The 72,089-nt window shown below is 41.8% G+C and overlaps 1 protein-coding gene across 2 annotated transcripts; it reads left to right on the top strand.

The window, feature by feature from the left end:
* Positions 1 to 53,388: 53,388 nt before the first annotated feature.
* LOC147443643 (uncharacterized) lies at positions 53,389 to 68,648 on the top strand. 2 transcript variants are annotated; one of them, XM_086527705.1, is made up of 5 exons: positions 53,389 to 53,524; positions 57,019 to 57,174; positions 57,246 to 57,370; positions 58,010 to 58,217; positions 67,840 to 68,648. In XM_086527705.1, exons 2-5 carry the CDS (start codon positions 57,099 to 57,101, stop codon positions 68,484 to 68,486), a joined length of 1,056 nt encoding a protein of 351 aa, XP_086383831.1. In that variant the 5' UTR covers positions 53,389 to 53,524; positions 57,019 to 57,098; the 3' UTR covers positions 68,487 to 68,648. The 2 variants fall into 2 exon arrangements, with proteins under 2 accessions (XP_086383831.1, XP_086383832.1); XM_086527706.1 differs by lacking the exon at positions 53,389 to 53,524 and adding an exon at positions 54,230 to 55,086.
* The last annotated feature ends 3,441 nt before the right edge of the window (positions 68,649 to 72,089 follow it).

Raw genomic sequence — 72,089 nt, 5'->3', positions numbered from 1 at the left:
GCTCTTCTTCATTGAGGCTTTGGCCTTCTTTGTTGCAGTTGGCTTCTATGTAAAATAGCTCGCACATTTTTGGCCTGTCTCACAACATTCTCAGAAAGCTGGACATCAGAGTCTATGAATACTGAAAGAAGCATCTCAAAATTGTCATACGATCTAAGTGGGCCACCGACAGAGCCAGTATTGTATGCTTATTTCAAACGGCTGATGTTTCTGCCAAGCTACCATCTCCAGACATTTGAAGAAGCATTTTACACGGGCTTCTTCATGTATAAGTCAAAAAAATTTGGCCCATTAATGGCAAGTGACTCTATGCGCTATGATGCGTTTCTACAGCAAATCACTCAAGAAAGGCGACAACGACAATAAAGACAAAGACGATCATGTCATGGTAGACATGAACTAGGAGGGGGGGAGTCTTGGAGCCCCATTGGTCCAACTGTTGTAATGAGCCCATTTGTAAAGCATATCAAATTCCATTTTTTTATGTCAAAGACGTCTTATCAGTTTGATCCATTTGTCTGGATTATGTAAATATTAGTCAGTTAGTCAGGACTCAGAATTATTCCCACTTTTGTAATCATGAGCAAGAGAACCCCATGTACATTTTTTGAGCTAAGGTGACTAAAGTATAAAAGTCACCTTAGAACCATTTTTTGAATAACATTTGAATTAATCCTGTGTCGTACGACTCTGAGAGAGAGAGAGAGTGAGTGTGTGTGGCTTATCCTCTTCGCTACACGCTTCTCCCTCACCGGATTCACGACGCGACCACACCACCGCGATAGTCTCTCCGAGAGCCACGCGCCCACGCCACGCATTCGCCGTTTCGAGTTGATCGCGATCGATTCTTCCTCGAGCTTGTTTTGCTTGTAAGTAGCACAAACGGTGTCTGTTTTCAATAATCAAGTGCTTCATGGAATGAGAAAGAGATTAGCTACACATAGATACTGATAAACTTAAGTTTCGCCCACTTTTGGATTATGACATGTTGGTCTATCGCGATAGCATTCGAGATAGCTAGGGTTCAAATCTTGTGAGATTAGACTTATAGGTAAGTAAGTCCTAGTGAGAGGATGGTGCCTAGTACGTTTGATGCGATTCTCAGTTCATTGGACGTGTAAACTATGGTGTGAGAGTTAAGGGATAGGGTGGGTTGCATTCTACCAGGGTTAGTGATTGATACATCATAAAAGTGCGTATGTGTAGATTGGTCTCAGCCTGACAAGCTAATGAGATTGCCTACGTGCACCTACGGGCTAGTCGTGTCATCGGATGATAAGTATGTTGTCTGTGTCGTGCTCGTACGTATGAACAAGGGAGTAGTTAAGCCCTAAAACATTGACATCTTTCCTCTTTGATGATTTGGCACGGCTTGCCTTGGGTTGAGAAGCTCTCATGGGATTAGGGGTAGGTTTGGGTGATGGAGTGGATGCTGCATGATCGGGGGCGGAATCCATATTCGAGGTAGGACTAGTGGTACTCAAAGGGGGTGAGGGATGAGAAGGGTGTGTAGCCATAGGAGAATGTGGGCTATGAGCAGTTAAAGAAGGATAGGGATGAGGTGGTGGAATTTGAGAACCATAATTTGGGGGTCTAAACATAAAGGGAAAATCAAGAGAGATGGAGGGAGAGTTCGTCATGGCTTGGTAGCCATGAGGTGGCATGTGAAATGAAGGGTGGGGTTATGGATAGAAAGTGGATTGAGAAAACGGAGGTTGGGAGAGAATAGGGTCGTCATCTTCCCATTGGGAGTCAAAAAATTGATTTGGGTTGGAGTCCATGGTACCTACACCACAAAAAAATAATAATGTTAAAGATGTGTACACAAAGTTGAGATCAATGCATAAAAGTGTGAATCGCAAAAGTCATCATTGCTACCTTACTGAGCCGATTTGCATCACCGTTGGCCGCTTGATGCTTCAACCCTACAAGAATTCCATAATATAAATTGTTGGTACACTATAGAGAATATCAAACAAGCTTAATGTTAAAATAGAGCATCTCAAATAAGCTTAAAATTTGATATTACCCACTGTGCTTGTAGAGTCCCTCAAATACAAAAGAGCATGGCCTTGTTCTCTGTGTTGATGTGACAGGCTCACAATAGAAGATAATGATACATTTTATAAAGAATAAGGGGGGGAGGGGGGGGGGGGGAGGTTTCACGTGCCTGTAGAATCCCTCAAATGCAAAAGAGCATAGCCTTGGTCTGTGTACGTGTTGATGTGACAGGCTCACAATAGAAGACTTTGATCCATTTTATAAGGAAATGGGGGGTTGGGGGGGGGGGGGGGGTTTCTTTTGTGAACGTTGGAGTGAGAGCCATTTTCCTTTTTTTTGGGGGGTGGGGATGGTAACCTCATGGAAAGGAACGTTGAGACTTTGTTTTGTGGGATGGTTTCTATAATTAAACAAGGAAAGGAATGTTAAGACTGCTGGCGGGTCCAAGCTCCGACGTGGAGGGTGGAGGCCCTTTGGGCGAGGGGGGGTTGGAAGAAAAGCGGTTTGTTTTCCCCGTTCCCTTGCATCTAAAGTGCATCGCTGCCGCCGCCCATTGTGAACAGGCTTGCTGACGTGTAGGCGCAAGATTCGCTGGTGAGTCATGCTTCATCATTGCCGCCGCTCAGTCTGAACCCAGTCTAAGAGAGAATCACTAAAGAGACTTTCCAATGCTCGGAAGAAGCATGTTCGAGAGAGAGAACCCATAGTTAGCCTATGAAGGGTTCAAGAAAGCTCTTTAATTTGAGCAACAAATTGATGATCCGATTGAGGAAAAGAATATCATCTCCCTTTAACACCGAAAATGTTGTTTCAACTGCATTAAGGGAAAAACATATAGATAGGAACAACAACGAATTCAAGACCAGGCACAACAGGAAGCAAAGGAACGGATTGCTAAACGAAAGCAGTTTCTCAGGACAATAAACATGGTCACCCCAATGATAACTGACGAATATCCTCTTTCAACATCCCAAACAATCGAAGCGGACATACAAAGCTACGAATTAGAAAAGACCATGACATACCTTAGGGCTCAGGACGATAGCATCATCAACGACTTGGAGGATACATGGTGTAGTCCTTACATAAAAGCTTATGCAGGCACAAAACAACTTGAAATCTATGCATTGCTTGACACTGGAGCAAAAATGAATGTCATCAGCTTTGAGCTCTTTCAGAAACTTGGACCAATGAAGACGATTCCAGAGACACACAGGTTGAAAGTAGCTTCGGGTGATGAGGTGGCCACGATGTGGTCTATTATAATACCAATCACAGTGCAGGCACACCTGTACACTACAAAATTCCATGTACTACCACCAAGTAGGTCAGCAATTCCGTGTATCTTAGCAGTGTCATGGATGAAAGCTAACATGGTATTCATTGATTTGGATACGAATGAGGCACTATTAAGAAAGGAAAACTTTTCATAACCCTTCTTATCATATAACCAATTCATATCAAGGAGGAAAAAAAAGTCAATACAACCGCAAAAATCTGTCCAACAACAAACAAAGTTTACAAGTCCAGCAACGTCTTATCAAAAATCAGCAACCATGCAGGGAACCTGGCAAGTTTGGGTACGGTGTACAGAGCTGACCGAGGCACAATTACATCAAAAGAGGCAATACAAAGTGTGGATAAGGCGTGACAGCCTAATTCCTATAAAAGAGGAGTTTGAAGAATAGACACAACACCAAAAGCCAACAAATCTACAGAGAAACATAGTCAATCTGTCAAATACGCAACGAACTATATTGGTATGGAGGCCAAAAGTGCCAATTCAAAACGAGCCAACAACAAAAGAAGGGCGGACAAAGATGACAATCGTGCAGCTATCTACAACCGTCAAGGTCAGGCAACATCATACAAACAACACGAGGAAACAAACAGAATCAACAACGAAAACTACAAGGATGTATCAGACACAAATCATCAAGGCAGCAAGAGAGAATGTTCCACCAGATACGACAATAGCGATTTCAAAGGAACCACATACGCCAATTCAAAACCAGTGGAAAACAATCAAACAACGGGCGGCGGAGTTACAACTGCTACTTGCAAAGAAAATCTGCCAGCCAATTCAAGATACCACAGGAAACCTCGATGACAAATGCCAATAAGCGAATCGCTTATACCTTCCTCTTGCACTGCATACATTCTTTCTACATGCATTGACCGTACATGCATATAGGGCTATATTACAAGGCCTGCATTAGCACGAGTTCAAACCCATGCACAACACATACCCTTGAAGATACCCTGTCGTCCGGGAGGACTCCGACTAGGAGGGGGGAAGGCATTCCAAATGCGGACTCATCATGTCATATATTAGAGGGCAATGTTTGTGAGCAATTTTTCAACCATTTTTTGCGTTTTACTGTGTGATTTTTGGAAAAAGAATATGCCCTCGTAATTAATCAGAATCGGGGAGCAAATCATCATTCATGAGCCCCTAGGGATGTGTATAGACTATAAAGAGAGTCAAATCTGGCCAAAAACGGTCTAAAAACAGCAAAAAATAGGCCAAGGTTGACGATAGTGAGCGAGATTGTACATAGACGAGAGAAAAGTGAGCTACAAAGTGTTTTGCTTCTCATTGGTATTTTTCTAGGTTAGAATTGCTATTTTCGGGTTATTTTGGGATTTATTTGCTTTATTTTAGCCATTTTCTAGCAAAAATTATAGAAAAAAATCCACAATCCAGATGGAAACAGAAAAGAAGAGACGCCTGATCAGAGCAAGGTAAAGAAAACACAGAAAAAATAAGGACCGCAAAGGTGACAGAGCAAACTGACCACCGTCATGAAGGGACCTCCAAAAGGAGAAATCTACAAAAATGGTAAAATTGGAGCAACCGAAGTCCAAATCAGGAAATTTGCGAGCCTAAACCGCATCTCGCAAAAAGTTATTGCCACAGGTAAAAGATGGGAAAATTTGGTGTCGAAGTCTTGATTACATATAGAGAGACTAGGCTAGAAATCCCTCATTTGAGTCATTTTCCATAGTGAGAGAGAGAGAGCTCCCTACAGCAGTTGAGAATTCCAGGAGCTCATCCATCGTGCACGGTCGCCAGATCGACATCAGATATGAGAGGTATGCTCGTCAACACTGACTCTAAATGTTGTTTACTTCAGTTAGTCGCAAAACCTAGCCGGCATCACAATCACAACCTGTGCACACATACGGTAGAATGGTTGTTAGGGAGACCTAGAGGCCACCAAATGGGACCAAAAGTGAAAGGCACAATGCTAATAGCTTAGGGATCGAGCCTATGACCTCGGTAAGCGTAAAGGAAGCCGCTCAGAAAACCCTAATTTAGCAAGACCTGCAAATGGGCAACAAAACCAAGGTGATCGAAAATGAGCCAAAATTCATAGACAGCAAGCCAATGACCTCGACAAACCGACTGAAGGGTTAGATTATGAAAAATTTTGTCAAAACGGAGCCTAAAGTCCCTATCTGACAAAAACCGCACAAAGCGTCACGATACTCTAACGGGCCGACCAAGTGACCAAATTACACCAAATTCAACAAGGAACATCCAAAGGAGGTCAACTACAAGATGGAATGTGTCCACTCAGGAAAAAAAGTTCTTCCACTAGGGCAAATGCCAACAACAGGCCAGAAAGACGTCCAAATGGTCGTTCTTGGTGTTTCAAACACCAAAACAGCAACCGACTGCTTGGATGGAAGGTCAAAAGGAAGTAGAAGACAGCCGGAATCATACAAAGACCAAAAGGAACCGCGACTATCACCTAAGTGGTCTACTTCGACTTCAGGACCAGCTAAGTGCTGCAAATAGGGAGTACATTCTACTAAATTGATTAAAACTTGATGTGTGTGTCCAGGAGGGCCTATTAACACCATGAATGTCAACTAACATCAAAAAACTGGTAAAAATGACAAAGTGCCCAGTCTATCGCGATAGACTTGAACTTGCACTTAGATAAGGGAAACTTTGATTTTGGCTTCATGAGGGGTGCTAATAAGGAATGTTAACCACCAATATCAAGTCAAAGTGCCAGAAAAATCTATTTTGGACAAAAAGCTCAGTCTATCGCGATAGACTTGCGGCAACAATTTTTGGGGGGAAAGATTTTTCAAATTTTTATAAGCTAGACTTGGGGAAGCAAATGAAGGCAGTACACCAAATTTGGTGCCAAGATGGACTCATATAGCAAGCTGAGAAAGACATGCAGACAACACAGAGTCAGAAAAGAAATTCTCAAGGGCAGACAGGTAAAATTTACATGTAAGGGGTCAAGAAACCTTGCATCAACTGGGAGAAGGCAGACAGATGGTCACAAAGCCAGAAAATAACAAACTGGCACTAAGTCCCAGTCTATCGCGATAGACCAAGCAGAGGGATACTGGACCATCTTATCAAAAATCTGAATTAGCAGCTGTCTTCAGCATGATGCAAGATGACCACCTACTAAGTTTGAGCCCAAAACAACACAAAATGAAGGAGATAGACCAACATCTCTCTGAAGGGAATCTGGAAAATTGGGAGTTGATCCAAAAAGGGGTCACTTGACATTCATTTGAGGTGAAAAGGGGATCAGACCATGTGCAAGGTATGGGAAACCAAGTGGTGGAGTCACAACTGCAAAAAAGGACCCAAATCAAAAAAATGCCAGTCTATCGCGATAGACTAAGAAAAAGTAGCAAAGGGACAGATTTTGAGCTTTGGCTTATGGAGTGACCTTACATGCCATGAGAGAATACACCACACAAAGTTTCAAGGCATTTGGACTTGTTCTCCTTCACCAACAACATCAATTTAAATCCGCCAAAGTCGCACAATGGAAGAACTTGTCTATCTGCTAACATTTTATCTTAACTAATCTTGGGATTAAGAAGGCTCATCTAGATGCATGATTAAGTGGTAATCAATTTAGGAGAGTAGTACTATGTTTGTGCATTAACTGATAATTGTGATGACAGGATCTATGGAGGCTTCTCAGGGAAAAAGAAAAGGCAAGAACCTGGCAACGGAAGGTGCAGCACCCTATGCACTTCTACCCAATTCTTTAAAGCCAGCAGCCACATGGATACCTGCAGATGTGCAACAAGCAGCGGCACTTCAGATATATCAAGGTTCATATGTGGATGACAAAAGAAACTTAGTGGATACGGTGATGATTCCCAAGGAGGCAGAGAATTACTTGAAAAGATCACCGCAAAGGTCATGGCTCAAAAAAGTCACCTTTTGGAACTTTGTGTCACTACCACCAGTAGGGATAGATTTCAAGAGAGTAAAACATCTAATAGAGACTATCCAAGAAGATGGAACTTGCAGAGTGGCAGGCATGGATAATGAAGTGATGGAGATCCAGATCACCAAAGAGATCATCAAAGAGGCATTGAAACTGTCAGATCAAGGAGCAAACATGAGAGAAAGAAGGAAAAATCTCACAGTTTACTTGAAAAAGTCCAAACTACCTTCTTTCGAACTCATAGCAAACCCAGAAGTAAGAGAGCTGACACAGATCTACAGTCAGTGTTTGTTGAGCTACAACAAAAGGCCGCCAAGATACACTACACCGCACGGGAGCATCTCAACCACATTGACATGGGCTATGGGAATGACCCGTGAGTTCTACATAGATCACGTGTCATATCTGTTTGAAGAAATGACAAAGCTAAGGCATGACAGACCCAATTACATTGCAGGAGGAGAAGTCCTAACCAGAGTAATATACCATTCCATAGGCGCGGCAGATCAATTGCCACCTGCCCCTCATCAGAACGACTGGCTGGTATTAAAGGAAAATAGCGAAGACGGATCACAAAGGAAAGTACCGGCATCTATTAATACCATTGGAGGACGCAAGCCGGAAAGAGTGACAAGAAGTACACAAGAAAAGATGGCTGAAGAAAAAAGAAATGAAGAGGAAGATGCCCGACTAAAGAAGCGAAAAGCGGAAATGGAAAACAACACCAGGTTGCAGAAGATAGAAAAGATGGAAAGGATGCTAGAAGGGTTTGCTCTAGAAAGATCTCTACGAGGTGATGTAGGCGCCACTTGGAAACCGTCTAGTAGCACTTTCACAGTGAGAACGAAGAGGAGGATCTCCAAACTTTAAGAGATCAGCTGAGGCCGACTTCACGTGATCAGGAGACACCGCTGCCATCTCCAAGGCTAGATACAAGTGAGAGGCAATCTAGGCCACCTGCTGAATCTACTTCGCATTCAGAAAGCTCACATCGAGATGACAGAGTTCACACATCGCCTAGTGAACAGGAAGAAGAAGAAGGAACAGATAGACGCCAGAACACTGGAACCATATCACAAAGTGATAAAGGCAAGAAAAAGGTGGTGGATCAGTCTAAAGATAAAGCTTCCTCCTCTCAAGAAATTGAGTTGGAAGCTACCATAGATGAATATTTGTAGTCAATGGCGACAATACTAAACCGAACAAGACAACACAATCAATGGTTAGCTGATCAGAACTGGTCCAACAAAATGAAGCTACAAAAAACTGATGAGGAAGTTCAGAGACTGCAAGAGCAAAGGGAAGACACTCTAAAGCTGATCAGCATCAGAGATACTGAAATATTGGGGCTCAAAGGCATAGTAAATCTTCTCAAGGACAATTTACAGGAATCGGAAGACTTCAGTGCCATATGTGAAGATACAATAAACGTGTTCCTTGAAGATGTGAGTGAAAGAGACGAACACATCCAACAGTTGGAAAAGGAATTTCAAGATGCGCTAGAGGCCATCACAAGTTTGCAAGTCGTCATCGATGACTTACAAATTGAAGTCAAAGATTTAAGAGCAGTAACAGATATCCAAGCAAGAGAAATCGAAGGCGCTAAAAAGCAAAAAAACGTCGCTACCAACAACACCAGTAGTCCATCCAGAAGAAGAAGTGGCTGCACTAAAGAGGGAGCTGGAGTTAGAAAGAAAACAACGTTTAATGATTGCTGAAAGTGCGCTTAGAGCAGAAGGTGAACTACAAAGACAAATTTCAGATTTGCAAAGTGAACAACAACAAGGACCAGCTCCTGACAGTGAAATGGAAAGCATTGTTTCCAAATCACTCAGGGAAGAAAATGAAAACCTGCATATCAGGATAAAACAGTTAGAGGAGTCGGCCGCTAAAAAAGACATGGAATTTCAAGCTCTACAAATCAATCGTAGAACAATGACCGCACAAATCGCAAGTCTACAAAGTGCAGGGCAGCACCAAGGACAGGGACGAGTGCACATGGAGACAGTAACAACGAATTTGGCTGGACTCGCCGAAGTTTATGGGGGTCAAGATGAGTACGACGAAGATTCAGATGAGCAGGAGGCACATACGCAGACTGATCAAACCGGCTACATAGACCAAGAGACAGAAGAAGATGCAGTCACGAAGATGGAAGAGCAGAGGCTAGCCGAGCAGATGGAAAAGCAAACAGAAATGATATGGTACAAGGCTATGAAACTCGAAAAGGAGTTTCTACAAGAGCTTTCCAAATCGGGCAGATCAGCAGCAGAGCTACGGCAAGAATGGAATGCGCCTATGTTACCTTATGCTCAGCTGAAGTATGAGACTCTAACACATCAACGGCAGCTCAACAAAGAAGAACAAGTGCCAGTATTTGAAGGAGAAGTACAAGATAGGGAACGGCACAACAGAATAGTGGACAGCCAGCCAAAGTGGAGGCGTCAATGGCTATTGGACCATCCTCATAACTTGATCCACTTAGTCAACGCACAGCCTAAGCTGAGGAATGACAGAACGTTTTGCCCAACTCCCCGAACATACACCTACAGCCAACATAAAGCACTACAGAGCAAAAATTCGACATGGTTGAATTATCCAGTAATGCCAGGGCCAACAAAGGGAGAGAGAATATCCGGTTCTTACATGGTGAAAACCCTGCAGGGCGCCATAACAGAATTCGGAGGCTCTCCTGACCTATCCTGCAAGATGCTATGTAAAATAGCTCGCACATTTTTGGCCTGTCTCACAACATTCTCAGAAAGCTGGACATCAGAGTCTATGAATACTGAAAGAAGCATCTCAGAATTGTCATACGATCTAAGTGGGCCACCGACAGAACCAGTATTGTATGCTTATTTCAAACGACTGATGTTTCTGCCAAGCTACCATCTCCAGACATTTGAAGAAGCATTTTACACGGGCTTCTTCATGTATAAGTCAAAAAAATTTGGCCCATTAATGGCAAGTGACTCTATGCGCTATGATGCGTTTCTACAGCAAATCACTCAAGAAAGGCGACAACGACAATAAAGACAAAGACGAACATGTCGTGGTAGACATGAACTAGGAGGGGGGGAGTCTTGGAGCCCCATTGGTCCAACTGTTGTAATGAGCCCATTTGTAAAGCATATCAAATTCCATTTTTTTATGTCAAAGACGTCTTATCAGTTTGATCCATTTGTCTGGATTATGTAAATATTAGTCAGTTAGTCAGGACTCAGAATTATTCCCACTTTTGTAATCATGAGCAAGAGAACCCCATGTACATTTTTTGAGCTAAGGTGACTAAAGTATAAAAGTCACCTTAGAACCATTTTTTGAATAACATTTGAATTAATCCTGTGTCGTACGAGTCTGAGAGAGAGAGTGAGAGAGAGTGAGTGTGTCTTATCCTCTTCGCTACGCGCTTCTCCCTCACCGGATTCACTAGGCGACCACACCACCACGATAGTATCTCCGAGAGCTACGTGCCCACGCCACGCATTCGCCGTTTCGAGTTGATCGCGATCGATTCTTCCTCGAGCTTCTTTTGCTTGTAAGTAGCACAAACGGTGTCTGTTTTCAATAATCAAGTGCTTCATGGAATGAGAAAGAGATTAGCTACACATAGATACTTATAAACTTAAGTTTCGCCCACTTTTGGATTATGACCTGTTGGTATATCGCGACAGCATTCGAGATAGCTAGGGTTCAAATCTGGTGAGATTAGACTTATAGGTAAGTATGTCCTAGTGAGAGGATAGTGCCTAGTAAGTTTGATGCGATTCTGAGTTCATTGGACGTTGTTAGCGGGATGGAAACACACAGAAGGCCTCTATAACGACCCGACACACACTCTTGGGAAGATACACACACACACTCTATGGGGCACCACTCATCTTACACAACACAACTGGCCAAGACAGGGAACACACCGATGGAGCGAGAGGAGAGAGACTATCCACTTTCCCACTCCACATAGACACACACACACACACACACACACACACACACACACACACAAACTCAGCTCAAAAGAGGAGAACTTCTGATGTTTAGATACAAATGAGCTTGGGCCAACAGCAATAGGGCAAATAGCTCACACAGTATGGGTAAAATAAGCCAGATACAATCACAAACTGGAGCAGAAACTTCGCTCATAGGAGAAACTTACACAGCCAAAACAACAAAAAAAGAGGGAGTAATTTGGCAAAATGGACAGCGCCATCACATCCGGAGCGTCCCAAAACCCCAGTCTACAATGTCAAAGTGCTCAAATCTGACCTCGGATAAGCAGTTTACGGCCAAAACAGGCTCCAAAAACCCCAAAAACACAGTTACGGCTGTTCCTCCTCTCTTCTCCACGTTTTTTCTTGTCTTCTCTCTGTTTTTTCAGTTCCCACACTTAGCTTTATTAGTTGGGAACCCTTGGCCTTTTAGATGACCTCAAACGGACCCCGAACAGGCCAAAAATTGACCTCGCAGTGCATAGTTGTCACCTTGTTTGCATCATCCGCACACCTGGCACTCAATTTTTCCAAATAATGCATCCCTCAACCACGTGAAGTGGCCCCAAAAAGTGGTCCTCATGATGACCTTTCTGCATAAGCATCACAAGAAAACACCCACGTCGTGTCCGTACTTCTCCGCGTGCAAGTATTGAATCCGTTCGACCTCCTGACGCCACTCGATGCCATCTGACGCACTTGCTTACCTCATGTCGTCGGCCCGCGGATGGCCTGCGGATAGCTTCCTTGAGAAGTTTTACGCGCTACCAACTCCTCCTTATTGTAGAAAAAACACACTGGTACTGATAATAGTGAAAATCGCTGCACTATGTACACCCTGTCCTACCTGTACACACGTGGGCCCCACGTAACCACCTGGCTATGGAAATTGGGTAATCCTTTATTCGATGCACCATGCATGTGTATGTACATATGCGCAATCCATTGCTCAAAAAAACTTTTGACATAATTTGCCCATCCCCTAGCCTGCTAGATCATTCATGATCAGCAGTAGCAAAAAGCGATATGAGACTCGCAGCGTCACAAGTCTCCTCATCCTTCACCAACACTTCTTGATCCACATACAGCTCATCTTGCTCGACCATCATCAACCTGGCATGATACAATTTAAGACGCAATCCATTTACCCTTGACTTATGTAGAAATCCATCCAGGTTAGCCAACTGATATGTACCATTCGGGAAACACTCCACTACCTTGAAAGGGCCTTCCCACTTAATTTGAAACTTCTTTTGGAAGGTGTTGTCTAGCTTACTGTTGTAGCACAAAACCAAGTCATGCTTCTTGATACCCTTACTTTTGACCTTTTCATTTATCTTTGCCAAAGCCCTATCTTGCATGTGCCCATATTAATGTTCCAATGCACTCATCCTATCCAGTTGAACCTCTTGTAGCTGTAAGAGTCTCTCTTGGAATGCATCACTAGGCGGCCCAAGCAACTTCTCTAACATCTTGACCGCAGGCAACTCTACTTCCACAGGCAATAGTGCTTCTTATCCATACACCAAATGAAATGGAGTAAACCCTGTACTTGTCTTCACCGAAGTACGGTAAGCCCATAATGCACTAGGCAATTCCAAATCCCAATTCTTTCCTTGGTGCTCTGTCACTTTCGAAAGAATCTGTACCAACTCACCATTGAATCTTTAATTTAAGCCATTACACTGTGGGTAATAAGGAGTGGTATGCTGGTGCGTAATCTTCATCTTTGCACATAAAAAATCTAGCAGTTTAACTCTAAAGCCATGCCCCTTATCTGAAAGTAGCTCCAGTGGAACCCCAAACTTGCAACATATTTCATCATACACAAATTTTGCCACATCCTTTGCAGTGATCTGTTTTACTGCTATAGCCTGTGCCCATCTAGAAAGATAGTCCACTGCCGTCAAAATATAGCTTTTGCCCCTGCTTGTGATAGGTAACGGGCCTATTGCATCAATCCCCCACTTTTCAAACACATCAAACGCCATAATGGTTTTTCGTAGCTCTGGCTTCAACACTCTCTTCCCAAATGCTTGACACCTATTGCAAGACCTACACCAATGGTGAACATCCTTGTGCAAACTAGGCCATACATACCCCTCTTGCAAAATCTTATGCAAGGTGATCTTTAGAGCAAAATGGCCACCACATGCGCCTTCATGATTCTCTTCCAACACTCTGTAAAGCTCCTCTCGCCAAGGTACACGTCTCAACACAAGATCAACCCCTTTCATGTATAAGAAATCACCAATCAATTTGTACCTGTATGCTCTATGCACAAAGCCATACTTCTTAGACTTCTGAATCTCCTTTGGAATGATTCCTGTTAGCAAAAACTCCTCTTCTTGAGCCAAACTTTCCCAGCCATGATAAAGAGGTAAAGTGGTCCTCAACAAAAATAGCTCCCCAATCATGCTTTGAGCTGCTTCATGTGCCTCTCCATTTAGAGCACGTTCAATGTGTCTGATGCTCCATGCTTCGAAATTTTTTAATAGTCCTTTAATTCGGAAGCACATTTCCTTCAATGAGGTGTTCTCGCTCTTCCACACACCCAACACTTGCTTCACCACTAACAAGGCATCACCTTTTATGCTCAACCTTCGAACCCCATGCTTCAAACAAATGTGTAATCCGACTTCCAGAGTAGCATATTCAGCCTCATTGTTACTATGAGCATCCAATTTGAACCCTCTCTTGCATACTAGCTTCCCCTCTGGATCATAAAGTGCTATACCCCCTGAAGCCGCATCATGGCTCTTTCTGTATGAACCATCAAAGAACAACACATGTGCATTGCGGATCTGTGGTACTTCTTCAACTACCTTTCTCACCACCTCTTCCTTAACAATAAGGGGATTCTCCTTGTAGGTCAACAGATCAGCTAGGGTAGCCCTTGTACTATCTTCCACTAGAAAAGAGAACTCAAATTCTTGCAGCTCAATTACCCATTTCTTGACCACATTTGACATGTTAGTGCCATTAATTAACTGTGGCAAAAAGGCATAACTCGTCAAGAAAACAAAAGGTCGTGGTAGCAAGTAATGACAAAATCGTCGACAAGCAAATATTACACTGGCCATCACTAGCTCTACTTCCGAGAATTTTCTCTCTGCTACCAGCTTCACACGGCTTGCACAATACACTGGCCTCATATAATGGCTGCCCTTCCCCTTTTGCAATAGCATGGCTCCAATGGCATCCTCCCCTACTGATGGATTTACATAGAACACTTGCTCTCAATCAGGAGCCTGCATGGCTGACAACCCCCCTAACACATCTTTCACCTCTTGAAACACTTCTTCACAGTTTTCATCCCATTGCAATGGATCATGCTTTGCCACTTGTTGTAATGGATAAAGAATCTGAGAAGACAATGGAATAAACCTTGCCATGTACTTCACTTTGTGTATAAAGGTTGCCAATTGCTTCGTACTCGTAGGTGATGGAAGAAGAATAATAGACTTAACCTTGTCTGGATCAGCCTCAATGCCATTTTCTGACACCATGTGGCCCAATAACTTCACCCTTGGCTGTGCTAGATGACATTTCTTTGGATTTAGTTGTCCTCCACATTCATCATATTGAGCCGATACCATCTGCAGCTTCTCATGGTGCTCAGCCCTACTGCTATAAACACAGAAGTCATCCATAAAAGCTTTAACACAACTACCAATGAATGGTTCCAACACCCAATTTTCTCTCTCTTGACAGAAGGAAGGTCCATTTGACAACCCAAATGGCAATACTGTGTAGCAATAGCAGCCCCATGGCGTAATAAAAGTTGTCTTTGTGCGGTCTTTAAGAGCAATCTTCAATTGAAAATAGCCTGAAAAACCATCACACACACTGTACCTCTCATAACCTGCCACTGAATCCAAGATCTGATCAATGAATGGAAGAGGATATGGGTTCTTCTTAGTGGCTGCGTTTAAGGGTTTAAAATCTACACAAATTCTCCACTTCCCATCCTTCTTTGGACTGACTACAACTGGACTCACCCATTCTGTGGTCTCCACAGGGACTATGAACCTTGCTTCAATAACTTGTCCACCTCTTCTCGCAAGGCTTCCATTTGCTCTTGACCCATCCTTCTTAGCCTTTGCCGCACTGGCTTAGCACCTTCTTTTAGCTCTATATGCATCTCTTCGCCTTTGAACCCTCTGATCTCTTCATATGAAGTAATGAGCAAATCAGGAAAACTAGCCAGCATGTGCAAATATATATCCTTCTCCATAGCTGAGAGGTCTCCACTGATCATTTGTGTAATCAATTCCAGCTTCTTTGACAACTCAACCTTGGTTTGCATCAGCCCTTCAATCACTTCATAAGGCCCTTCACTTTCATCTTCAACCTCATTCGCAAATGCAACTAAACCAAACTCCTGGATTTCTTTGTCCATCAAAAGAAATGCAACATCAGCATCCTCATCACTACTGGTAGTGCTATCACTGTCCACATCTATCACCGTGGAAGAGTATTCATCACTAGACTCATCCTCATCTTCATAAATCTCCTCTCATCGTTTCCTTGTGTCCATATTATGAAGCTTCTTAGTACCTGTCTTTCCATAGACGCTAATCGTAGGTTGAGAAAACCAAGAAATTAAAATTTACGCTACAAAATTCTGACATGTTTAGCCATATGAATCACTAACTAACTTATTGTAAAACTTAGTTACTGATTGTAGAATTTTCTTTTACTACTATAAAGTTAATATAAGACTGTAAAGTTTAACTTAAAAATGTAAAGTAAATTATCATTAAGAAAATTAATAAAATAATTATAAAGACAAAAGAATACACAGGGATGACAATTCAAGGCACATGGACTCACCTGGACTCACATAGGAGGGGACAAAGTGGGACACACTGTCACATGAAAAGGAGAAGCTAGTCTTGACTAATCATAATGAGGGGGGGCTGTGTGGCCTTATCTTTTGATGATAATGACAAAGTGGTCAAGCTGATGGGTACCACAAGGGTACCAAAAACGCGGGTATGATTTTTGGAAAAATAAAATAAAAAAATAATATATATATATATTTTTTATTATTTTTTTAAAAAAAATTAAAAAAAAATTTGGAAAAAAAAGTTGGACGTTTTCCTTTCTGCTATAAATAGAGCATCCATGCTCACACTTTAGACATAGAGATTGCCTCTATAGTACTCACGAAGTGCTGCCACTTCTCTTAGAGAGAAGGCGTCCACAAACCACTAAGAGAGCAAAACCTCTAGTGGACTAATAAGGTTCGTATTAATTAAGCATTCAATGAACTTTAGGAATGATGTGTGTGTGCTATCTCTTACTCTAATCTCTCTAATAGATTAGTAAGATTCAATTAGCTATGTGTGTGTGTGCTATCTTATATTCTAATCTCTCTAATAGATTAGTAAGATTCAATTAGCTATGTGTGTGTGTGCTATCTCTTACTCTAATCTCTCTAATAGATTAGTAAGATTCAATTAACTTTAAAGAAGGATATGTGTGTGTGTGTGTGCATGTTATCTTTTACTCTAATCTCTCTAATAGATTAGTAAGATTCAATTACCTTTAAGAAGGATATGTGTGTGTGTGTGTGTGTGTGTGTGTGTGTGTGTGTGCTATCTCTTACTCTAATCTCTCTAATAGACCGAAACCACGGGGCTTAACCCCAAGAAACTCGTCATATGTTTGACAAGTAGAAAAGATTGTCTGGTTAAACTGGTTCCTATAGGAAAGAATGTTTGTCCAAAACCTTCGGTATGGTTTCTCTCAAGTCTCTCTACTTATTAGTGCTGGTATTATGTGACAGTTGCCTAGGCGTGAGATGACGCCCAGGATGGCACCGCTGATGCTGTGGTGGGAGTACACCCAGATTAGACCAGCTGGATACTGTAGTTTTGTTTTGACATGGCGTGAGGATAACGCCCAGATTGGCACCGTTGTTGCTATGACGAGAGTACGTCCAGATTAGCACAACGAGTACTTGTCGAGCGGTATGGGACACTCATGAGGACAAGGGTTTTTATAAATAATGTATATACCGATTAGACATAATAGCGCCAGTAGAGATTCTTGAGTGAACCTAATCCAAGGGTTGTTGGTTTAAAATTGGACGACTTCTAGTTTAACTATTGTTTGTAATACTGTTTGAAGCGCTGTTTTAACGAACCAGTATCATAAATAAAGTAAAGGAACATGTATGTTTAAACAGTGTGGTAGTAATTAGATAACAAAAGAAGGGTGAGTGCGGGGTGGAAAGTGGGAGAATGATACCCGACGGTATAATTCTATGGATGGGTGGACCCGATGAGTCGGGTAACTTTCCAACGCTAGATTTTTTTTTTTTTAAGTCATAAATCTTAAAAGAGACAAACCTTGGCGGCCGTGCTTCTGAAACATGGGGAAAAAAGCGCACAGGTTGGTCACTCTAAGATTTATACTTTTAGGTATAATTGATTAAAGATAGTATTTAGATAGGGTTATGGTGGTCACACTCCGCCATTGCGAGATAGGACCAATCCTTCACTAACGGTTCATGCTTGTGGCTACGTAGTAGCTAAGGCAATGTCCGTTGGTTTTTCCTTCTCAGGATTAGAGATCTATCAAAGGTACTCCGCTCATCTCGACAAGGGGCAGGGACATCACAGTCAAAAAATGGCTCAGAGGCTTTGGAATCCACACAGGGAGTTACTTTCTGAAGGAGTACGAGCGGAAGTGCGACGCGAGAGAGAGAGTGCAAGAAGAAGAGCACGACGATATGGTGAACTCGCTCTACTGTAATGTTTAGAGTATAGTGAGTTCTTATTAGGTTTTTACAAAAGAATATGTGTACATACCTGGCGGCCCGCCCACTTACCTGGGCGACCACATTGGGCTTTATACCCCAACAACCTCCCACTTAAAGTCCAATGTGGTACTTTAAGTGTGAGAGAAGCTACTATACAAGCTAATATACAAGAGATGTAGAGAAGTGATGTACTACCCTACACCTAATTGCTTGCGAAAATGCGCAAAGCTCTCTGAGGGAAGTCCTTTTGTAAGTAGATCAGCAGGATTTTCTGTGGTGTGAACTTTGACAAGCTGAAGTTGCTTATCCTCGAGCATTTCCCTGATGAAATGATACTTCACATCCACATGCTTTGTCTTTGAGTGATAAACTGGATTGCGAGCCAATTGTATAGCACTTTGACTATCACAATATAACACAGGCATCTCTTCTTTGATTCCCAAATCTGTTACTAGTCGATTAAGCCAAATTGATTCTTTGCATGCCTCTGATGCTGCAACATATTCATCCTCTGTAGTAGACTGAGTAACACAATCTTGTAATCTAGAATGCCATGATACTGCTGCACCAGCCAATGTAAAGACATACCCTGACGTAGACCTTCGGTTGTCTAAGTCACCTGCATAATCTGAGTCTGTAAAACCCGTTACACTTAGCTCCTGACTCCCATAGCATATACACATACTCTTTGTAGCTTTCAGGTATCTCAATATTCCTTTCACTGCCTCCCAATGTTTCTTGCCTGGGTTTGACATGTATCGACTTACTAATCCCACTGCAAATGCAATGTCTGGACGAGTAGCAATCATTGCATACATCAAACTACCCACTGCAGACGCATATGGAATCTTATCCATTTCAGCTTGTTCTTCCTCAGACACAAGACAATCTTGTTTGCTAAGTTTCACATATGGTGGCAATGGAACACTCAGTGCCTTTCCCTTCTCCATATTGAAATGTTGCAAAACCTTGTCGATATACTCTGTTTGAGATAACCAAATCAACTTCTTTGATCTATCTCTCTCAATGCGCATACCAAGTATATGACTTGCCTCACCCATGTCTTTCATGTCAAACGATTTTGCCATCTTTGACTTCAAAGCTGAAATTTCTTCCAAGTGCTTGCCAGCAATCAACATGTCATCCACATACAAAATAAGGATCAGCCAACTACCATCGTTAGCTTTCTTTGTATATAGACAGTGATCGAACTCACTAAGTTTTTAGCCTTGAGAAAGCATAAACTTGTGGAATTTATGGTACCATGCCCTCGGTGATTGTTTAAAGCCATAAAGACTCTTTAACAACTGGCATACCCAATCTTCCCTGCCTTTCTCAGCAAACCCTTCTGGCTGCTGCATGTAAATTTCCACATCTAAATCACCATGCAAGAACGCTGTCTTGACATCCATTTGGTGCAACACCAAATCTAATATGGCAACCAATGCAAGAAAGCATCTCAATGTAGTCATCTTGACCACCGGAGAGAAGACTTCATCAAAGTCAATGCCTTGTTCGTGCTTAAAGCCCTTGGCAACAAGCCTTGCTTTGTACGTTGGCTGACTATCATGAGCGGTGATCTTATACCTGTAAACCCATTTACAAGGTAGAGCCTTTTTGCCCTGTGGTAATTTAACTAGCTTCCATGTCTTGTTTTTATGCAGAGATGTCATCTCTGACTGCATGGCCAATTGCCAATTCCCGGAGTCCTTCATTTGCACTGCTTCCTTGTAACATGAAGGCTCATTGCAATCAGTCAACATGACATAGTTCATAGATGGAACAAACCTATCAGGAGGTCGTGTGACACATCCAGATCTACGCACAATAGGTGGCTCAGCCTCAGCCACAACCTGTGGTTCCAATCTATCCTGTCCTTGCTCCTCTTGAGCCCTGACATTTTGTCTTGCACGTGCAGGTCCATCTTCTTGGAAGACAACTCTTCTAATCTCCTCAACCCTCTCTGGTTTAGAATGATATTTGGATTCATTAAAGTGAACATCATTGCTGTGGACAACCTTTCTGGATTCGGGATCCCAAAGTCTGTACCCCATCTCACCAGAATTACCATAGCCTAGAAAGATGCACTTTCTACTCTTTGGCTCAAGTTTGTTCCTAAATTCCTTTGGAACGTGAGTATATGCCTCACAGCCAAAGACTCTGAGATGCTTGTATGAGGGCATTTTGCCTGACCATACCATCTCTGGCATTGAATCCTTCTGCAAAACCTTGCTAGGAGATCTATTTACAAGATGAACAGCTGTTGATACAGCTTCAGCCCAGAACCCATTTGGCAGTTGTGCATTAGAAAACATACTTATGACCTTCTCTTGTATGGTCCTATTCATCCTCTCAGCAACACCATTTTGAGGAGGATTGTAAGGAGCAGTAAGTTCACGTTTTATACCTTTTGACTCACAAAAGTCCTGAAAGGCCTTTGAAACATACTCTCCACCATTGTCAGTGCGTAAGCATTTAAGCTTCTTGCCACTCTGATTCTCCACAAGTGTCACAAATGTTTTGAAAACACTAAACGCTTCATCCTTGTGCTTGAGAAAGTAAACCCATACTTTCCTCGAGTAATCATCTATAAATGTCATAAAGTAAGAAGCTCCCCCTAGAGATAGGTTAGGCATAGGTCCACACAAATCACTATGAACAAGTGCCAACAGTGTATCTCTTCTACTGCTTCTATTCTTATGTGGCTGTTGTGTTTGCTTACCATACAGACAATGTTCATAGAATTCAAAATCATTAAATGAAAATCCAGGCAAATAACCAAAACGAGACAAGATTTCCATTCCCTTCTTGGACATATGTCCTAACCGGCTATGCCACAAAGAAACGTTCGGCTGCTCGGTTACATTGATTACATTTTTAGAGGCATTTGATACATAAATCATGTAAAGTCCTCCAGACTTTACTCCATGTGCTATTGTCATAGAACCCTTGGATATCTTCCACATGTTCTGTCCAAAAATGGTGACGTCACCAGCATCATCTAGTAAACCTGTGCTGATCAAGCTCTTTGTAATTGCGGGAACATGTCTCACATTCTTCAGCGTGAAAGAAGAGCCATTCTGAAACTTCAATTGAACATCTCCAACACCTAAGATCTCACATGTCTGTCCATTGCCTAGCCGAACATGATCTTTAGTGGTCACATAAGAAGTAAACCACTCCTTGTTTGGAGACACATGAACTGATGCCCCTGAGTCTATAATCCAGTCACTTAGTGCATTTCCATCAGATGCTGTAAGAAGACCTGAGTCCATTGTATTCTTCAAGAAGTAGATGTCTCCTGACACTAGACTGTCATCCTCTGCAACAGTGTTTGTCACATTTATTTCTTGAATCTTCACTAAGGACTTGTTCTTCTCACCATGGTCTTCAGCTTTCTCTTTGCCTTTTTCTGCTTTCCATTCTTTGCAGTCTCTTTTCATGTGACCCTTCTTGCCACAATGGTAGCATTCTATGTCACTCTTGCCTTTAGCATTGCGGGACTTGCTACGAGACTGATTCCTCTTTCCACCTTTGTACTTCTCTTTGGTCCTTCCCCTGACAACTAAGGATGTTCCTTTGCCTTTGTCCATTGTCTTTCTATTGGTTTCTTCAGTAAGCAGACTTCCTTCTACACCTGCTATGTTCAAACCATCTAGAGGTGCAGAATTACTCAAAGCTGTGCAAAAAGTGTCCCAACTTTCCGGCAATGTGATCAACAGGAACATAGCTCTAACAGGTTCATCAAACTTGACACCTTGAGCTGACAACTGACTATAGATTGTGTTGAATTCATTCAGATGATTGGACATAGGTGTCCCTTCTTTCATCTTCAAGTGAATAAGCTTCTTAAGCCAGTATACCTGTGAAGCTGCACTCTGCTTCTCATAAAGATCACTCAGCTTTAACCATGCTTGATAAGCCGACATCTCGTCTGCTACATTGAAGTAAACGCTTTCTGCCAAAGTCAACATAATGGTAGAAAGTGCCAATTCATCCATTTCGCTCCATTCATCTTCGTCCATATCTTCTGGTTTTATCCCCTTGAGCTTTATAGGTTTTATCTGCTTCTTTTGTACCAACACGTGCCAAATCTGCTGCTTCCACAATGGGAAATTGGTTCCATCCAGCTTCTTGATATTGTAAAGAGCAGTGTCCTCTGATCCAGCGATAGCTACGCTTCACAGTAGTTTACTTTCCTGGGAAAAATTCGGCAGAGTTTCCCCTGTAAACTGACCTCTGAACCAATATCAACCTGTCAAATGAACCAAGAAATCTTCAGATTCTGCATAAATTTCGGCAGAGTCTCCTTTGTAAAATGGCTCTAGTGTACTAAAAAACAGACCAAAAACAGCTCAAAAAACACTGTCTCTCTGACACTGTAAGCTGTGGGTAAACCTGTCCTGCACCTGTACTGTCTCTCACTGTCCTGTCACTGTCCTGTCACTGTCCTATAAGCATAGACTGCGACAATGCCTCAATGGCAGTAAAGCAAAGATGCAATCCCAAATGTCTAACTCACAGTCAATACATCCTAGCTGCCTATCTAAGGGTGCTCGAGGGATCGCTCCAAGACCTGTATCACCGAAAGGATCTCAACATTCGAGAATCCCCCAGCTCAATAAAACCTCACTCGACCCTCAACAAAGGCTGCAGTAAATCTGACAGTACATAGACTTCCACGAAGTCATACACCCACAAATTTCCCACTGTATGCTGTAACCGTTGCGGCGGTTGTTTGCTATGTGACTCACAGCCAGCAAACCCTCAACAGACATACATCATCTCTGACAATACATCCCATGTGGAAGTACCTGCAATGTCAGGATGATATCTGGAATATCAAGCAGCAAACACAAACTACCTGATGAACTAGTGGATGTCGCCTATAGTCTGTGTGTAGATGCGCCCGTGTCGTATGTGACACATCTCCAAGAACTGTGAGTCGTCCTTCGATGTGTAGACAACCACAAATCAACACTCTGGGAGTGTCGATATCCTCAGCACCTGCAGTCGTAGGCTGAAAACCCCAAATTTGCAGAGTCGGATCTGCACCCGTCGAGACCACGTAGTCGAAAATGGCATGCGCAGACCTTTGTCGAAGCCGAACAGTGGCCGAGATGACCTCAGAATGAAATTCTGACGACACCGAGCCCTTCGGGTTCGCCCACGAGATTTGGGGCTATGTCTTTGCCTGTCAAATTTCACTCCAATCTGAGTTGGTGACTCTAGCCTCCTGCAGTGCTGCCCCGAGCCTCGATCTGAGCTCTGATACCAGTTGAAGGAGTACGAGTGGAAGTGCGACGCGAGAGAGAGAGTGCGAGAAGAAGAGCACAACGATATGGTGAACTCGCTCTACTGTAATGTGTAGAGTATAGTGAGTTCTTATTAGGTTTTTACAAAAGAATATGTGTACATACCTGGCGGCCCGCCCACTTATCTGAGCGACCACATTGGGCTTTATACCCCAACACTTTCTATCTATTTGACTTTTTTGTTGAAATAGGGCTTATAAGGGACTCAGCGGGACTAAGGGCAAGCACCAGTAGCAGTCACCATGAAAATTTCATCAAGAGACACCTACGCGTAGGATGTCTCAAGGCCATTTCTGGGCACCAACCCCAACATCTGTCATTGCACAAAGTTTTTGAATAGCCTGTACATGCTAGCCACCAAGTTTCATCACATTTGGACAAAAATTGACCTCATGTGCACCAAAAAAACGCAAAGTCAGGGCATAGAGGCAATAATGGGCCATAGACCTACCAAAACTTGTCCAAATCACATGAAACTTACACAATACATTCATGGGCACATTGCCAAGATATTTGTGTGGTCACATGCAAAAAATGATGAAATAGACATCCTACGCGTAGGATGTCTAAATGACATTTAGCCCACAGATGGTGTTTTTCAATTCCAGATCTCTTCATATCACCTTCAAGAGCCCATATATCAAATTTCAACCCATTTGAATATCATTTGCCACCTGTTGGGGACATCCTACCAAATTGTGAGCCTAAAGCCTGAATCTGCCCAAAAATGCATTTTTTGATGCCCAAACCCAATTCCAATCACATAGCCATGTTGCACAGGCCAAGGGCCACCAGCCTGCCAAGTTTCACCAAAAACTGATGAAAAAGACATCCTATGTGTAGAATGTCTAAATGATAAAATTTGGCTAGAATTATACTGTGAGCACATGCAGGGTTTCCCAAGTTCCTTTTAAGTTTATTTTCAATTTTCAAGTCATTTGGATAGTTAAAACTCAGTTTCTCAGCTGATGTGGAAAAAACGCTAACTTCGGACTACTGAGTGCAACAGGATCTATGGCAGCCGCAAAATCACTGGCAAAGAAGAAGAGGATGACCATAAAAGATTACTTGGAAGAAGTAGAGCTGTTTGTCATCCCAGAAGGAACTCTGAAGCCAACCAGCACATGGATTCAGAAGGACCTGCTAGAGTCTAATGACTTGAAGATCTACCAAGGTGTGTTCAAAGATAATGAAGGAAATGCAATAGAGATACCCATGCTACCTCGAGAGCTCAATGAGTTTGTCAGAAGCAAGATGATAGAGTACCTGGAGAAGATAGATCTCCATAACTATTTTGAAGCTTTGCCGGCAGGAATCGACATCAAAAGAGTGTGGGAATTCGTAACTACAATCAAAGAAGATGGAGTGGTCAGAGTCACTGATCTGCAGGGCAAGCCGGACACTGTGATTGTAATTACAGGAAGAGTGGTGGCAGCAACACTAGACCTCTCCAACAAAGGGGATAGTGTGACAAAGAGAAGAGATGAAGTCAAGGTGTACTCAGAAAAGAAAAACAACTACACCTTCGAAGATATTGCAAACCCTAAAGTGGTGGTCATGAGCCAGCTTTATAACCAGTACTTTCATATGTGTACAAAGCGGCCACAGAAGTACAGAATGCCGCTGGAGCCATTGCTACCACCTTCACCTGGGCAATGCAGAAGATCAAGCCAAAGGTGATCAACTATGTTGCCTATATCCATGACAATCTGATGAAGAGGGGCAACAAGAACCCCACCTACATTGTGCCGGGTGAGTTGATAACAAAAGTGGTTTATGGGGCATTGCACGCCAAGGGAAGATAGCCTGACCCTCCATCACAAAATGACTAGCTAAGGCTCAAAGAAGATAAAGAGGATGAACTGCCCAAAGCACCCAGAGTTACCACACGATTGAAGCACTGGTTAGAGACCGTGCAAGAGGAGCAGCCAGAGTTTAAGAAGGGAAAGAAGGAAACTGTACAAGTGCCGATCAAAGAGACAAAATCACAGAAAGTGGCATGGCTCGAAAGATTAATGGAAAGCTTCAGAGCCGAAAGATGGATGTGAGCAAGCTATGGAAGCCATCACTAGAGGCCATGTCGGGATCATCCTGAAGGGTGCACAGAGATAGGTTTGAAGGTTATATCAAAAAAATTGAGATCCTGGATGCTACGACAGAAAACATCCCTAACATCCCATTTACAGAAGAAGTGGATGAAGTACGACGGCAACTGCTAGAAGAGCAGGAAGGCCAGGAAAGAGAGCGGAAGACCAAGGCGGACCAGGACTTCAAGAAGAAGCCACCAACTCCACTATCAAGCCCGGAATCCAGCCCACCGCCATCACCACCTCCTCGTAGCCCTCCACAAACCCAACAAAAGGAGGAGGAACAAGAAGATTTTCAGCAAGAAAAGAGTCAAGAGCAAGAGCAGCAAGAAGAAGATGAACAGAAAGAGGAAAAGATAGATCCAGAGGAAAGAAGGTTTAACACATTTCGTGATCTACTAGCTGCTGGATATTCAAGAGAAGAGGAAATCACAAGGCCCAAAGAACAGATGCAGAGCTTGCGGATTGGTGGAACAAAAAGAGATGGCCACTAATACAATGGACCTGCAGCCACCGACCAATGATTGGGATGTGGTGATGAACAAGCTAACCGGGCTCAGGGCACAATCAATGGCCACAGAAAGTGAGATTGCTAATCTCAAAGCCAATGAAGTTTTTATCAAATCTGAAGTAGACACACTACAAAGACAGAACCAAGAGCATATAGAGAAAGAAGCAGAGTTGGAAGCCAGTCTGGTCATGGCATTACAAAGATGCCAGGAGATGGAACGAGAAAATCAGGCAGCAGCTCAAAGAATGCAAGGAGCTGAAGACAAATACAGAAAACTCAGCAAGGCATTGACAGATGCAGAGAGGGAAAGGGATAACCTGACCCTACAACTTGCTGAAGAATCCAAGGAAGTGGAAGCCATGAGGAATGCCAAAGAGAAGGCAGAGATAGAGAAGGAAGCTAGCCAGGATGAGGACATCGAGGTAAAAGACCAGATTAAAGTCAAAGATCAAACCATCCAACGGCTACGGGCATCTCCTGCCAAAGTCAGAGCTGCTAGCTCGACTCACACCACTTCAGAGATGGAGCTTTATGAAGAACAAATGAAAGAGCTCCAAAAGGATTTAACCTTAGAGAAAAAGTAGAGACTGATGATGGCCGAGGGGTTAGTGGTCATGCAAACCCGCATGGAAGAAGAGCACAAAGCAATGCAGAATGAACTATAAACCATCAAGAGAAAGCTTGAAGAGGTGGAAAAGATAAATGCCGATCTAAACGACCTCCTTGTGAATATGGGAGAGCAAGCTAAAGCAGAAAAGAAGACATTTCAGAAGCAAATAGAAGAGTTGAGAGGCCAGCAGCAAACAGAAGAGCATTTTAGCACCGGGCCAGCAGCCATGGAGGAAATAGACATAGAGAATGTGGCAGATTTAGTGGACACCACCATGCAAGAGGAAATCCTTGTAGGACTCTCACAAGAGCCACAAGATCTGACACAAGAAGAAGAAGAGATGCTGCAAAAGGCAATAGAAGCAGCAGTCAAAGACACAGCCAAAGAAGCTTTGGAATGGGAGCAGAGGGTCTTTAAATCAATGAATATTCAGAAGATAGATGTGAGCAACCTTCGACGTGAATGTCTACAGCCCTCTCTCCCATATCCTCTGTTGAAATATGAAGCTGCCACAAGCAACAAGCGAATCAGAGAGGAGCCAACAGTGCCACTGTACAAAGAAGACGTCTCCAATCCTGAAGGGGTAAAGTTGATAGTCGACTCTCAACCGAGGTGGAGAAAGGCATGGCTAACAAAGTATCCACAGTATCTAATCCATCTGGTAGAGGCACCTAAAGTCATCAGAGATAACCTAAGTTTCTGCCCTCTACCAAGGATGCGGACGTGGAAGGCCCATGAGCTATTGCAAAGAAGCCAACCTACTTGGCTAAATTACCCGAAGCTTCCAGGCTCGAAGGCAAGCGAGAGAATAAGTGAGCAATACATGGTGAAAACCCTAACGGGTGCCATAAAATTGTTCACTGGCTCGCCTGACCTATCTTGCATTATGATGAGAAAGATTTGCAAAACACTTTTGGCAGTCTTCGAGAGATTCAAACCAGGCCAGGCGACAACAGTATCTTCTTCTTTCAAGATACATACAGATGTTCATACAATCTGTCTGGTCAGCCTTCCCATGAGGTGATACATGCATTGTATCAAAGGATCATGTTTTTGCCATCCTATCACCTCCAGGCCTTTCAAGAAGCTTTCTACACCGGCTTCTTCACAATCAGCACATATATATTCGGCCCGATGCTACTAGCTCAACATGCAAGATATCAATCATTGCTCAAGATGAGAGAAAGCCTAAGATGAAGAAGCAGCTCAACAGCCATGTCGGGGACAACATGAACAAGGAGGGGGGAGTGTTAGAAGCTGGACACACCCTACGAAAAATGACTGCTCGGCAGATTATTATTTTTTGTAATTATTCATCTAGAAAACCCGAATTTCACCTTTGTAAATATTGGGGCTTACAGAAGTTTCCAGATTGTATCCCAGTTTTGATATTTAGATTGAGTAGATGGTTAAAACGGAACATTAGGGTTTGAGATTGTAAGGTATTTATACCACTTTTTGACCTTAATGAAAGAACCTTTGTCATTTTAAAAAAGTTTGGTCTATGAGTTAGTGTACTGTGTATGAGAGAGAGTGAGAGCTTCATCTTGATGCTACGCACGCACCGGTGGTCGAAATTGAGTGCGGAGAAGTGCAGTGTGTTGCCCTCGATGAGAGCTACACGCCAATACCTACATTGCGTGCATACGGTCCGGTTTTGCGAGCTCAACCTACGAACTTCATATGGTGATTCGGTGAGCATACGTTATCCGTTTTCACATTTCAGCATATCCAAGCATTCACATTGAATAGAGCTACACATTAGGCACTTAAGATTTTGGAAATGATGACTTGCAAATTTCCTCCATACATCCTACATGATTTTGCACCGGGTGTTTTGGGTTGGGATTTTGGTTCATAGACCTTAGGGAGAGCGACCTATTGGTGTTAGTAGGGTCTCCTTCAATTTCTGTGGCGTTTCGAGATTGTTTGATGGGTATTTGGCTCTAGAAAGTATTGTAGGAAGTTTCCTCTTATGCACTCGTGAAGGCTGTAGCTTAGACATTGGGTAGAGACCTTTGTAGGAATTAGTCGAGAGTAGGTCGAGTGTAGATTTACACCCTATGCTTGCTTCCACGCACCTGCGCGTCGAGCTTCGTCCTTAGCTGACAAATCTTGTTAGGTGAATTATCGCTGTGTTGACGTCCGTCGCGGCGTATCCGTCCAACACAGAGCTGAAATTGATTCAAATCACAAAGTGGTAGCACCAAACACAGGGAAATACTTGTCTCACAGAGAGTCTGTAACATGCCTCACTGTGTTTAGCTCGAGTATGGAGTCCAAGCTTCGGGGGCAAGAGATGAGAACCCACTAACGTAACAAGTTGTCTGCGTTGTCACTAGTTTACCGCCTTGCAAGAGCTTCCACATTACAGACGACCCTTCAAAAGAAGAACGAGTCCAGAAAACTTAATCACGGGATCCCACAAATTTCTCTCTCCCGTTTTATCTCTCCTTGCTGCATCTTTTCAGCCGCCATGCATCACACGAGCAGCTCTCGAGACTTCGCGATCGGCCAAGCTTTCACTACCATTCCCCATGCAAAGGGAGCCGCAGACAAACTAGGGGCTCCAATAGTGTGGAGAGGGTCGCCTCAGCATCAAGCTACAGCCTTCTCTCTCATTGTTTGCGACTAACGCCATGGCTGCGTGTGCCAACAAACGGCTTCCTAGTACAGGCGACGCTTTCTTCAACGGGTAGGTGCTACATGCGGTGCACTCTACTTCTTTGACCCCCAAGCATCTTGAGCTCCGCAACATTTGCCTTGTTTTTTTTTGGGGAAATTACCAAAATACCCCTCTAATTTGAGGAAATTCTCAATATACCCCTCAAATTTCAAAAATTCCCAAAATGCCCCCGATATTTTGTCATAAATTCCCAAAATGCCCTTCAAATTTTCCAAAATTCCCAAAATACCCCTGGTTGTGAGACTAAATTTCTCGAAAAATAAATTTTTCTATAGGTCTTCACAAGAAGAGTGATTGTCTATCGTACAAGATGCTAAAACTAAAATTTGAATTGGTTACGTAGGCTTTGGAGATGAATTGCTTCATTATTTTTAGACATAATTGCCTTTTTTGCGATGGTAACCGGTGACAAATTACATGCTGAGCACTCAAAAACAGATCTCAATTGTCAAAAACGAATGAAGATTAGAAAATCTTGAACATTCCAACCAAAATAGATACAAGGGTATTTTGGGAATTTTTGAAATTTGAGGGGTATTTTGGGAATTTCCTCAAATTAGAGGGGTATTTTGGTAATTTTCCCTTCTTTTTTTTCCTCCCGCCGCCAGCTTCCCGAGGATGCTACCACACTCATGTCCCTATTTTGGTGAACTAGTACACCTTGGGTTTGTTTGTGGCACAATTTTAATGTTCCCTCAGATTCTTGGCATGCAGCGATAGTTGGTTTTACCTTCAATCATAGCAGGACACTGTTTTCTTCTCTTGATTGTCCTGCTTTCTTTTCTTGTTATATCAAACGCATTATAGTCATCCAGAAGACTATATAACGATTGTCCATTTATAAAATTCATATGAATTAAAAGTCAATATTTGAAGGGCTTCCAAAAGATGAACCCTTCATTGTGTAGAGTTCGTTTTCTTGAGAAATTTCTTGCTGAGCAACTTGCATGTCAGTGGTGGAAAGCGCTACAAAATTTTTCCATGCTTGTGGTGGGAAGCAGTGTTTGCGACACACTTTTCCCACGTGGGAAGGGTTATAATTTTCAACCTTGCCGGTCTGTGCCTATTTTATTTTATTTTTGGCTTTGAGATTTGTGTGTCTGTATCTAAGGTGGGGATAAGTGCTGCTATGTGATCTCTTCGTATTTCTGTGTTTGTTTTATCGATTCAAAGATGACCATCGAAAGTCGTCCTACAAGTAAATTTCACGAGAAATTCTCTTTGAGAGAGCAATGGTGGAAATGAAACTTTGGATCAAAATAATCATAGCAATGTTTGTTAATCGAGTTAGGGCTTGCCAAAAAATAATAATACTAATAATTATATATATATTTTTTATTAAAAAAATCTAACTGAAGAAACTAAGGGCACACCTAAAGCTCTTTTAGGTCAAAATTCAAAGATTTTCAGGTATTCACGATAAAAATTGTAAAACTTGCCGATTTTCTTGAAGGAAAGCATGGAATCTAACCGATGTTTTGCTATTTTAGCTAGTTTCAATAACAATGGTGCAATTTTACTAGCTTCTAATTTTACTCACATATACAGCCCACCTCACCGATATATGACACCCATCTGTACGACTTGAACTTTATGGCATCTGTAATTTGGTTTGTTCTATCTTGCATGACATTAATCAAATGATGCATTTCACTATTGCCCTTTATTTTCAAGAACTTGTTTAAGCGTTTGACAATTTAGATACTAGTCACTTCTTCAAACCGCCTCCAGGTACATAATTTTACGTTGTCATGAAGCTCACTAATCACACCATAAATCCCCTTCTTTTATTTTTACAGTAGTACTTATCACATTCAGGTCATATTCCACTAATACTATTCTAAAGGATTCTCAGCTGGCATTCTTTCTGTATTGATCCACTATCTAGCTTAATCTCTTACTCAATACTTTATTTGTTAAGTATGCTAACTCTCTTGTCTACAATTCTGGATGTGTCTACTATCCCCATACCAAAAGAGAACAACAAAGTTTCAACCCTCTCCAGCTTGTACGAGCATTCTATTTTTGTGCGATCCCCTAATCTGAATGGTCATTCTTTCAATTATAGCTCTCTATGCACGCACACACTGCTTCGGCTTTGGTTTCTCATTAATTTAAAGGATTTTTCATTACGATCATTTGTCATTTAGCTATACAACTACTCATGTGAGCTAAGGTGCTTTGGACAGTGAACAACAGTTTATAAGTACTCTCCTACTCAAACATGCTCCAAATTGGTCTCACACATGCGATAATTGTTATATTTTTATGCCTAGCCTAATCCATTGGTCACAAACACACAGACTCGCCGATTTAGGCAGTGTGTATATACTCATCTTGGTGCAGATCCGCCGATTTAGGCAGCACATTAAAAATTACAGATTCATGATTTTTAAACAATACCAAATGCAGTTTCGTCGATTTAGGCAGCACGTCTTATTGGTGTACATCGTCGATTGAGGCAACACCAATCACAAAATCATGTTGTAGTGGCTGGCCACCACTATAACTGGTATGATTTTGTTACCCGGGTACATCATGAAAGTGATTTTGATTTGGTCTTATATTGTGGAATTGGAATTGGATTGGGATTTGGTATCTGATGATTATTTTATCACGACAGTGTTTGTGTGATGAGACTTGACATTATGAGATTGATGCATGATGAGTGTGACCAATGATATCTTGATTCATCAGGGTATGACATATACTGCTTATTCTAGTGGTATGGGACACTAGAATAGGTAGTATGTGGATGACGGCACGCATAAGCTAATGTTGTTTAGTTTCATAGATTTTTCTTTTATTATGTGATGTTTTTGACACAACATACTACTCACTGTTTTTGACAAGTATTGTTTGCAGATTTTTATCTTCGCAACTGAGGACAGTTGCTTTCCAACGGAGAGGTATGTTATGGAATTGATATCTTATTATTTATTGCAGCTGTGACAGGTGGAACAGGCTTGACCAAGCTAAGCTATTGCAAAAGGATATCATATTTTATGTACATTTTATTATTCAAGTGCTCTTTATGAGCTTTGGCCATTTATGACCGGCCGGCCAGTTTGTACTCACTTTGACCATTCAAGAATCTATAAATTAAATACGTGCAAGAGGGAAATGGTCACTCTTGCACGGGAGAGATTGCACCCAGTGTCTGTGTACTTCTTCTCTCCTCTCCTCTCTTCTCTCTCGCCGTGTCGGCGTAGCACTCCGCTCTAGGAGGTGCACTTGCACGTGCTCTCTCCCTCTCTCCCACTCTTGTTCTCTTTTTGTTCATGTGAAATGTTGATTACGTACTTGTGGATGTGCCAGGTATACCGAGTTGTGCTTTTCATGGATTGCAACGTGTTATTTATGTATTTTGCAGGGCAACCGCGCTTTCCGTCTGTAGCAGAAACTAGGGCGTACATCAATGCCCTGCACAATATTCTAGACGTCCTTTGACACAAGACCATGTTCCATCATATAAGCCCACATAGGGTAATTGTCCCCATCCAACCTGTCCTCAGCAGCAAACATCTTGAAAACATCCGTGTTGTTCTCAGCCATGGTAAATGTTGCACGTGATGTGAAAACTGCCCGAAAAGAGGAGAAACGAAGCGGGAACAACAAGTGCTATATAGCACAAACCGCAGAAGATTGTAAGGCACCTGTTATACAGTAAACGTCACTGATAGAAATTCTGCACAAAATGACAAAATAGCATGTGCAATACTGCTTGTAGTGGAAACAGAGGCCGAAATGAGCCCAAATCAAAAATCTGAGCAGACCAAGCTCGACGAGCTTTCTTGAAATTTTTGTCGACCTGCGAACGCTCGCCAAAGCTCACAAAAATTGGAGAAAGTGAGCAGGCGTGTGCTAGAGTTGCTGGCGCGACTGAGCCCGGGAAGACGCAACCTGCTCTAATACCAATTGTTGGAATGAGGGTTGTAGAGAAACACACATAGCTTGGAGAAGACGAAGGAAGCTCAAGGCACACAACTGAGAGTGTATTACTTAATTTGCAATGGAAAGATAGATAGTCCTAGAGTGATGGGCGTATATATCATGCACGGGGGAAAAAACCTCCTAAAGAGGAAAAAAATGCCCCGGCGGTCCTAGTGTGTTCACACACATCACTACCACATGTATATGGTAACAGGAAAGACAATAGCATCTAGAAAATATCAGACATGTAATTCAAAAAAACCACTTGAAGGGGACATCAGTGTTTGAAGGGACCAGAGGTCCATATTGAAATAGAAAGTGGTGTACAAATTTACTATTGAGGCAATCAATCTTTAGAATTATCCGACCTATGTGTTTGAAAAACTTTTAGTATGCTAATAGCCAGAGCCATGAACAGTAAGAGCCCAATTAATCTGAGACCATTCTACACCGTAGTGTGGTAATAAAGATAGCAAAAGAAAAAACCCAGTATAAAGCTTGGTGCATCTAGCAATACTTCTACTGAGTTACTTGCATACCAGAGCATGTGAATGTCAAAATTGTCACTCTGAGACTAACACAAACCACAAGTTAAGGAGCAATAGACATTGGCATTGAAAGCACCACAACAAAAGTGACCAAAAAAACATGGTTTAGACAAAAGTGCAGCAGAAGCTTCTAAAAAGGCTCTTGAGAAAAAATAAATTGACCAAAGAATTATGGGATCTACTCAATGCCAAGACCAAGTTAAGAAATGTAGAACAAAATAAGCTCTTGTACCAAAGGAGAGTAAAGAGAGATACGATGCAAAATAGATTAGTGGAAAATCAAAATTTAGATTAGCACTACTAAAAAGTGATGGAGTCATACACCCATGCGCTCTCAAGGTAGAGCTTAGATGGCAATATAGACAACTAGAGCTATTAGGTAGGAATGTAAGTGGCTAGCTATCCTTCAATATAGGATACCATGGTTCATGGATATGGCCTCCTTATATAGTTTTGCAATGGGTGGTAGATACGTGTGTATGTGTGTGGCGTGTGCACTATTCCAGGACCACCAGCCACTAACCACATTGACCACTGACCACAAGCCATAGTACTAATGGCATATACATATGGCATAGTATTACAAAGGATATTCTAGGAATATTCTTTCAAAAATTTCCTCAAGAGTAGCGTCCCCCAATTCTTGTCGGGGTTGTTGGGGGGGGGGGGGGGGGGGGGGGGGGGGGCGCTGGTCCCCCCAAACCTTCAGTTAGAGCTGGTCACCACAATTTGGACCCCAACGTTGGGCTCCCAAATTAGCTCCATACCATCCACAATCATAAATAAATACCTCATCTACATGAAAGCCGAAATCCACCAAATATATGTGCACTATTGGCTTCTCTTCATATGGGCGCCTTACAAATTATACAACATACATGATGGTGGGAAAAATTGATAGGTGGGCATTATAGCTATACTAACACCTCTCATCAATGAACACTTGAAGATGATTTATGTTGGCTGTGTGCGAACTCTAAGTCAATGAATGTGTTGAAGTAATTGGTCTTTCCTAAGAGCTTTGGTGAAGATATCTATACAATTATCTTCAATAGGACAATACTCTAACTTCTCAATCTCATACTTAATAATATCTTGAATATAATGATATTGAACGTCAATATGCTTTGTGTGTGCATGGAAGACATGGTTCTTAGCAATCACCATGCAACTCTAGTTATCACATTGAAGTGTTGTTTCTAAATCAAGAGCAACACCTAAGTCCATGAGAGTTTTTTGAGCCAAACTACTTCAAAAGTTACAAAATAATCAGGTTTATACACTACTTTTGTTGAAGAAAGAGTGATGTTTTCCTTCTTCTTGATAATCCAAGAAAAAACTCCATAACCAAGTGAGAAAAATATCCAAAAATCGACTTTGTAGAATCACAATCTCTAACCCAATCATAGTCACAATACCCACTAATGGTATTTGTGCCAATGCCATAGAAAATTTCATGGCTAAAAGTATTTTCAATATACTTTAGAGCATGTATGCTTGTCTTCCAATGAGATTCCCTAGTTTGATTGGAAAACCTACTCAAAACATCAACTGCAAAACAAGTGTCTGATTTACTATTATACAAGAAAATTAAACTTTCCACAAGCTTTCTATACTTTTTGATGTTGACTAAGGGAGAAGAATCCTCTATGGAAAATTTGACATTCACCTCTATTGGAGTGCTCACAATTTTACAATCCATCACCCCAAATTCTTGAGAATTTTCATTGTGTACTTTTGTTGAGACATGAAGATGCCCTTGTGGATTTCCAAATAATCTCCAAGAAATGATGTAAAAGTCCCAAGTCTGTTATTTCAAACTCAAAACTCAAATTCTTTCAAGTTTTTTGAATGAGGTCTTCTATGGTGGCCCATAATTCAAGCTTTGCCTCAGCATTGTTGGAAGATTCCCCATATAATTTTCTCATATTAAACTGATCATTTAATATGGGAACAAAAAAGGGGAACAAGAGTTAGGATATAGATATGTGCTTCTAGACCTATCTCAATACGGGACCAAAAGGAGAAATGGTTGCATCTCAGTAGGGGTCCAAAAGAAGACGGTCTACCAAAGAGCAATGTGTAAAAAGGGCTTCTAGATGTACCTCAGCAAGGGACCAAGACGAGAGATGGTTACATCTCAATAGGGGTCCAAAAGGAGGTAGTCTATCAAAGAGCAACGTGCATCTAATGGAACTTAAAATACCTTAGGGTTAGCTTCATTAAAGACCGTTAGTGTTAAACAGCCAGAGGACTTAAGAATCATAAAAGACACACGTCAAGATCCTCCCCATGTGGCCCCCATGATGTGCTTGAATCCTATTGGATAGGATTTAAAGGGATCCAATGATAATTAAAATGCATAAAAATAAATGATCAAGTTCTTTCTCTCAAAGAGGAAAAAGAACTGACACATATCCAAATGATATAGTTAAATAATAAGAGAGAGACAGAGAGAGAGAGAGGTGGACCAAGCATGAGAGGGGGTATACTCTCCCCCCCCCCCCCCCCCCCCCCCGCCCCACTCTCTCTCTCTCTCTCTCTCTCTCTCTCTCTCTCTCTCTCTCTCTCTCTCTCTCTCTCTCTCTCTCACACACACACACACACACACACACACACACACACACATTGTGTGAAGTGCAAAGGGCAAGGGATCCATCTCCTTCTCCAAACTTGTGGAGAAGTTGACAGCCTACACCAACACTCTGCTTGCCATTTGCTTCATCTTCATTATTATGCTATTATGCGATGCTAAGCAAGAAGAGTGATGATAAGTGAGGAACTATTTCTTTCTCCTATGAATGATTTTTCTTCCTATTCCCTACCCTGATTCCCTGCTAGCTCTCTCCACCTTCGAAGGTGTTTGAGGCCTTGGAACTGAAGCTTGATTAGTTAATGCTCTTTGCAAAGTTTATGTTATGTTCGTGATGCATGAAGCTTTCCATCATTACATCACCTAGGTCACAAGGAACACAAAGATTGTATTGTACCAAGTCTCTCTTGATGGGAGAATCTATAATACAAACGCCTTTTGGAGAGGGGGTCGACTGCCTCCAAGTAAATCGGGTAGTCAACTATTGTCATGTTATCTAATACTCTCTCTCTTGAAAAAGTATTATTCATGCCAAGTTAATTAAGTACTATGTTTATGTTGCTACCATCAATTAAGTTCACCCTCTATGTTCTCAAAGTAATCTCACAAAAATGCTCACTCTAATTCTCCTAATTCCGCTATTCTCAAGGTTTATAGGCCCTTTCCATTACATTGCTATCAGAGCATTTAGTTTCTCTTTTCTTGCTCAAGAAGAGAGATCCTTAAGTAGCCTATTAATGGTTGATTTTGTTAATTTTATTAGGGTAAGTCGGATATGGTGCATACCTTGGGAGCTTTGGTCTTAATAATGGGGTCTTTTTAGACTTGCCTATGGATTTACCATTATTGAGCCATAAGAAGTCCGAAAGGAGCTATCCCTTCATTAATTTTTCTATGTTAGACCCACTCCACGACTCTCTATAATTAACCAATTCGAGTTGTGGGTCTAGATACTTAAGTGCTGATTTTCAAAGCTTAAGAGGAGTAGCAACTAAGGTTTTGAATTGCCAAAGAATACACTAAGTAAACACATAATTATAATTTTCATGGTTGACAATAACCAAGATACTATAATGAACATTGATAACTTTGGTTTTGCACACGAAGGTGCTAATGATGTTGCCCCCATGTTTATCAATTATCTTGTTACTAGGTTGAAACAAGCTATGGGCAACCCTACTTTGCAAACCAAAATCACTCAACAACTTCATGCTTATGGGATTTCCCTTCCTCTCCAAGAGGAGAGAGATCTTAGGAGGTCTCTTGATGAGACTCTTGAAAGAAGACTCTCTCCCATAAGAGAGGAGGAATCCAAAGAATGAGAAAGAAGCGAATCCCTAAGTTCCTCTAAAGATGTGGCTCCACAAAGACGGCAGTCTAGATGGTTTCCAACTCCTCCCAAGAAGAAATGGTCAACCCATAGGCCTTCTCCTCGTCACTCCAAAAGTGAAGAGAGGAAACAAAGGAAGAAAAAAAGCAAGAAAGAGGTCACCGTCTTCAGCTTCCTGCTTTTCTAACGAAAGCAATAGTTATTCTCCTAGAGAATACAAGAGGAGAGGACATCGAAAATCATACCTTGCATGCCAAAGGTCACAAAATCTCAAGAAGTTCAAAGAGGGAGGAAAGAGTATCTCTTTTCTCACCTATGATGGCACCTTTGGTGCCACCGACAAAGTATTGGCCTGCATCCAACAATTTTACGCCGCCTTTGGAGATGAGGGCTTCATGGAGTCCTCCAAGGTATGCCATGTAGCTATGAACTTCCAAAAATTGGCTCCTCAATGGTGGGCTAGCCTTCGTGGAAACGGCGAAGCCCCAAACACATAGAAAACTCTACAAGATTCCATAATGAAGCAATTCCTTGCAAGCGATGCCAAGGACAAAGTGCTCAGCAAATGGAGAAGTTTGAAGCTACTCTTCAATGAGTCTATCCACAAATATGTAGATAAGTTTTGGGATTTACATCTCAAAGCTACAGTCTTTCAAAGGATAGACCTCACTGAACCAAAGCAACAATTATGTGTGGGATTACCTAAAGAAATGGCCGAATATGTCAACTTACAACGGCCTATACTATCACCAAATTCATACACCACACTATGGTTGCTTCAAGGAACAATTTCCAACAAGGGGTGAGAAGAAATTTCAAGCCTCTTTCAAGCCCATGGAAAACAAGGATCCAAATGAAGCTAAAGGGAAGAGCAATGCTCAAAACTCTTCCCAAGGCAACACCAACACCAACACCAACAACAACAAGGCCAAAGAGAAAGGAGATTACAAAGGTAAAAATAAGCTCTCTCCCAAAGAATTAGAGGCCTTTCTTAAAGACCATTAATGCTTTAAGTATGGGGAGCAAGGACATGGTTATTGCTCTTGCTCCAAAAGAAATGTATGCAATGACACTCCTAGACCTTCCATGGTTGAAGCTCTAAAAGAAAATACTCATTGCAAATGCTCATCCCTCTCCTATGCTTGGGGAAAAGTAAGGGCACATGATGCCTTCATCTTTGTTTGACCCTGACTCTACTGACAACTTCATATCAACGGACTTGGATACTATAATTGCCGATGGAGCTTTCAAGGGTCAACAAGTTTCCGTTACTCTCTTGATTGGGAAGTTGAGGCTTCATGTCCAAAGCTACATCGACAAAGAAGATTTTTTTATCTCTTCTCTCCAGCATGAGGATGTTATCCTAGGGGCACCATGGTTCAACCACATGGCTACCAACATGAAGTTCCATGAAAGGAGAATCTATTTCACCTATACAGGGAAAAGAGTGTGTACATAGATGCTAATTAAAGAGCCGGGGAACACCATATCCCTGTTAAATATTCTTGCTTTTGATAAGTCAATGAAAAGCTCTATTTTTGCGTATATGATTTTATTCAGAGAATCTGTAAATGATTCTAATGTTTTCACAAGTAGCAATAAAAGGAATCTGGAGGAATTAGAGTTGTCTAATTTCCTAAATGGATTCCAAGATGTTTTCATTGATGACATCCCTAGTGAGCTACCTCCAAAATGAGGGAATGATGACCATGTACTAGGAAGCTCACCACCTAATAAACCTCCTTATTGATCTTAACAAGCTCAACAAGAGGAGATCAAGAGGCAATTGCATGAATTGGTGGAGAAAGGGATGGTGAGGCCTAGCTCCTGTCCATTCTGTTCACCAGTACTTTTAGTGCAAAAGAAAGATGGCACATATCACATGTGTGTCGACTATAGAGCATCAAATAGGATCACTAGAAAAAAAAAAAAAATTCTCGTGCCACCGGTAGAAGATCTATTTGATAAGTTACAAGTTTTGGCCTGACAAATGCTCCAAATGCATTCAATCAACTTGTGAGAGAGAATAAGATTTTCATTAATTTTAAAAAATGATTTTTTTGTACAAGAGATTCAATATTCAGGTCACATTATCTCTTAAGATGGTATCTGTATGGATCCATCAAAGCTGGAGGTAATAAAAGCATGGCCTAATCTAAGGAATATACATGAGCTAAGAAGCTTTATTGGTATGTGTGCATACTATAGACGCTTCATAGCAAAATTTCCTCAAATAGCAAGACCATTACATGACTTAACAAAGAAGAACATTAAGTATTTATGGACTGCTAAGGAGAAAAATGCTTTTGACAAGCTCAAACAGAAGCTTACCTTTCAACCAGTCCTCGTGCTTCCGGATCTCTCAAATCCATTTGAGGTCCAATGTGATGCTTGAGCTGATTGCCTTGGAGCAGTCTTGCATCAAGAAGGGCATGCCATAGCATATGAGAGCCGAAGGCTCAATATGGATGAACGAGTCTTGGGCATTTATGAGAAAGAGCTTTAAGCTGTTCTACATGCCCTAGACACATGGAAGCACTATTTATTGGGGATTCCAATCATTTTATGAACAGACCACCAAAGTCTCAAGTACTTCATGACACAAACTAAGCTCCGCAAACAAATGAGGTGGGCAAATTTTCTTTCGCAGTTTAAATTTTATATTTTTCACATTGCTAGCAAGCACAATCAAGCGGTTGATGCACTTTCACGACGTCCAAGGGTAAATGTGGTGTCTATAGCAACTCACAATGATCTATCTTTTATAATAGAGTATGGTATTATCCAAGACTTTAAGTACGTAACTACATCCTTTGCATTCAGGAAGAAAAAAAAGAATCATTCACCTTGGAGGATGGTTATCTTACAAACGGCAATAGGCTATGTGTTACTCACCCATACAATAAGAAAGTCATGTATGAATCCCCCGCTTCTCATTATGCAGGTCAAAGAAGGATTCCATAATCTACTCTTCGAGGAGTAAAAATTTATTTATGTTGGCCTCCCATGAAAAGTAAGCATACCATGGAGAGTATGTTTCAAAATAAATGGTATGCCAAAGGTCAAAATTTGACCAAGGGAAGCAACTTGGATTGTTTCAGTCGGCAAGCTTAGCAAGAAAACACACTCTATGTCCGTCAAAAAGACTATTAAGACACATCAAACAACAACCCTCTTCATATCTCAAATTTTCAAGTATTATGGCTTGCCGACATCCATAGTGTTGGACAAAGATCCTAGAATGACCAGTAATTTCTAGAAGGGTCTCTTTGAGAATCTAGGAAGTAGATTAAATTTCTTTCTCGGTCTATCATCCACAAACAAATGACTAAAGTGAAATAACTAATCTAACAATTCTTGAATCTACTAAAATCCTATGTCAATATGGAAGTAGATCAACATTCTCAATGAGAGAAGTACCTACCTCTTATAGAATAATGACATTGTACATACTTCTATGGGGAAAGTACCTTTCAAGGACATAGAGGAAAGATCCAAAAGTCCCTTCCTACTTAAAGTACATGGCTAGATCTTCACTGCTGCTGATGAATATAGCTGAAACTTATAAGAATCCTTTTCAAAGATTAGAAAGGTTATATCCATGTCCATCAAAGTCAAAAAGGGCTATTGGCTGCTAATAAGCACAGAAGAGCCTTAGCCTTTAAGGAAAATAATTGGGGCTTGCTCAAGTTTCTCAAGGCTCATTTAAGGCATACTACAGGCAAGAATCCTACGGGCCACCAAGAGTATTATGCTAAACTAATAAAATATACTATGGTCCTTTTTTTTTAAAAAAATTCTTAAGCCAATCAATGAGATGGATTATTACTTCAAGTTGCCCACCCATTGGCTCATGCACAATGTTTTCCATGAGAGATTACTTAAGCCTTACAAAAGAGTGCCACCAAAAGAAGCAATAGTTGCAAAAACTCAAAAAATCAAAGATCAAGAAGAAGTACTTGAATCTGATTCCATCCTATGACATGAAGACAAAGTATTACAAAACGATAAGATTATCCGACTATATTATCCTTTTAAAGATGATAGAGGGATGCAAGGAACTTAGCTTAAGGATAATATGAACCTTGTGAATGCTTACAATGCTACACTAGAGTAAGCTAATGAAAATGCATTTCAAATGAACAATGTTTTTGTCTTATAAGACTCATTCTCTTTCTTTTATTGTGCACAAGGTTTAAGAAGTATGCATGCTTAGGATCATTTTTGTGGTGACGACGTCTCCCAAACACCAAGTAGAACTTGTCACTCTACTTTGGAAGTATGATATGGACTAAAGAGCAGACATGCTTGCGGCAGCACGGTCTCCCGAGCACCAAATGGATTAGTTATCCATTCTGGAATGATGTCGTAGGGTAATAAGGGATTCTCTATCCGCTAAGAAACATGGACTAATGACTAGGCTATATCTTCTTTACCTCATAGTCAAGGACGACTATGATTTCAAGAGAGAGGTAATGTCATAAAATATAATATCTAACTTTACCAAATGATTTTCTCATATTAAACTGATCATTTAATATGGGAAGATAAAAGGGGAACAAGAGTTAGGCTATAGATAGGTGCTTCTAGACCTATCTCAACGAGGGACCGAAAGGAGAAATGGTTGCATCTCAATAGGAGTCCAAAAGGCGAAGGTCTACCAAAGAGCAATGTGCAAAAAGTGCTTCTAGATTGACCTCAGGAAGGGAACAAGAGGAGAGATGGTTACATCCCAATAGGGGTCCAAAAGGAGGTAGTCTATCAAAGATAAATGTGCATCAAATGGAGATTAAAAGACCTTAGGGTTATCTTCATTAAAGACCTCCAAAATTTAGTGTTAAAAAGTCCTTTGATGTTAGGGAAGCTAGGGCTGACCTTGAGGTGGGAATCCCTACCCAAGCAGTTGTACTTGCTAACTAAAGTACTTAAAGTTTTTGTGGGAACCTTGTCCAAGCTTGAGATGCTTCTCATGCTTAAATGACTAAGGTTATTGAAGTGTTCAATTCAAACATGAGCTCTTAAGAGGCATAAACAATTTTCATGCTTAACTGACTAGGTGCTTGAAGTGTTCAATTCAAATCAAATGACTTAAGAAGCATAAAAGACACATGTCAAGATCCTCCGCATGTGGCCCTCCTGATGTTCTTGAATTCTATTGATAGGCTTTAAAGGGTTCCAATGAGAATTTAGATGCATAAAAATAAATAATTAAGTTCTTTCTCTCAAAGAGGAAAAGAGGATACATGTCCAAATGATATAGTTAAGTAATAAGAGGTGGACTAAGCATGAGATGGGGTATACTCTCCCACTCTCTCTCTCTCTCTCTCTCTCTCTCTCTCTCTCTCTCTCTCTCTCTCATTGTGTGAAGTGCAAAGGGAAAGAGCTCCATCTCCTTCTCCAAGATTGTGGAGAAGCTGAGAGCCTACACCAACACTCTTGGCTATGGAATGCAAATCCAACCAAGAGCCATGCTTCGATGCTTAAGCTTTCCATATTCTTCATCTTCATTACTATGCTATTATGTGATGCTAAGCAAGAAGAGTGATGATAAGTAAGGAACTATTTCTTTCTCCTATGAATGATTCTTCTTCCTCTTCCCTACCCTTATTCCCTACTAGCTCTCTCCACCTTCGAAGGTGTTTGATACCTTGGGATAGTTAATGTTTTTTGCAAAGTTTATGTTATGCTCGTGATGCTTGAAGCTTTCCATCTTCATTGCATCACCTAGGTCACAAGGAACACAGAGATTGTATTGTACCAAGTTTCTCTTGATGGGAGAATCTATAATACAAATGCTTTTGGAGGGGGGACTGCCTCCAAGTAAATCCGGTCCTCAACTATTGTCATGTTCTCTAATATTCTCTCTCTTGAAAAATTATTGCTCTATATTTATGTTGCTACAATCAATTAAGTTCACCCTCTATGTTCTCAAAGTAATCTCACAAAAATGCTCACTCTAATTCTCTTAATTCCGCTATTCTCAAAGTTCATAGGCCATTTCCATTACAATTAGTAGAGAAAATCAAAATTTAGATTAGCACTATTACAAAGTGATGGCATCATCCATGCATACGCTCTCAAGGTAGATCTTAAATGGAGATATAGACAACTAGAGCTATTAGGAATACAAGGGGTTGGATATCCTTCAATATACGATGCCATGGTTTGTGAAGATGACCTCCTTATATAGTGCTATAGTGGGTGGTAGATAAGTATGTGTGTGTGTGTGTGTGGCATGTGTAGTATTAACTATGCCAACCCACCGTCTATGGCCACCAGCCATCGGCTATTGACCTGTCATTATCGACCACCGACCACTAGCCATAGTACTAATGGCATGTACATATGGCTTAGTATTGCAAAGAATATTCTAGAAATATTCTTTCAAAATTTTCCTCGGGGAAGCTGCCCCTTACACCGCACCTTGGATGCCAAATTTGGGCTCCCAAATTACACATTACCTCTATACCATCCATGATCACACAAATAAAGAGCTCATCAACATGAAAGTTGGAATCCACCATATACATGTGCACTATTGGCTTCTCCTCATATGGGGGCCTTACAAACTATGCAAATACATGATGGTTCAGACATTCCAGCTATACTGACACCAAGAAGACAGTAGTGACATTGATGGATAATGAGTTTGAAGTAATTACTACATAGATTTCACCAATATTTGCAGCTACGTACATAGTACTACCAAGTACTACCTTGAAAATTTCTCTTGTTTTATAGAAGAGTTCAAACTAGATAATTGAAGAACAAGAAATACCTGGACGAGACAGCATTGGTACACAACAAGCCACAAAAGTCACCATAATGATAGTTCAAAGGGCGTTAGATTGACTACATGCCCTTCAAAAGAATTGACTAGCGGGTGATGTGATTATTGACACTTTTGTGGTGCCATACAGCATCCTAATATAGTCAGATATGAAAAATGACAGCACGATGTAGATGCTTCATATATGGCTATGTATCCACAATTCACATTGGCTAGAATACAATTTTCAATCCTCTAAGAAGAATATGAAAGAGAAAAAAATACAAAGACCATTAAAGAGTTACAACAACAAACAAAATAGCTAAAGTTGCTCTACTCCAACCTCAGTGTTAAAAAGTGGAAACTCACCAAAATGCTCACAAAGCACAAGTCTTTTTTGGACCAAAAGCAGGGATCCAACAAGAGTCTAAAAGAAAAACTTAGTGTGTTAAAGCAATCCACACTGGACAAATACGTTTACAAGTCGCTAGTCGACATTATTGACTATGAAGAAAACCTAACTCTCAACCTGGAAAAATTACAAAATCTGGTAGCAAACATAAAGGAAGATCTGGAGGACAAGAGCACAAGATTCACCAGTGCCGTGGCTAACGAGGCACTTTTGGAATACCAGAGAGCAACCCAAGATGAAGATGAAGAGGATGATGATGAAAATGCTAAAGAGCGTGAAGGCGACACCACTGAGGGCGACCCAACATAAAAAAAGACGATGATGACCCCATAGACACCCCAAATTCATACCAAGGAAGGGGTCATGCCAGTTTGGCACCTGATGAATACCAACCACAACCTGGCCAGACCCTAGATACTACTAAAGACCAGACACCTAGAAACCATGCAAACCAACCCCAACACTAGCAAACTGAAGTCACTCAACAAATAATGGTCTTTACACAAAGAAATAAGGGCAAAACCATCCAAGAAGATCAAGACTCAGATCATACTTCAATTTTTTTAATCAATGTCTAAGTTTGAACAAGAAGCTAAGGAAGGACAAGCAAGTTCAGATCCAAACATACCTTCAAGACGATGATGCCTATTCAAATCTAGAGAGATATCAGATGTTGTATGTGGAAGCCAAAAGAATGATAAAGCATTGGAAAAGCATAAACTACCATGAATAGTAGACTTGCAACGTACTCTCACACCCAAATGTAGTCTAGGTACTCGATAGAACACCTAAGTATAATCTCACACAAGATGACTGTATACTGAATACCCACATAAATAATCTGACTACAATGAATGTCCAAAGTCTCGGAATCAAGCTAGAAGTACTAATGGGCAACATGCCAGCCTACAAATGTATGCAAGAAATATAAAATAAAGTCAAAGTGATTCTACTGAAGCTACAAATTACCAGAAGGATTTTGGACCACCAAGTAGCTGCCTTAATAGAGAAAAATGCATCCAGCAGTCGAGGGCATCTCACTAGAATGACGATCAGAGAAGAAGAACATGCACTGAAAAGCTTATTTCATCTGGTTAGAATTCTTATAAAAATGATGTAGCAAGAAAACTAGATAGTGTTGAACTACATTGAGGCACTGCCAGACTCCTCAATTCTTATTTATGCACTCCTAATGAAATAGGATAAACTAGCAAAGTCTATCCATCCTTGTACCCAAATAACAACAAATTTGCACATCAAATGAGGTTTATCTAGATAGTGGATCATATAAGGGACTCATACAAATAAAGGAAGGCCCCATGGGTGGCATAGGAATCTGTACTTAATGACACTAAACTAAAAAGAAAAGTTATGGAGCTCAAGGATGACTTGATTAATTTTAGAGGAATGGTGACTCGATGGAAATCACAAATTAGCCTTTTGATCAAATATACAAACGAGTTGTTTCAATTGTCTATCAAGGCATCAAAGTTTCTTGAAAAGGGACCTTCCAACAAAGCCACCTATGAACCCCAATTCAGAGAAATGGATGAGGTCCTTTTTTTCGAAGCAAGGATCAAAGCTAGTCGGCAAGAACTAGTCAGATGGATACAAACGACATCAATCTGCCATAGGCTAGCCAGGGAAAATTGTTGGAATTAGGGTTGCAGAGAAACACACACAGCTTGGAGAAGACGAAGGAAGCTCAAGGCACACAATAGAGAGTGTGTTACTTAGTGTGCAATGGAAAGATAGATAGCCCTAGAGTGATGGGCGTATATACAATGCACGGGGGAAAAAACCTCCTAAAGAGGGAAAAAATGCCCCGGCGGTCCTAGTGTGTTCACACACATCACTACCACATGTATATGGTAACAAATCCCCCCTGGAGTGATGCGGTGAACGAGAGCTGGCACATGAGTAAAGGGAAGTGCCATGCCCTGAGGACAGGATCAGTCCACAAAGGGGAGTAAGCCCAAAGCTTTGCGGAAAGCTTCAAGCTTCTCACGAGACAATGCCTTTGTGAAAAGATCTGCAAGGTTGTCCTGTGTTGGCACATAAGCCAAGCTGATCTCTCCTGCTGAGAGCCTCTCCCTGACATAGTGGTAATGCACCTCAATGTGCTTTGTGCGAGCATGAAAAACTGGGTTCCTCGCAACTACCAATGCGCTCTGACTGTCAGTGTAGATAGTGTTGGCAGTGTCCTGTCCAACACCCAAGTCAGCCATAAGGCGTCTGAGCCATACACACTCAACCGTAGCTGTGAAGACTGCCCTGTACTCAGCCTCACAACTCGAAGTGGCCACAGTAGGTTGCTTCTTGCTCAACCATGATATACATGAACTGCCAAGCATGAAACAAAAACCACTTGTGGACACTCGCGTGTCAAAACAACCAGCCCAATCTGAGTCCGAAAAAGCATGTAAGTCTGGCGGCAATGATCCCCCCTTGGGATAAAACAAGCCAAGATGTAAAGTGCCACTAAGGTAGCGGAAAATCCTCTTGACAGCCTGCCAATGCTTAGACCCTGGGCTATGCATAAATCTGCTGACCTGCGAGACTGCAAACTGAATATCTGGCCTCGTGTTGCATACATAAATGAGGCAGCCAACAGCAGTTTGGTAAAGAGTGACATCAGCAGGATCGCCAGCATCATGTAGACTCAACTTCAAACCTGTTTCCATGGGAGTGGCAATAGGTTTGCAATCCTCAAGTCCAAACTTACATAGCAATGTCTCTATGTAACTTTTCTGACACAAGGCAATACCACCATCACACTGCTTAAACTGTATACCCAAGTAATGATGCAACAGCCCCAAATCTTTCATCTTGAAAGTAGCATTCAAATCAGCCTTAAATTCAGCAATATGTCTCTCATTTGGTCCAGTGATCAGCAAATCATCAACATAAAGAACCACAATGAGAAATACATCATCCTCACGCTTTACATACAATGTGCTTTCTGTTGGACTGTTACGAAAGCCTCGTTTAACCAAATGAGTGTCAGCTTTCTCATACCAAGCACGAGGAGATTGCTTCAACCCATACAAAGCCTTCTTACATTTGCACACTTTGTCCTCTTGTCCTTTTATGACAAAACCGCGAGGCTGCGTTACATAAACTTCCTCAAATATGTCACCATTCAAGAAAGCAGTAACAATGTCTGATTGATGTACATCCCAACCAAAATGAGCTGCCAATGCACATAGAAAACGCACAGTAGTCATACGACAAGTGGGAGCAAAAGTCTCTTCATAATCTATGCCTTTTTGTTGTGCATAACCCTTTGCAACAAGTCGAGCCTTATGGCGATCGATCTCACCATCCGGCTTGCGTTTCAACTTGTAAACCCACTTCGTACCAATGGCCTTTTTGCCAGGAGGCAAATCACATAAAGTCCATGTGTCATTCTCTATAAGTGCATCATATTCTGATTTCATGGCAGCAATCCAATTTTCTGAATTCTGTGCTTCATCAAAAGACAGAGGGTCCTCAACATCATGTAAACTAGACACAGCCAAAGCATAACAATCTGATGCATAAGATGCATGGCGAGAGCCTGAACGAGTACGACTAGATAAAGGTGCATCCAATTTACTGTCACGCAAAGTGTGCACCAGCCATTTTGGCATACCTCTAGCCTGCTCATTTTCAGCCCTTTCCTCATCAAGTACATCATGTACATCTGCATCAGTAATAGGCTGTTCTAAAACATTTTCAGAAACCCCCATAGGCTGTACATTTGCCTCATTGGAACTTACATTCGTATTTCCACCACTGAAAAGAGGCAACAAAGTGTCATAAATGTCCTGTGAGCTTACATTACTGTCTCTAGTACATGACAGCAAGGGTTGAACAGAATCTTCCACAAACACTACATCCCGTGAAACCAAAATACGTTTTGTTTGCAGATGATACAACCTGTAACCTTTGCTTTCAGCACTATAACCAACAAAAATACATTTGACAGCCTTATCATCCAATTTTCTGCGCTGCACTTGTGGCACCAAAGCATATGCCAAACAGCCAAAAACACGCATGTGCTCAATAGAAGGTTTTCTATCATGCCATGCTTCATATGGAGTAATAGACTGCAAAGCTTTCGTAGGACACCTGTTAAGTACATAAGTGGCACACATGATGGCCTCAAGCCAAAAAGAATGCGGCAAAGCTTGACTTTTGACCATACATCGTGCCATTTCCGTTAGTGACCTGTTTTTCCTCTCAGCAACACCATTTTGCTGAGGTATATAAGGCACTGTACATTGGTGTTTTATCCCACGACTAGCCAGAAATGCATTAAATTCATGAGACATATACTCCCCCCCTCGATCGGAACGGAGGGTGCCCATAGTACATTTTGAGACATTTTCAGCCATAGCCAAAAATTGTTTGAAGCACATAAAAACTTCGGACTTTGCTTTAAGCGGAAATACCCATGCATGCCTGGAGTAATCATCAATGAAAGTCACGAAGTACAGGTAATTGCCCAAGGACGGAGTTTGCATGGGCCCACAAACGTCACTATGCACAAGCTGCAACCTGCATGTGGCCCTAACTGAACCATCCTTTGGAAACTTAGAACGCTGCATTTTACCCAGAATACAGCCTTCACAAACATGTTTGATAGGTGCTTCAAGAGGCGGCAAAGAAGCAACCATATCAGATTTCTGCAAACGCAGCAAACTGGCAAAATTCAGATGACCAAAACGTGCATGCCAAAGTTTTGCATCTGAAATAGCCCTTGAATCTGCAACAGCATTTGCAAAATTTTGTTCACACTTGTCATACAAAGTGAGCTTATACAGCCCACGGCACAAAAGCCCAGATGCAACAATTTCATCACCAAAACTGAGATCATGAACTGTACATCTGTCATCCACAAATTTGACTACAAGTCCAAGTCTAGCAAGTGCGGATACAGACAATAGATTCTTCTTGATCCCAGGTACATAAAGTGCATCAACAAGTGTGAAGGAACTGCCATTAGCAGCAGTGAGCACAATCTTTCCAACTCCCTGAACTGGATAAGAGGCGTTGTTGGCACAAGTGACTGAATTCCCATGAGGGACAGACTCGAGAGAGGTAAACAATTCACGATGTGAGGTAATGTGCTTTGTAGCACCACTGTCGAAATACCACACATGTGAATCTGCAGCAACTGACAAGCATGCATCATGGACAGCAGGATTGTAAGTGCACTCTGCGCTAAAAGCCCATTCTGCATCAACATCAGCATCACAATCTCCTTTCACAGAAGACTCAACAATGGCTGCATTTGTAGTGGAACCAGCATTTGCAGTGGAACCACCCTCTTTCTTCTTAGCCTCTTTGGCCTTCAACTTAGGACACGACTTGATCAAGTGATCATTGGCTTTACAATAATGGCAACGCATCTTCTTTTTGCCCTTATCACCAGAATTGCCAGACGAAGTGCTGCCAGCAGAAGCATTAGGAACAGAATTTTTGCCACTCGCAGCAGAACCATAAGAAGTGGCTGCATTACTGTTACCACCCTTTCTTTGAGAAGCAATAAAAGCTTGTTCAACTGCACGCTGCCTAGTCCTGTTTTTTCTAGAAAGTGACTCTTGCAACAGCAATGTGCATAATGCATCAAACTTGACAACTTCAGGATTTCCTTGGGTCATCAGTCTCCAAGTACTAGCAAAAGTCTGGTAGGAATCTGGTAAGGCATCAAGAACAGTCTGCACAAGGGAACTGTCAGAAATGACTTCACCTGCAGAAATGAGTTGCTCATTGATATCCTTGACACTAGCAAGGAAAGTGTCCATATCATCTTCCTCATGCATAATCTTCGACTCTAGCTCTTTACGCAGCAAAGCAATTTTAGCCTCATTGCGGCTTGCATAAAGACCTGCTAGAATATCCCAAGCCTGTTTTGCAGATTTTGCTGAACGGATGTGAGGAATAATGGTGCGCTTCACAGACAACGCAATCAATGCATGAGCCTGCGCATCCTTAACATCCCAACGAGCTTGTTCTGCTGTAGGCAAAACAACTCTAACAGCTGCAATCCTTGCAGCAAGACCTGCAACATCCTCAATATCGCCTACATCTTCAGAACCAGGACGTACATCAATGCCCTGCACAATGTTCCAGACACCTTTTGACACAAGAACGTGTTGCATCATATAAGCCCACATAGGGTAGTTGTCCCCATCCAACCTGTCCTCAGCAGCAAACATCTTGAACACATCTGTGTTGTTGTTGTCAGCCATGGTAAATGCTGCACCTGATGTGAAAACTGCCCGAAAATAGGAGAAATGGAGCGGGAACAACTTGTGCTATATAGCACAAACCGTAGAAGACTATAAGGCACCTGTTATGCAGAAAACGGCACTGACAGAAAATCTGCACAAAATGACGAAATAACCTGTGCAGTACTGCCCGTAGTGGAAACGGAGGCCGAAATGAGCCCAAATCAAAATTCTGAGCCCAAACCAAAATATTTGTCGACCTGCGAACGCTTGCCAAAGCTCACTGAAATCGGAGAAAGTGAGCAGGCGTGTGCTGGAGCAGCTGGCGACTAAGCCCGGGAGGACGTGACCTGCTCTGATACCAATTGTTGGAATTAGGGTTGCAGAGAAACACACACAGCTTGGAGAAGACGAAGGAAGCTCAAGGCACACAATAGAGAGTGTGTTACTTAGTGTGCAATGGAAAGATAGATAGCCCTAGAGTGATGGGCGTATATACAATGCACGGGGGAAAAAACCTCCTAAAGAGGGAAAAAATGCCCCGGCGGTCCTAGTGTGTACACACACATCACTACCACATGTATATGGTAACAAAAATCCAATTAAAGCAAATAAGACTCTGTATGACTCTGACACAAAGACCTGGCATGCACTCACACCTTATGAGTTGGAGATGCTCATCAATGAATGTAAGGAGCAGCTAGAGTTGGAGACCATATACCAAATCCACAAGGAGAATGACATCTCCAATACCAAATCATGGCCCGAGTTGTTCAACCACCAGTTTGCAAAGTACAACTGCGTGAAAAGAAGAAATCACCAGACAAAAAAAAAAAAACAAATCGCAAGAGATAAAGTAAGACGAGATGTCTGAATTTTTGGAATATACCAAAATTCAAGAAAGGAGAGGAGGATGTAGTTGGTGGGAACCAGGCTCCTAGAGATGATCTACATGGGAATTACCTCGACAAGTTGCTTGGTAGAATAACCAGCAATTACTAGACCCTGTATGATTGTGCAACAAGTCAGACTCTGGTACGAACATATATAAATAGGACCCATTACTTCCATTTTGGGGATCGATCAATTGATAGATATGAGCTGTTGTATCTTTTGTAACTCTAGTTGCTAGACCGTTTCAGAGAGCTTCTGAGAACCAAGTGTTGTATCACTCGTACTTCCAAACTTTGTACTTCTGAACTAGTTTATGAATCTGACTCCATATTTCCAATTGTCCAAGTTCATGTCATATGAAGTTTTTTATTTCAATTCAACGTCTGTCAGACTTCTCAATCTGGTCTTTCGAAGTTTGATTCTGCTCATCTAATCTGACTTGACATCTGGCATTTGACTTTGAAATTCTATTCCTAGAATAGTTGTCAAGTGACCATCTCATTCCATGTACCTTTGTAGTGTCAAATGTGGGTAGCAGGCTTTACACCCTTGCGTGTGAAACTTCTCTACGTTTGCTATAATTTTCTAAAATGAGTTTGGGACCCGAGTCATTTTGTGGCAGATGTTTCCCTCGCCATGTGTGAGCAAAGGGAGAAGCCGCTAAGATGCCCATCTAAGCTCTATTGATGGGCTTGTTTGAACCTACCCATACAAATGGTCCTCATCACCAAGCTGCAATGTAAAGTTGTAGCTAGAATTCACACTAGCCCAACTAACCGTAGTCTCTACTTGACAGCCCTTACCCTTCTCACTTATATGTCTTAGGCACTCAGGGTGTTCACTCTATGTAAACCTACTATATCATGTGCGTTCAAAAGGTGTTATGAAAATCCCGATCTATAAATTTTTTATGATCATAACACACCCTTATCCTACTCAATTTTTATATTTTCTTTATAAAGGTTGCTTAAATAACACCCCTATGTGAATCAAAATATGACCATTTTTAAAATAAAAAATATCTTTCTGATTAAACCAACATGAAGGTTCATATATTATAGGTAACTCTACACATACTCAGAGTGTATGACTCATCGATGTGCAGTGTTGACGATCGATCAAGCTCATACTCACAAACGGTATGGGTTCTATGACCTATATAACTCATACATATCCGCAACCTACAGTTCAACATGTGGGGTCATCTTCATCCAACAAAGCTTCGTCCATAGCCAATATTGGCTGTAAGAAAATTAATGCACATCTATTGGCTTGCTAAGTCACAAAGCTTTAGATCATTGCCTAGATTAACCACGATATAAATATCCCAAAAAAATTGATAGAAGCGTGAGCGAGACACCAAAACATGTTGTGAGTCATAAAACCATTTCCACCATTTAAGAAGTGTTAAGACATCAAGGCACGATTTTATCATTTGCCTTCAGAAAAATCAGCTTCAAAGTTGAAACGGTTTACGAGCACTGCTGTCTTTTTGGAACGGACAACGCGACCTTCCCTCCGCCAAACATGAGGCGCTCCGGCGACACCAGCTATCCGTTTCAAACATTCCAGGAGGCGGCGGCCGCCAGCACGCATCTCTGAATGATCAGGCATTTCCAGCGCCATTGCATCAGGTTAGTTTTTCACTTCTGCGCGCGCGCGCACACACACATGCTCTCTCTCTCTCTCTCTCTCTCTCTCTCTCTCTCTCTCTCTCTCACACACACACACGCACGCATCGCAGTGGCAGTGGCAGTGATCGCACCGACACAATGTATGATAAACAGCAGCTTTGCACACATCTTGAATTAATTTACTCTTCTGTATTTGCAACGCACCCACAGTTACGTTAGGGTCTCCTACTCTAGGGATAAACATCTTAAGTCCATAAGTCAAAGATCAGTTTAGGAAATGAAAACACACATAAAGGTGCAAAGTTAAAAGGACTTTCTGTGTCCATATTAAAAAAGAAAAAAAGAGGTGGTGTAGTACACAAAGATATATTTGTCTCTCTCTTTTTTTTCTTTCCAACGTTCTCTTCTTTATCTCGTTAAGTGCCTCTCTCTCTCTCTCTCTCTCTCTCTCTCTCTCTCTCTCTCTCGCGTGCACGTTATCGTCTCTTCGAGCACCGAACGAATTGGGAAAAGTTTCTTCTATTCTCTGCAAATGTGCAACACGTCGACATGGGTAAGAGAATTCATGATGAGATTGCTAGTCAAGGGTTGCTAGGGAAGCATGTTCTCTCTCTCTCTCTCTCTCTCTCTCTACACACACACACACACACATATATATAGATATATCGTAACATACAGTTACAAGCGAGAGAACATGACCAAACTCAATGTACCTTGCCTGGGAGCATTGCCTGGGAGCAAGCACCTTTTTACATTGATAAAGAAAGCTACATCTTGATTCTTGGCACTCACATGACATAGGTTCACATCAAGGTCGTCTGGCCATACACTACACCTCCCCCCTTAGGGGTAAAAACGATGGACATCTTTTTAACAAATTTGGACTGAAAAGGGGCTGTATCAACTCCAACTCCTTATATGGGGGGAGTGATCTTACAAGAGCTTAGGGACTAGGGGACTCGACTTGAGGACTCGGCATTAAGTATCTCGACATAGGCGATGCATTAGATCGTTATCCCAATGCAAATGGTTAAACGAGGAACTACACAATGAGGGCTACGGCATAACGGCATGAACATGATGTTTTTGGTGACATACATCCCTCCCAGAAGGGGCTTGGTGTGAGGATAACGACTATTCAACAAAAACTAGATTACGAAATGAGCTTAAGATGAAAATAGTATTACTAAACACAAGGAAAGCTTGAGTTTCAAGATTGTAACTCTGCTTCATAGGCTACCAGCAAAATGAAAAGATCGGGCACCTTTGCAGCACAACTGCAACAACTCCCATTTCTTTGAACATATGGAAAACAAGGACACTTGAAATCTTGCATGCAAATTTGAGTGTGGTTGCATTAGGCACATCTTTGAGAGTTTGACGCTACCAAGAACTTATCCAAGCCAGGAGACCAAGCCGTGCGACAATTGGAGATTGTTTTCGACAAGCAAGTGTGAGGGTCGATAAATGCTCAGGTCTGGAGTTCAGGCATGACAAGTGCGGGACAGAGCAAAGATTAAACAGGCCAAAGGGTAGTGATCTTTTTGTGCGCCATCAAGGAGGTAAGCGTCACGGTAGTAGAGCAATAAGCAGGGAGTGTGCTGCTAATGGCATCTAATTAGCTAGACTTAGCCTGTGTCAAACGAGAACACCATCGCTTAGTGACCAAGAAATCAAAGGCAATAAAGTGAAGGCTTTAAGAAAAAGATGCCCGTCTCCTCCACCAATGTAACATACAGTTAGTTACATGAGAGAGAACATGACCAAACTCCTGGGAGCAAGGACCCGTTATATTGATGAAGGGAGCTACATCTTGATTCTTGGCACACATGTGACACAGGTTCACACCAAGGCCATTCGGCCACATACCACTATACACATCTCTCTCTCTCTCTCTCTCTCTCTCTCTGTGTGTGTGTGTGTGTGTGTGTGTGTGTGTATATCTGTAGGTGATGGGATTGTTTTAGGTATACCAGCGATAGGGTGATGAGAGAGAGTCAGGTCTTTAGGCAGGTATGGGGGACTGTTGGGAAGTGGTGGGAGAAGATGGGGGCACAACTTACAATAGCAAAGGAAGAGGGCAGACGCGACAACTGTGTAGAGGGGGTGAAAGGAGTCCGTAGAGATGGATCGCAGACGAAGGGGAGACTTGTGGGAAGGGAGTCTTCATAGTTTAACAAGAGCCAGTAGTTCTTGACATGTGTCTCTAAGCATTGTGCACAAAAATTGCAAGTATGTTGTGTCCATAATAAGTTTGTAAGGTACCCTCTACACGCGCGGGGGGGGGGGGGGGGGGGGGGGGGGGTGGGGTTGTGTTAATTGTACAAGAAAGGATGAACTGATTGATTTGACTTAATGTGCCTCACATGCATGTGATATATTTGTTTCGCATCTGCACCCGTAACTCAAAACAATTCCCGCCCTCGTCGCGCCTCAGGACTAAGTGGCACGGGCATGGGAGGGTGGGATCTACGGTGGGGGCATTGTGGCCGTAGATCTCAGTGGCGGCGTCGAAAGTAAATTAGGGTACTTTAGATTACTTTTTATTATAAAAAATAATCTAAGGTACCCTAATTTACGTTTGACGTCCGTCTCTAATTTATATGTTTTAAGTAAATTAGGACCCCCACGTTTCACAACACACGCATGGCGTAGTGGTTAGGGTAGGCGTCTCTCATGCGTGAGGTCCCGCGTCCAAACCCGACGCCTCAAAATGAGGGTACTGTAGATTACTTCCGAAATGCGTGTACCGTAGATTACTTTTTACCCTACATTACAAAAGTAATATAAGGTACCCGCATTTGGGATCTACGGCCCACAATGCTCCCGTCGTAGATCCCACCCTCCCATGCCCGTGCCACTTAGTCCTGAGGCCCGCCGAGTGGAGAGCCCTCCTAAGAAATATCATTAACCTACTCCATTCCCAGTGTACATTGTGTCCATAAGTTGGTAAGTACTAAGTAGTCCAGTGAATCCTTGGTCACTAACTCCCACTTGCAGCCATCGTTTCAACGCAAACCTTGGCTACTCGATGTCATTGGCTTTTTCACACCAGTGACCAAGTCCACACACACATTTAGAACCTTAGGGCTATGACTCATGAAGTCAGCCCATTTGACTTTGATGGGAGTTTACAACCATGGTTCTAGATTACTTTTTGTGATTGGGCAACACTTGCCATCTTGACAACTATGAAACTTGCCATTAATCCAGTTGGATCAATGGATCCTATCTCTATTCGCTCTCAATGTACAAGTCACCATCCTTTGAGGTTCCTGTTTTGTGTGTGTGTGTGTGTGTGTGTGTGTGTGTGTGTGTGAGAGAGAGAGAGAGAGAGAGAGAGAGAGAATATGCTTTAAGTCTAATTTAATTCTCACAATGCTTGTTAGCTATGTATGACTTCTCATTATCTAAATTCTTCAAGACAAAATGATTATTTTCTTGCTTTTGCTAATCACTACTTTTTTTCATTGAACATGTTGGTCTTACAAAAGATTCTCAAGTGTGAGACTATTGTTCTAGTTAACTCATCGAGAATTCGAGATAGCATCTCGAGTTTACGTGCCTATTGCTCATGGCGTCTCGTATGCGAGTTGGAATGATTATAAACTTATTGCTCCTAGTATATCACCTCACCCTCAAAGTTGAAGGTAAATTTCTTTATAGAAATCACAAGGAGTCATATAAGCTTTGTATTTGACATCACATGCTCAACGTACAGGGAACATGGAGTGTGAAGAGCTATCGACACAAGATTGTGCATTTGCAGTAGCTTCCTCAGGGGCTAGATGTGTGTTAGAGAAGCATTATGTGAAGGATTCTAAGAATATCAACTATAATTGCCAGGTACTCATAAATCTCTCTCTCTCTCTCTCTCTCTCTCTCTCTCTCTCTCTCTCTCTCTCTAAGTGCTACTCTTAAGTGTAAAAGGTGTTAAAATAATTCCTTACAATAAAATGCGGTACTTTTTTGGTCTGCTAATGGTAAAGGCCTTAGCATTTGGTTGGTTTTTTAAAGCCTTGAAGATAAGGTAATTATGGTTTGAAGTGCTAAGTGGGTTATCATAGTTTATATTTTCGACCCTTGAAAGAGAAATAATTATATTGTGAGTCTTTGAATCTACTAACATAATATGGCAGAAGGGAGAGCCCTTTACACATGTCGCAATTTGCGACCTGAAGGCTAAAGTCCAAAACTAAAAAAAGCCCCTTTGCACGTGATAAAAAGGGAGAGAGGGACGTGCAAAAAGGGAGAGAGGGGGAGAGAGAGAGCTCCCTTTGGCGGATGGCGGTACTAGTGAAGTTATATGAGTTTAAGTCAAAAGGATAGTCTAAGGAGATATCCTTTCCTAGTTTCCAATTTTCTTTCCCAAAAGAAACTAATGTTTGGACCTTCATTTCCTATGCTTGCTCAATTCTCTTTACTTTTCATCATTTAGCTTTATATGGAATTTAAAAACAAATTTTTTGCCATGGAAATTTGCAGACATCCATTATAATGGCAGAGAGAGGAGTAATACAGTGGATTGAAACTGATGCATGCATGAAAGCTTGTGGTGTTACACGACTATGGGTTGGCCTCTCAACTGACGCATTATTGGAGCGCTCTTTTATTCAAAGACTTTGCTTACCATCATGCAAAGATCATTGCCCAAATATCATGGACCTCTTCACCAAGCTTGCAGTGGAGGAAGGTAATACCAATTTCAACGTAAATCTGAACTTAGCTCTCTATGTTTGATTGCTATTTAAGTGTATAGAACAAATTATTCAAAGCCATAATTTGTGTGTGTGTGTGTGTGTGTGTGTGTGAGAGAGAGAGAGAGAGAGAGAGAGAGAGAGAGAGTTATCATCCTCGAAGGTCAAATATGACCTATGGAACCAAAGATATATGTAATGTACTATGCGTGGGTTGATAAGTGATCCTTGATGCTAAAGGACCGTGGCGATGAGAATCACAATGGAGAGCCTACATTAAGGCAGAGAGAGAAAAGTGTGTAGCTCTAAATCATGGCTGAAAATGTGAGAGAGGAAGTAAGTTTCAATGTAAGCTAGCTCTGAGCATGAACTAGTATTTTGTAGTATTCAGACTCTCAAACTTGTAGTAGTGACTCTTCTCCATTTTTCCACGTCGCATTTCGCATCGAAGGGAGTGGGAGCTAAGGCAAATGCCTACGATAGTGCATATCACCAACAAGGGGATAGGTTCAAGCATATAAGGGTGAGCAAGCATAGTATCATACATATCTATGGTCTCTCAATGTATGCCCACGAGGTGGTTTATAGTCCTAAGGCCATACTGCTATAACATACATCAAAGCTCGAGTGATTGAAGTGTCGAAGAGCCTCAAGGGGGTCACCCATAGGTATGTTTCTTAAGAATAAGGGGTTTTTTACTTACTCTAGATCATGTAAGTATAGGGTTTCTTAAAATTCCCTTTGAACGCATGTAATATATGTGATTTTTTATAAGTGAAGCCCCCCTCCCCCGTGAGTGAAGAGCAGGTTCTTGATGTGGGGCTCCTAAACGTGTGCTTGATGACATCTGCTCTCTAGCATGGCCCAAGCGCAAATCCTCTAGTGAGTGTCCACAACTGCCTTTGCTAAAGATGAAGCACCTAGGTGGGCTAGCAAAGGTGACTCCCAAGTATACATTTTAGACTCCACCACCTCTCCTGCATTGATAAAGACTTCTGCACTATTGACCACCATGGAAGTATGGAAGATCATGACCTTGGTTTTCCCAAGATTCGTTGTTAGCCCTTTGTGTGTGCAAAAGTCATTAAGAGATTTGAGGTGTCAGTGTAAGTCCTCTTGTGATTGAGACATCAAAACAATGTTGTTGTCATAAATCATGATATGTACTAGGGTATCGTCAAGCTCTACACCCTCACCACCACTCACCATCAATGTAGATCCCAAAGAGTGTCGAGGAGAGTCGGCATATTTTCTTCACACAAATGGTGCTAGTAATAGGGTTTGATAAGCCTTCGAGGCATGATACTCTCTCCATCACTTCAACTTGTCATATGAAGTATATATAGCCCAACTCATCTGTGAAGGTACACCCGAGCTCGGGGGGGGGGGAGAGAGAGAGAGAGAGAGAGAGAGAGAGATTCCCATTAAGGGGGTGAAGGTCCATTTCATTGAGAATGAGTCCAAAACATACAAATGGGCAAAAACTTGAAAAATCACTAAGGTATTAGTAATCATTTGCAAGTTTCACACAACATGCAAAACAGGAAAGTGCATTGGTGCAAGCTAGAAGAATGTCGTTTATCATGCATTCAACTACATACTTAGGCCATTTTGTAGAGCAATGACCTGTTATTTTCGTCTATACTACTACCTACTCGGTCCCATCTCATTAGTGAGAATCTTTCAAGATCCCCTGCTCTGCCTTTGTTGAGCTGTAAGGCATTTTCCTTCGCACTCCTCCCATGCCCCTCATCACTCACGGATAGAAGAAGAGGGATTTAGGGCGCACCCTGCTCTCAGACAATCCTATTCACCTGCATCATCCTCCCCCCCGCCCCCCTCCCGTCACGCTCGTCCAGAGAAGAACATGGCTTTACAGTTGCACCCTCCTGTGCTTTGCGCCCATGAGATGGAGACATGCCCTCCTGCGCCCATTCACTTGAGACACACAATTTGGCTCCACAAATCCTATAAAGGGAGATACGCATCCTGCCTATGCGAGAGAGAGAAAGAGAGAGAGAGAGAGAGAGAGAGAGAGAGAGAGAGAGAGAGAGAGAGAGAGAGAGAGAATTTCGCTGTGTTATGAGCGCGTACAGAGCTAGAAGAGAGCAAGAGGAGGCACTCACAATGTACAAGAACTTGGACTTGATGATAAGCTTAATATTGAATAAGACTTAATACTTTATTAAGAGAGATAGATACAAGACTTGGATTACATGACTTGAGTACAAGACAAGGCTTGATTGCAAGGACAAGATTGAAAATAAGAACTAGAAGAGGGATTTCCTCATAGGAGGCTCACAACTGGTGTTGGCAAGACCAAGGGGCTTGTGGCCCAAGACCCCTATTTATACTAGTGCTTGAGGAGGTTACTTGAGGAGGTTAGGACTTTCTAGGTTCTTCTTGAGGAGGTTAGAATCTTCTAGAACCTTCTTGATCCTTCTAGTTCTTCTAGAACCTTCTGGATCCTTCTTCAACTTTCTAGAGCTTTCCAGAAACTTCTAGTCTTTCGGAATCTTCTCCAAGCTTCTAGAAACTTCTTGATCCTTCTAGTTCTTCTAGAACCTTCTACAACTTTCTACAGCTTTCCAAAAACTTCTAGATTCTTTCGGAATCTTCTCCATGCTTCTAGAAACTTCTAGAATCTTCTAGATCCTTCTAGATTCTTCTAAAGCCTTCTAACGATGATCTAGGCGATGACATAGGCGATGATGCAGGCAACGACTGATTGACTCTCAAGCATCCATGACATTACCCCCTCCTCTAGCGATGAGTTCCACGAGGAGCAGTGGTGTTCCTTGAGTTGGGATTCCATGGATGTTGTTGATGGAACTCTTGGACTTTGAGAGATGCATGATGTAGATTGTGTGCTGGTTCCCAGGTTCGTTCACTAACATCATAGCTTTTCCAATGCACCAAGTACTATAACCTGCCACGCGAAACTTGAGAATCTAGGACTTTCTCGACCTCATATTCATCATGTCCTTGAATCTCAACCAGAGGAGGTGGTTGTAGGGCTCTTCCTGGGATCTTAGATGTGTGACAAGGTTCTAGGACTGAGACATGAAAGACCGGATGGATTTTCATGGATGAGGGCAATAGGAGTCGATAGGTGATTGGATTGACTTGACGGATAATTTTAAACGGGCCAAGCCTTCGATAATCAAGCTTTTGACAGGGACGAGATGAACGCACATCTCATCGGAGGAGCCACACTTTATCCCCTTCTTTGTATTTTGAATGCTGCATGCGATGGAGATCTGCACTTTCCTTATACTTGTATTGAGCTTCTTTGATATGAATTGTAAGTTCTTTGTGAATTGCAGATAATTGTTGTGTAAGATGAATATCAGCTGGATTCTTGACTTGATAGTGTCTGTGGATATCCTGTTTGGGATGTTGACCATAATTAGCAAAGAATGGAGTGTGACGGGTGGAGGCATGAAAACTGTTATTATAGGAGAATTCTGCTAGCGGTAAGAGCTTGACTTAATTATCCTGGTGATAATTGATAGTACAACAGAGATACTGTTCCAAAACTTGATTTACTCTCTCCGTTTGTCCATCACTTTGTGGGTGATTGGCTAAGGAGAGGTTGATTTGTACTCCGAGTAGCTTGAATAAGCTTTTCCAAAAGCTAGAGATGAATTGTGGACCTCGATCAAAAACTATGTCATTCGGTAATCCGTGATAACGATAGATATGTTGTAGAAAGAGTTTGGCCGTACCTTTGCTGGTGATGATTTTAGTGGTTAAAATGAAGTGTGCCATTTTTGTAAACCAATCCACGACTACTAAAATGGAGTCAAATCCTTGTGACAAGGGTAGCTCTATCCATGGAGATGAATGACCATGGTTTGGTTGGAATGGGCAAGGGATGGAGTAACCCATGAGGACGATGACGAGGGGCCTCTGATCTATTGCAAGTGTCACAAGTGCCTACATACTCCTTGACAAGCTTTCACATTTGAGGCCACCAAAAGTCATGGGAGAGAAGCTCAATTGTCTTATTAACCCCAAAAGGCCCTGCTGATGGAAGATCATGCCATTGTTGAAGTACCTCCAAGCGTGTAGGTCCTGGCGGAATATAGAGAAAACCCTTATAGTAAATTAGTCCATCAATTTCTTGAAAGTCCTCATTAACCTCTTATCCTTGTAGTTGTTGTCTAATATTCTGAGCCAGTGGGTCTTTGGCAATTTGCGTCTTCACCTTAGAAAGAAAAGTAGAATCTTTAGGAGCTTGGCTCTTGGTGGCGTTTAGCTTAAGCTGCTCAGGTTTCAAAATCATTAACTCTTGTTGATAAAATGTTGCGTCGCCTTCCCTAGGTGCAAGGTAGGATCTTCTTGATAAGGCATCTGGCTTAGCTTGTTGAGGGCCAGGTCTATAAGAGATAAGAAAATCAAACCTTGATAGGATACCACTCCACCTGGCTTGGCGATGATTCAAGACGCGGGATGTCATGAAGTATTCCAAATTCTTGTGATCTATATAGACAGTGATCTTATGAGGAGCTCCTTCAAGTAGGTGACACCAAGTGTCGAAGGAGTCGATGATTGCTAAGAGCTCTGTGTCATGGATTTCATAATTGATTTCTGTAGCTGAGAACTTGCGGGAATGAAAAGCCACTGGATGTACTCGACCATCCTCTCCTACATAGGATAGAATAGAACCAAGGGCAAAATCTGAAGCGTCTGTTTCTAGGATGAAAGGCTTTGTAGGATCTGTGTGAATTAGAATAGGTGCGGTCGTGAAAGCTTGCTTGAGAGTCTGAAATGCTTTTGCGGCCTCTGAGTCCCAAACAAACTTATTATGGCCTGTCAACCTTGTGAGTGTTGTAACCACCTTGGAGTATCCCTGTATAAAGATACGAAAAAAATTTGCAAATCCGAGGAAACATTGAACATCTCTTACCGAGGTGGGTGTCTCCCAATCAAGCATTGTTTGAACCTTCTTTGGATCCATGGAGATTCCCTTTTCAAAAATTACGTAACCAAGAAATTCCACCTTAGATTGATGAAAAGAGCACTTCTCCAACTTTGCATATAATCCTGATGCACGAAGCTTTTCAAGCACTAATCGTACATGGTGCTCATGCTCTTCTTGATCCTTGGAAAATATCAAGATATCATCCAAATATATTACCACAAAATAATCCAAATACTTCCGAAAGATATTGTTCATTAATATGTTGAAAAACAGTTGGGGCATTTGTGAGACCAAATGGCATGACGGTATGTTCAAAGTGGCCATACCTTGTCTGAAAGGTTGTCTTCCATTCATCACCTTCTTTGATTCTGACTAGGTTGTAAGCACCACGAAGGTCTATTTTTGTAAATATTCTTGCCTTGCCAAGGCGCTCAAGAAGCTTTGGGATCAAGGGAAGGGGATAGCGATTCTTGACGGTGATCTTGTTTAGGCCCCTATAAATCCACGCACATCTAGAGAGTTCCGTCCTTCTTTTTTACAAAGAGTATTGGAGCTCCTGCTGGGGACTTTGAATGCCGTATGAACCCCTTAGAAAGATTCTCATCAATATTTTTCCGTAATTCTACCAATTCATCTTGAGATAGCTTGTATATTGGGCCAAAAGGGGGTTGGGTTCCCTCCTGAAGCTCTATAGCACAACCATAGGGTCGATGCTCCGGTAAGAGGTCTGCATTCTTCTTCTCAAAAACATCATTGTAATCTTGATATTGACGTGGCAATGCCTCCATGATTTTTGTTGTCAGCGTGTCGGTTGGTGTTGCAAATATAAAAAAAGTTGGATACTTTTTGGCTGCACGCATGAAGACCTAGGCTCCAGGATATATAGGCCTATTATGCCTTCCCTTCTTCTTTTGGACTTTTCGTAATTCAAGCCACGGTATCCCAAAATCAATTGGACTGCTTGGGCTTTGTATAATATTGAACGCTATTCTTGAAACATGCTCCTGCAATGTTACTTCTATGGGGCGAGTTTCATACCTAACATCCCCTGAAGCGAGGGGACGACCATCAATGACTTCTACAGTTGCTGGATTAGACTTCTCCACAAGTGTCATGCCTTGTTCTTTTGCAAATTCTTTGTCCATGAAGCACGCCGTTGCACTAGTAATGCTTCACAATCCATGTGTCTACCCGGCATATGGATCTTGACTGGTAGCATAAAACTTGAAGTGGAATCAGCGGCAAGAAAGAGACCTTTTTTTGCTTGTCTTTCGTCCTACCGGTCGGTCTCTATTAGGGTTGGATGTCCATGTTTTCCGAACACGTTGAGGACATTGCACCATGAACCTTCATCCTTCTCTTCTTTGGACACTGTCAAACTATGTGCCCTCCTCTCCACAATACATACATAAGCCATTAATGCGTCGCCTTTGCTTCTCCTGGGCTGAGAGAGGTTGAAACCGTGCTGAATCAATTTGCATGGGCTCAATCCTTGATTCATGGCCCTGTCGAGGTGTGTACGTGTCACTTCTGTTTGGGGTTGCAATGGTGCCCCAAGACGCCTCTCTTGTCTCCTTTCAAATAGTCGATTTACACATTCTATTGCTTGAGAGATGAACTTGCTTAGTGTGTGAACCTTTGGCATAGTCAATAAAAGATCTTTTATGTCATCCTTTAATCCCCACTGAAATTGGCTAATGAAATATTCCTCATGCCAAGTCAGATCACAAGTGAGCTGTTGAAATTCGGATGCATAGACGGATGCAGGTCTTGATCCTTGGCGGAGATTTCTAAGTTTGGTTTCAGCAACCCTTCCTTCATCAGTATCCCCAAAGGTTGTAGAGAACTCCCGCACAAAAGCTTCAAAGTCATGAAGAAGAGGAGATCCTTTTTCAAGTAAGGGAGCAAACCAAGAGAGAGCCGTACCCGAGAGGAGGGTCCCAATAAGGCCAACTTGAGAGGCATCATCTGGATAACGCTCTCGTTGCATTCGAATGAAGAGACACACTTGTTGGAGAAAACCTCTAAACTTTGATCTAGTCCCATCAAATTTTTCAGGCATGCTGACCTTCGACTCCTTCTTATGTTGTTGAGAATAAGTAGATCTTGCAGCTTGTGCTTGATGTGTGCTTGTCTCTTGAAGCTCTTGAATTTGATGTTGAAGATTTTGCAAAGCCCGTCCCAAGATTAGGGGTTGCCCTGCTTGAAGTTGAGCGTTACTGTCGCGAAGTTCTTGTAACTAAGCTTGGATGCTTTGCAATGCGTTGATGACACCTTCCATCGTCGGCTCCATGATGGCTTGAGAAGATTAAGAGATGGTAGTCTTGCCAAACTGTTATGAGCGCGTATAGATCTAGAAGAGAGCAAGAGGAGGTGCTCACAATGTACAAGAACTTGGACTTGATGATAAGCTTAATATTGATTATAAGACTTAATACTTTGTTAAGAGAGATAGATACAAGACTTGAGTACAAGACAAGGCTTGATTGCAAGGACAAGACTTGAACATAAGAACTAGAAGAGGGGTTTCCTCATAGGAGGCTCACAAGTGGTGTTGGCAAGACTGAGGGGCTTGTGGCCCAAGACCCCTATTTATACTAGTGCTTGAGGAGGTTACTTGAGGAGGTTAGGACTTTCTAGGTTCTTCTTGAGGAGGTTAGAATCTTCTAGAACCTTCTTGATCCTTCTAGCTCTTCTAGAACCTTCTGGATCCTTCTTCAACTTTCTAGAGCTTTCCAGAAACTTCTAGATTCTTTCGGAATCTTCTCCAAGCTTCTAGAAACTTCTTGATCCTTCTAGTTCTTCTAGAACCTTCTAGAGTTTTCTAGAAACTTCTAGATTCTTCCAGAATCTTCTCCATGCTTCTAGAAACTTCTAGACTCTCCTTGATACTTTTACAACTTCTAGAATCTTCTAGAGCCTTCTAGCGATGATGTAGGTGATGATGCAGGCAGCGCGATTGACTCTCAAGCATCCATGACACGCTGGACATTATGTAGCAAAGCAAAAGCGGAATGGTTTACATCGCTTGCTGTTGGCTGTGAAGCAACACAAGAGCAACTGCAGCGAGTCAAAGTGTCTCACAAGCCTGCTCCTTGATGTAGCCTAGCATAGGAGGAATAGAGAGAGTGAGCTTTCAGTAAGAACTATGTCAAAAGAGCATGACCTTCGATAAGGGCAGAGAGAGTCTGAGAGACACAGACACAGACCCCAAAAAAAATCTCCTCGCTGCTATCTTTCACGTCCATGCTCTGCTCACTGGCATTGCGCAAAGCATGCGGACAAACAAAATTCTATGTCCCTCGCTTTGTGGGATGCATATCATCTCTCTCTCTCTCTCTCTCTCTCTCTCTCTCTCTCTCTCTCTCTCTCTCTCTCTCCCCCCCCCCCCCCCTCCACGTGCCATCTGCGTAGAGCTTTCCCTCTGCTTTCTTATCTTTTGACATTAGACATAATTGCCTTTTTTTTTTGGCAAGGTAATTTGCGACAAATCACATGCTAAGCAGTGAACACTCAAAAATGGATTAGGAAATATTGAACAATTTTTGAAATTTGAGGGGTATTTTGTGAATTTCCACAAATCAGATCAACCCCAAATTTACTCCCTCTTTTGCCTTTTGCAAGTTAGGTATCCTGGTTCATACCCCTTAATGAGACATGCGTACAGACCTACTAGTACGCTCACAACACACTCGGCAACATTTTTTTCTTTTGCCAAGGTTGCAAGGTGCTCGGGGGATTGACTAGTAAGGGTAAAAGCCCCTATTTAAGGACAAAAAAAATTGTTGTCAAGACAGAAAAGAATTGTTTAACGCATTCGCTCAGTGTGCAAGAAACACAACAAGCATTTGTGCCTCGTCGTGTAGAAAAAAGGGTCCTTGTTACAAGACTCACCCTGCACCAAAAGAAGGACAGGTCGACGATAGCATCCGAACTCATGACCTGACGTATGGGATTACGAGCATGAGCTGAAGTAACCCAAGCACACAACCGTGGTTGTACGCCTTATGGAGCGCCCACAGTTTAATTTATTGGGGATGGGACGGGCCTTATTCAGGGATCCGTCCACTTATTGGTTCTTTTACTCTATAATAAGGGGACTTCACTTGTGTGCATTTTACCATTCTTTATAAACTGGATGGACATTTCCTCCCTTTTTAGTCTTGTCAGAGTTCGGATATTTTTAGAATAGGATCGATCACAAGATCCATTTATGGTCCTTGGAGGTTAAATATGACCTATGGGACCAAAATGAGCATATCTCCATGCTCTTTTTGGTCCATCACAAGATCCATTATGGTCCTTGGAGGTTAAATATGACGCATGGGACCAAAAGGAGCATATCTCCATGCTCAATAACTGTGGAAATGAGTGGGAAAATTGAATATGACCTATGGGACCAAAAGGAGCATATCTCCATGCTCAGTAACCGTGGAAATGAGTGGGAAAATTGAGAGTCCACATTGTGTTTGGGAGATTCTATAATTTGATGTTCATATAGTATTTGCTCAAACCAATTTAACAATACTATACAGTGTGAATCAAGGTGCTAAATCTAGAAAGCAACTCACAAAAATTTACTGATGGGTATTCTGATTCTATGTTCTCTGTAGAAAGAGAAGTTACAACAATTGAGCATACTATTTTTGTTCAACTTACTAAAATTTGTAAAACCCATGTTTATTGTCCAGGTGTGTATCTACCAAACCTATGCAATGCAATGGGAGAAATATTCAAAGAGTTTACAAAGTCATCAAAAACTACTTCAATGTCAAGACGAGAGCTCAAAGAGGACAAAGAAGCATCCCTCACAAAGCAATCTCTCCAAGACTTTGATGGGTTTCCACACCAGCCACCATTTGACTCAAGTGCACCATATCCACAAGAGCCTTGGATGCATGCTCCTCCTCCGTTCCCTTTTCCTTTCCCGTTCCCGCCCATGGCGGAACCACCATACCCACCTCTAGAAGAACCACCTTTCCCATATGCACAACCGCCGCTTCCATTTCTAGAAGAGCCACCTTTCCCGTTTGGCCAACCACCATACCCATATGAGCCTCCTTATGAGCAAGTTGAGCCCCCACTACCCCCACAGGAGGGAGAACCTTTTATCTTTCTAGAGCCTTTGATTCCACGAGCCCCTTATGCACCGCCTTATTTCATAGAGCCACCTTACTATCAACAACCTCCTTTTAATGAGCCTCCTAATCCAAAACCCAATTACAATGGGGAGCCACCTTTCCCTGACTATTCAGCAACAAGCCCAATTTTTACCCAACCCGAACCTACGTTGATGGCACCGAACTTGTCACCATTGTACGTGGGTGGTGGTTTCTAGACATGGAGCATCCTGTAAGAGCACTCAAAAGGAGACTAAATGATTGTTTGATTGCTATGAGCCCCTACCTTGAAAAACTACCACAACGTAGAAATGTTAAATGTGGTTATCAATTTTAAAATCAAATGTAAAGGGAAATTCAGATTAAGCAATTTTTTCACAAGTTCTCTCGTAAGATATTTGTATATTTTTGTGCGTAAAAAATTTTCAGATTGGAAGATTTGAGAATTGTGTCATATTTTTTATAATTCCTTTCTTTATTTGGTGGGGTGTGTGTGTGTGCGCGCGCGCCCACAGTAGCTCATATCTTATGGATGTTCTCATCACTTCCTTGATCAATTCCAACGAATTTCGCTATGAAAGTCTTTTAAAAAACACCCAAATGTAGTAGGCTTGTCAAAAAGCTTCTATGCCTTTAAACGTTCACCCCATTTGGCAATTAGAATCATCAACCTTTCTTTTCTATGGTCCTTGAATCTTGATCTTGCAATGGATAGCCGACATGATCGTCTTCAATAATAGCACCCATCTTCGAGATGCAAGCACATATGACCATAGAGACATACGACTTCCATCCATGTTAATCAAAGTGCACCCTATAATTGCCTTGAGATTTGGGTGGCAGCTCCGGGTCATGAAAGACCCTATGCCATTTAGTACTGCGGGGGGCCCCTCAACCCTTAATCTCGACATGTATATGTCAACTTCTAACACATTACAATAAAGGGGCCAATATAAGGCCATTTAAAACATGGGGGCCAATAGAGGGACATTCAATTTGAAAGATATGGATTAAATGATAGGATTCACAGTTTTTAATGAAATTGATATGGAAAGATACATCATATCAAGCTCTTGCCATTCCCAATGCCATCCAATCATAATTCCCATCTATTTAGGTAATATTCTCCATTTAATTTAAAGGTGGCCTTGTTTTGGACCCCGGTCCGTTATTGACCCCTCTACCCTATAGGGTAAAAACCCCCATAAGCGGACAAGCTCCTGTCATAAAACTTACCACCCCCCAACAAACGTCCGCCTTTGTTTGAATTAGTGGACAAGAAAATCCAAGATGGAGAATTCCTATTGGCAGGGAGGCTGGATCAAACCCAGTGCGCAACTATCTTGTAACTGACTCGGGTATGTACTAAATCAATTATCTCCCCTTTTTTGCATCGGAAAATGTGAACTGCTATCGCAATACCTCCATCCTCCACTGCAAACGAAACCGCCTAGCTTGCAAGGACTCTAGAGGATGATCGCCTGCATCTTTTGCGCATCTGCCAGTTATTGACATCAGAGTGTGGCTCCATCAATTTTTCAGTGTCCTTAAGCAGGGGCTTTTACCCTAGCACACACCTTGAAGCTGCATGCGAGCACAACATAAATGGGTGCATATAGAGAGAGGCGTACAATTGACATGGATATTTCAAATTCCTACAAAATACCACAACCCTTCGTGTTGCAAGCACATGTGGAGAGGGGTCCTCACCTAAAGTTTATTTGTTTTTCCCATGTTCGGCATACTTTGTGATGAGTATAGTCCAAGAAATAGTATCTATGAGTGGAATCTTTTTTTGCTATGTATTTGTGATTTTATGAGTTATATTAACCGAAAACGAATGTACAATGGTTAAAGACTGGTGTGCAATTCCACAACCCGATAGGCCACTTGGCCACCAAGGCCCATTTCTCACACAAGCTTTGCTAATTTTCTTTTTTGGAGCTTGCAAGCAGCCATGAAGCTTCGGTTCTATCTTTCCTATTCTCTACCATATTGAAGCCCCCTATCAAGCACCGATCACCCTCCACATGAGAGTCTCCAAGAAAGATCCAAATAATAAGTGCAAGTTTGGCAAGTGGTCAAATGGGGGATTTAAGGTCATGGGTATGTCTTTAGATATTGCATATCCACCCTATAAGTTTTGTCTTGTTTGGACTTTGTTGGCTTAGTGAATCGACGAGATTTTCTTGGGATGTCTTACTTAGCATTTGCTACCTAACATGTAGTTGATGAGTTGACTCTATCCCATGGTATGACATTTATGTTTATGGTTCTCACTGTCACTACAATAAAGATAATGAGGCTTGGCAATTGGGACCTCCAGAGATATGCTACATGATATGATTTTACCACTAGATTTTAAATTTCATTTTGGGAAGAAAATTTATATTCAAATAAACTAGCCATTTTGCCAATTTGAACTCAAAAGTTGTCCTTTGATTTCTTCCTCGATACTAAAGGTTGACTCCCCCATTCTCTTCCTAATGTTCCTTCTTGTACTTGAGTATTTCTTTTGAGGATTATAAGCCATGTTGTCTCTTCGACTTTAAAAATGTACAACAACCGATCCATCTTTCATTGGCGGGCTCCATGTGCTTGTGTCAACATTTTTGGTATGAGAGGTAAGTGGTACTTCTTCAATTTGCATGTACTAATCCAATTAGGGATTTCATCCTTGGACAGTGTAGGAAGTTCAATGTCACCATACTCAAGAATGATCCTGCATACCTGTAATCGGACTGCAACTACTCTCGATTGGAAAGAACGAAAGCACGTAAAAGGATAACATTTGTCTTACCCAACACTAGTTGGAAATCAACATGATGAGCAAAGGGCTAGGCAGTGTTGCAACCATAAGCAAAAGTTTCAACCCCTACGAGATAGATGCTCCATGCATGCTGCAAGAAGAGAAGCTTGATGTACGCACTTGATCAAGAAGTCTTCATAACCTTAACTTACCTTTGAGTGCAATATCCCTACCCAATGAAAACACGACAGAAATGAGACCCATCCAATCAAACTAAGAGTATTTCTCAGAACCCATGAACAATGAAGGGAAAGTTGAGAAACGTGGTCTTTATTTTCTCCCTTTTTAAAAAATATCTTCCCATTTTTCATTAGAAAATAAGGGAGGCATCACTATGGCCTTTACCCCTTTGGGGCATGACAAAAATCCAAAGGTAATATGTCATTCAATCAAAGAACATGTTAAACGGTGTTATTCATATGGAAGTTTTAAATGCTACCCGATAAGCCCATATTGCAAAATGTAAATTTTTATTCCAATCCATGTACGAGTCACTACTAACAATCTTCATGAGATTGCTATGCACAAGATTTTGTTGAAGCTCTTAGCTTGTTTGTTTGCTTGAGGGTGATATGGTATTGACTTTTGATGAATTACCAGAAAATCATTCAAGCGATCACTTTATTTAAGCACACTATCATTAGAACTATCTCTATTGGCAAGCCGTACCTAGTCACGATATGAAAACACAAGAATTGTGATATTGTTCTTGCATCATTTTGTTGTGTGGCCTTGGTTTCTACCCATTTTGTAAGCTAACAAGTCGCCACAATCATGTACTTGACACGTGTATGGTATGTTGGTAGAGCAATGTGTTCTATAAAAGAAAATCTCCACTTACAAAAGTCCCTTGCTCTTATCATTGGTTTTTTCTTGTTTTGCAAACAATGGGGGTCCATGGCCATTGACCTTGGCCACCCTAAAAGCCATTTAAGGGTGCATGCCCAACTCGAGCACACACCCGTAGTTGCAAAATTAATGATCGACAGCATACAAGCCTTCAACGATATCT

This window comes from Adiantum capillus-veneris, chromosome 13 (genome assembly GCF_014529385.1).
Source record: "Adiantum capillus-veneris isolate H3 chromosome 13, ASM1452938v2, whole genome shotgun sequence".
Lineage (NCBI taxonomy): Eukaryota > Viridiplantae > Streptophyta > Polypodiopsida > Polypodiales > Pteridaceae > Adiantum > Adiantum capillus-veneris.
This window is presented reverse-complemented; position numbering and strand designations above follow the sequence as displayed.

What these genes read in the sequence shown, in the direction of transcription:
- LOC147443643 (XM_086527705.1), top strand. Translation starts at nt 57,099, where the DNA reads ATGGCGTCTCGTATGCGAGTTGGAATGATTATAAACTTATTGCTCCTA. An exon ending in CCTCACCCTCAAAGTTGAAG is followed by an intron (nt 57,175 to 57,245) that starts GTAAATTTCTTT and finishes CTCAACGTACAG; the next exon opens with GGAACATGGAGTGTGAAGAG. An exon ending in CAAGCTTGCAGTGGAGGAAG is followed by an intron (nt 58,218 to 67,839) that starts GTAATACCAATT and finishes TTTATTGTCCAG; the next exon opens with GTGTGTATCTACCAAACCTA.